Consider the following 59422-nt stretch of genomic DNA (forward strand, 5'->3'; position numbering starts at 1 on the left):
AGAAGAAATAATCGCAATATATTATTATTTGTTATTCAATTATTACTTGAGAAAATAATTTATCAATTTTAATTGGGACTTTCTGATCAGATTTTCGTTCAATTTCCTTTCACGTGAAAGAATAAGCTATCCGCTCCGAAAGCTATTTCAATCCTGGTACACAATTATGATACAGCTGAATTTCACAAAGGGAAAAAAAAAAGATAAAAGAATATTACGTGCCGAGGGGTTTTGACAATAGATGAAAGAGAAGATTAAGTAAAAGTATTAGCTCTCCATTATTTTTTGTTTGATACATTGACATTATTGAGATTGTCTACTTTTCCCTTCGCACTTTGCAACATCTCTCTCACTCTTTCTTTCCGTTATTTCTTTCCTTCTACTTCTAAATTCCATCTTCCAGCTTCTTAGCGTTTACGGCCCTCAAATATAGATTATGGCAATCAACGGGTAAATGGTCTGCGCTACTCGCGAGCTGAATGCAGCGGGCAGCGAAAATAAGGCTCGCTTACCACCTGCCTATTTATCTCTTCCAGACGGCGCGCCATTGAAGCGCGCACGTGCGACTCGCACGGCCGTTTCCAACAATAACCGTGCGCGACGCGTCCCACGGAGGTATCTTCGCGCTGAATGCACCGGCAATCGATTATCCCCGGGCAGACACGACGACGTCGCGCCGCGTCGCGTCGCGTCGCGTCGCGGGCTCGAGTCCTATCCGAAATATATATGACAGCGCGTATGTAAAATGTCAAAAGGACGCTCGCTTTGTTATTCATTCCGTCGTTTGGTCGTGCTGTCGCGCGGATTCGCTGTCGCGCGCGACAAATCGTGTCGGCCGGCTTATCCGGATCTTCCGTGCATCAAGTTCCGGCGAAATATATATATATATATATATATATATATATGTATAAATACATAGATATATATAGCTGTATACACCGGGACACACCGGCACTAATGATAACGCGCATCAAGGGCGCCGGGCCTCATAGTCGCACGGCTTCTCTTCTCCCAGAACGTCGTCAAAATGACGAAGTTACAAGGCCGCGCGCGGTACATTAACCCGAATTGAGCGGCTGTGCCCGCGCACGATGCACGGGATGCTTTCGTAAGGTTTCCGCCGGTATACGGCACACGCTCGAATAAATTTGGAGACTGTTATTTCGAAAGATTTGATTTTATCTCTTCTCGCAGCCCTTGAATTGTCAGCGTTACAATGGAAATGAAATCGAATATCGAGCTTCTCCGAACTCTTTCAATGACGAGACTTCTTCAGCTATTAAGTCTCGAGATATAAGCCATGAGATGCTGTCGAAATAACTTTCAGAAATACGAATGTAAAAATACGAAACGTAAAAGGATAAATATAAGAAACACCGTACAAATAGATATAAAAGCTCGCGGACATTCGATCAATAAACTATATATAATTTAAGCAAATAAGAGCCAAGCGCTATTGACAGCGCGAAATTAATTTTTAATCTAAATTCTATTAAGGATCCAAAAGTGGATCGCACAATGTTCGTCACTGATAAATCTCAGATCATTAGAAATTAATTTCAAACTATCGACCGCACTCCTTCGTCTCTTATTTGCATAAATTACACAAATATATAGTCCAAGAATACATCTTTCACTGCAGACATCATCATCGCCATGAAAACTCACTGGCATCGATTTATTTTAATACAATTTTTTTACATAAAATCCTCGCGGAGTCTTTTGTAAATTAGGACATTTCTCTGCCTTCCACTTAGCAGTTTCGCAAGTCGAAATTCTTCGATGACGTTGCAAAGCGTTTGCGAGCGCGTATCCTCAGATGGAGGATACCCTTCTCGTGGAGACTAGGATATCCTCCGCGCGTTCCGACTGATTTCGTTTCGCAAGGCCGTCCCGAAGTTCGTTTCCGCGAATGTCTCGTTCGTCGGGATGTTTCGGATTAAAATGGTGGGACGGTTCGGTTGACGGAGATTGGTTTCGGGCGGCAGACGGTGGCAAATTCCCTATGCAGGAGGTGGTTTACCAAGATCGAGTGAGGCTACCTCATTGCGCGGAAGCAGCCCCATCGTACCGAATCGATTCTCATCGTATTGTCCCCGTTACACGCCGATACGTTCGCCGCGATGGCGAAGAAACTTGCCCGACATCGCGCTGCTCAGTAACCGGCGTGTACAGCTGGCACGGATAATCCGAGCTGTCAATAACGGATTACCCCTTGAGAGCGGTGTTCATTTTGTGTCCGCGTTTTTAAATTGAAATATGTCGCCGAGAGAGAGAGAGAGCTCGAGTGACAACGTAAGCATTCCCGGAGGGTAGAATGGAACGAATTCGTCATAATGGATTCCTATTAGGACAGGCGACAACCGCGGATCTATTTCGGACGCGTAAGAACCATTCAATGCTCATCCAATTAGAGCATAAAAGAATACATCGCAAAAAATAGAATGGTTGATCGAATGGTATTGGTGTAATTTTCTTAAAACGCAGGCGTGCTTATCGACGAGAATTATTGGTGATGTAAATTCTTGATGTATGCCCGAAAATTCAGAGCAATTGTTACTGTAAATTTATTATTTTAACGTAAACCAACCAAACAAATATTGTTGCGCAGATATGTAAATATTACGATTTGAAACGATAGTTTTCAACACATAATTCCGCCGTTGCAACATTTATAAATAGCCCGAAGCGATCAGTAATTGCAGATTCTTTTGTTACATTGAATTCGATCTGATATTGCTAAATATAAAAATAAAAAAATTATTATAAAGCAGATTTCCTGAGCAATTGTGTTTTTATGTATTTTAAATTTTATTTCTATTTGTTTCAGCGTAAACTCTGTAATAATTTTAAATTATATCCGCTCTATATATATATTGTATCGAATAAATTCTAATTATTTCGTAGAGTAATTTTTTTTAAAGATACGTATTTCGAAAGTCTCTTTGGTTTTTCTCATTACGTGTTCTCGTTTGCGTGCAATATTTCTAAGTAAAAGCCATGACTGAAACGGCACAACTTAATTCGGAATAAAATTGCTGGGTTCACGCCAGTTGCTTACAGCAACGACTGACATCGTAGCGTCACGGAATAGCGTCCCACAAGATTACCTGTGTCGCTCCTCGAGAAATAAGCCAATTCAAAAGCGCTTATACGCGTCTGCTGCATATTAATATAAAAAATGATAGAAAAAACGAAAACTAAAATGCTATTAAAGTAAAAACTGAGGCGTTCGACAGGCAAATTGTTGTGAAAATAGTAAAGTTCTACGTTAAATTTAATATCATATCGGCAAAGTTTCAAGACTTTTCTCTCATTTTTGTCGCGTATAAGTATATTGCAGTAAAAATAAATATTAACTTTTTGTATAAAAACGTTCATTGTAGCTGCCAGTACAGAAATTGCAGTAAATCCTTAACTCAAAATGAAAAACTTTGACAAGTATTGCAAAATGAGCAACATTCAGAGAAATAACAAGATTTTAATAAAAATAACCATTCATCTTATTTAATGCATACAAGTTATAGATAAGAAAAACGTCCATGTTTTACTTGAAAATTGATTTGTCGGAAAAGAAGCGAAGGAAAATTTGTGCTCTGTTTTAGTTTCCTACAGGCATGATAAAAGCTTCGAGTTTGTTGAAAAAAATATGCTTTATATTCAACAATAGAAACGAAATGTTATATATTATATGTTTTATAGAGAATTTCGGACTATTGAATTGTAGAATAAAAAAATTCTTTCGGAGTATTAAAATTTTTTGTTAAAAAGAAAAATCAAACATGATAAAATTAACTCATCCAGTATCGCGTATGTCGTATGATAGAATTCGCTGGAAATATATTCCTCTTTCCCTCAAAATGCCTTAATAACCCGTCTATTGCGTACTCGGTACAATTTAAAATTTAATTTCAAAATATTACGGAGTAATTCTACCGGCAGCGCACACGAAAGCGATACACCTGCTGTACTGTGAAAAATACAAAATTAATTACGCTCATATTGCCTCACATGTCCGTTAAATGCATCGCGAATCCCCTTTCCATGGCCATTGATTTGCGGCCGGGTATAAAATATCGCGGGAACGTTAGAGGGGCCCGGAATTAATCGTGGGGTGCGTTCGAAAATTGCGCGAACCGCGCTCGGGAAATGGAAATTAATCGATTTAATTACGGGGCATCGGGTTAATTCCGCGGATATTAATGTCGATTCGTCCGGCGTTACGCGGTCAATTTAACATTCAGTCGCGACCTGGCCCGCGGAGGAAGGACGTGGGCGAAACGGTCCTCGTAATTTCTTGTTATAATTCTCGGCAGCAGCGCGAAAGCGACCGAGGAAGGGATAACACGTTGGGGTTTCCTTCAAGTCGGAGACTCTGACCCTACTTTAATCTCGATCGCTCGATTTGTAACGGTACACTTTTTCGGAATTCTTGAGAAAACTCAGCGGTAAAGTAAACTGTACGAATCATGGGATGTTATTAAAAGTAAAAAGCAAAGTAAATAGAAAGAAAGAGAGCGAACAAGTCAACACAAGATAAAAATGCGAATACAAACGGTGTATAATGTATACTGTGTTGCTCTTTTCCTTTCTATTTGATTTGTTAAATCATTCCATTCTTCTCCGTGTTTGGAAAAAATCAGAAGCATATAGGTATGCCAACAAAATAATAAAACTGCATTAAAAAGTATCACTGTTCCAGTGACAAAATTATTTGAATTTAAGTAGAGAAACATCGATATTCTTTTAATAATTATAATTTTAAAATTAACAATTTTTCACCGTTTTCGTCATAAAATCGTAATCGCAAGTTACAGGAATTGATTTTCTTGATTTTAAATAAAGAACTTACAAAAAAATTAAAATTTTTCACTGATATAAAATCAATTCTTATGCTCATTGACCAGCATTTTAAACTTGCAAGCTTATTTGATAGACAAGATATAAATACAATAAAGATATACTCGCCAAAGTTTCCAGATAGTTATCTTTTAAGCTCTGCTTCAAGAGCGGACGGCTAAAACGAATTTTAAATAATGAGATATTAAAGTATGATGAGAGCGCAAGGCAGGAATATTGTCTTTCCCTCTTATCATACCTTAATCTCATATTATTTAAAATTCATCTTAGCTTCACGTTTTTAAAGCAGAGTTAAAAGGATAAGTTTTGCACTTTACTGCATATGAATATTGCAGTCTTATGTGACAATGGCTTTTACATTGTATGCGATATTACATCATTTTATCTTATATGTCTCATACCTCGCACGTGTAATCAATATTAAATCAGACAAAAAGGCGCGGCACAGAAAAATAAAAAGCTCTCTATGCCGAGGATATTATTTGTCACTGTCACGACAAAAGAAATCTCACCGAGAGTAAAGTCCGTGAGGACGCTTGTCAATTTGTAATTAAGAAACGTCTTAAATTAAAGCCCGGCGACGTCAAGCGTTCCTCGCGTCGGAAGATTAACGCCGGCGTGAGAGTCCGCAATCTCGACGCATCGCGGCGAGATTTATCGTTCGTGGGCCGCGGCGAAGGTGACGATAAATTACAAAAACATCACACATAAATCGCGCCTCCCGGCCGGCGTTTATAAAGCGTAACGAATAAAGAGCGCAACTATTCGCAGTAACGACAATGCATTAACGCCGCGGGACACGGTATTGTTCCCCGGCTGCGAAAACGCAACGTGAAATTAAGCCGAATACAATTACGACGTAATGAATGGCCGTAATAGCCCAATTGTGTCACATTCTCAGGAATGCGCAAGAGTGTTGCGGATCGCGCGGTAAGCCAAGAATTGCTCGCAGGCCGTTGTAACTCATGGGCCGACAACTCCTAATTACGCCATCATAATACATCATCGTGACAAATTAGTAATCCCGCGAGAGACTTACCTGACGAGCCGGCATGTGTTGGGAGTTCTGTGAGTTTCGCCATATCGCTATTTATTTACAATATGCAGCATCGATGTCGTAACTCATTATTGAAGCATAGTGAACGAGTATGAAGACAAGAGTTTCTTAAGTAATAAAATAATTTAGATATCTTTGGTACGCTTTTCGTACCTATCGCATAGATGCTTTGAATGAGAAAAATTAATTTCAGACTTGCAAGCATTTACTTCGTAAAAATAAAAGCTTGAATAAAATTGTATATAGAAGAATATCAGAAAATTTGATAAATGTATGATGAATTGAAAGGAAACGTAAGTAAGAATGCTATTCAATAAAGTATATCATTAATACATTTAATGAATATCGAATATCTGATTGTAAATAAAATCTAAGCACATAAAAAATATAACATTTCTTAATTATCGAATCAAGTCATCTTGAGCATTCTTAAATTTATTGCATAAAATAAGCGACATCTCCTGCCGTGTCAAATGCTGCAAATTCCTGAAATTTAATTTCTCTATTTTCATTCTTCGCATGTCAGCCAATCTTTTGTTTCGCAGGTACGTGCTCGAACGGCAACATCGTTATTTACGATGCTGCTACAATCTACGCACACGTAGTTACCGAAGTTTAGTTGTAACAGAGGATCGAGGGAACATCACGGAAGTCGTCCGGCGAGTTTTGTCTAAGTTAACAAACCCGGAGAGCGCCTAGTATTGGTCGAAGTTCGTTAATCGATCGTCGGAAATTCTTAGAGGTGGCTCGCATGGTTAGTTGCTAGCGGTTTAACTTGGAGTATGTGACAAATTTTCGATACACTCAAAATCAACTGAAATTTCGATACCGGCGTCTCTGTCGAATTCGTGAAAGTTATTTTAATTCAACAGTTAAACCTTCATCTTCAATAATTAAAAAAAAATTATTTCTAAACATAAGTTTCGTGAAATAATTAAAATGTGTAAACCTTCAATTGCCAACTATTTATCAATCGATAATAGAATTGATTTATTTTCATGGAAATATGGTATTTTGCGTTGCAAACAATTTTGATTCTGTTGACAGTGCCGCAGGAATTTTGCGTATAAATATGATTTATGGAAACGCGCTTCGAATGAGAAACATAGGCGTGATCGATCGCGTTTTAGTACTTTAATTTAATCGTCAATATCATTTTTGTTTCGACATTTTAAAATTGACGCGGCATAGAGAAATTGAAACAGTAATCGAGGTTTTAAAAGCGAGTCTGTAATCTGATTACGCGAAATCTGCGGAAATATCGATAGAGTATTCCGCTATTGTGCTCCCTTTAAGCGGTAATTATTTAATTTTGTTTCGAAACTCTCGACTGCGGTTCGGTAAAACCACATTCGGAAAATACTACTTTGCAAATTGAATAACTTGGCACAAACTTAACGGAAATGACGAGAGTTTGGCCTATATCATGATGTTTCGTGAATATTTCATAAAGTACACACCAACGTGCTCACTCCGATCCAATAAGTCCATAAGTACGTACAAAGAACGGCGAGCATTCCATCAATGGTTAACTTTTCACTTCATTTCCATTGGGAAAAATTTTCCGCCAATCCATCTCGACTCGGATGGATAAGATAAAGAAGATTCTTCGAGAAAAATGTCGGTATGTTACAAAAGCCGGCGATGAATTCGCGCCGACGGGGAGGAAACGGGAGAACTTTTCGGTACGCTTCTTCCATTCTCGCAACTCGAGAACGGCATAATGCGGCGTATTTTGATGGGCATCGCGGGAGTTTGACACGCCATGTAAAATTTCGCTGGGTTGAGGAAGCGGATCACCGTGAAAGCGGCTTTGTCGCGGTAGCGCGCGGCGTCTGACGTTCCAGGGAAAAGACTGCGCTAAAATTTCACGTCACGACGAAGTGGAAGCAATTTGACGCGCGCCACACCGCTCGCGTGAATATCAAATTCAAAAAAGTAGCGCTCGCGTTGCACTGAAATACGATAACGCGCTGCTTTTTTTCCATATACGGGAAGGCTCGCGTTTCTTTATACGCTAGTGTATGTGCGTAATGCTACACTTTTGTCCAATGATACTTGTAATAACGATATTGCATCGAGGTTTTATTTGTTTGGCCGGTTAAAGTTAATGTCGCCCCGACAATTGTGTAATACGATAAATAAAATATTTGAGAAATAAATTTATAACATAAGAAATATGTGCAAGTTATTTAAAATAAAGTATTGTGTCAATTTTACGCTGTATATTATTATAGAAATTATACAAAAAAAAAGATTACAAAGTATTTAGTAAATTTTTATGTCTTTTAACATGCACATTGAAACAAATTAAGTTTTAGAAAAAATTTTCATAAAGCCAAAAATATTGTGCATTTTACATTATTTATTTTAGAAATTATTTGTTTATTATCTGGCCGTAAAAGAGTAGATTCTCAAAATTAAATTGCTTTTAATCAAATGCAAAACAATTTATAAAATGCACTTTAGACTTTTAGGAAATACTACAAAAATGTATTCTGCAAGTGAAATTGTCAGATACGTTTATGTAACGATTGCAAATTGTCAGTAAATGTGATAATTTTTACACAAGAAAATATTTTCTCATTTAAATGATTATTCTGCATTTAATTTTCAGTTGCAACCCGGTTGCCTCTCTTACGACAACAATATTATTTTATTTTATTAAAATTCACCATCTATTGTGTGTTATTGATCAGATCAGATATTAAAGCACTTATACTCTAATAAAAAAATAGCAAAAAAAATATCAAAATTTGCAGAAATTTAATATAAATATTTTACTCTTAAACTGTAACTTGTTGAAATAAATGACATATGTTATAAACATTCTTCTTAGCAAGCGTTACTTCTATTCGTGTAAACACGCTTCATTTAATATCGCAGTATAACATAAAAATAGTTCTTTTCATTATCTTAATGTGTCACGGCTTGTAAAATATTTTCGTGCTTACATCTGACTTTAGCGACTGTGCATTAATGTTTGCAGCAGCTGATAAGGCTCTTCTATTCCGACAGCTTCTGGTATGAGGCAATGAAAGCCACTTAGAACGCTAAGGACGGCAAACGAAAACGGGAACTACCAGTTAATCCCGAATAGTATTCGCTTATAATAACAAGTATTATCATAAAGACGTTTACGGCGCCGAAGCCCGTAAAGATCGCAATAGAGATCGCATGCTAATGATGCTCGCTCGTATCCGAAATATGTTACATTGTTTTATCTCATTACTATCAAACACGAGCTATAAGACGCCACCATTAAATGTGTTTCATTCGCGTTTAGTTCACATTTCATTTACCGAAAAGTTCCCCGTGTAATGCTCGCAAAAATACGTGTCTATGTGTATATGTTCTTACGTGTATATGTTCTTTATTAAGCTATGCATATCTGAACGGTTGCTCTATAATATAATAACATAAATAATATTAAACGCGGTTGTTTAATAACGTGTTTTTGAACATAAGCTCAGGTAAAGTTTGCTTTGAAAGAATTCAGTATCAGAGGATTAGAGGCACAAATGCAATATGATAGCAAATTCACAAGTCGGAGTTGCGTCTAAAAACAACAGTGGATTTCGAGCAAGGAGATCGCGGGAGAGCGTCGGAGGATGGATAATCAAAGATTGATGCTGGCGCCTGCCGCGCACCGTCCAATATCAGTCGGATGAGGTGATTGATCGGAACATCAAAACCTTTTATGGCTACGCCGTCGAAAAATCCGCTGGGATATTACCGAGAACAGAAGCTTCGCCGCGAATACTTTCGTCCGCCATCGCCTCGTCCGTCTATCGTGTTTAACTTTAAATCGAATTTCATACTTTGCGCAAAGTCACGCTCTGCGAACCGCGAAAAAAGATGGTTAGCATATGATGGGATCCGCTAGGGAACCGCAATTAAACTTCCACGCGCTCTTCCGGGAGCTAAAAGGATGACCGTCGAAACGACGGAAGTGAATACAAATGGATAGGGAAAAACTCTGCCCTCTTCTTTTAATTCCAGACTCTTTTACCTTGCGGTCCAGCGATGAAAAGGGAATGCAATCCTATTTCTTATATAAAACGTGTATAATTTATAATATGTATAATATGCAGATAATTTATAAAATATGGGAGAATGTTTTTATAGAATATATCCAATTAAATAATATAATAAATAATTTATAATTATATTTCATTCTATTTATCTTTTAATTATTTTCTGTGCGTCATAAAAAAATGAACGGCGAGAAATTTATTTCTGCTAAAAATTAATTTTCAGTGTTTCGGCTTTTCAGGGTATTATTTTCGAATTGCGGAAAAGAGTAACACTAAAAACCGTTTGCATTTGACAAAGACATCATACTGTATATAATGTATATATAAGCATACTGTAATATATAAGCAATAATATATAACAAAATGTATTAAACACGATAGAAGTCTGTAATGAGATCCGATAATTACTGTACACCCAAAATCAGTAAATGCATATTTCATTACTGATAATAATTAAATTTCCATTTATATGCGCGTGAGAGATTCTATTATATATCGTTGAAAATTGTATATATAAAAATGTATATATATATATATATATATATATATATATATATATATATATTCGCTCATATGTGATAATTCAACTTTTAATCCTAATCAATTAAAAATTTGGGTTTCCAAGAAAAATTCTTTTTATAATGAATTCAGAAGATATTCCTCATACGTAATTATTATTCCTTATCCGTATTTATTAGATACCTCTTCGACGAATTAGCGTGTTAGAAGAGCTATCAAGAAAAGAAAACTATACTATTCAATAATGCTGCATTTTTGCTCGAAAAATAAATCCTAAATCGCGTGCGTAAAATATGAATGTTTAATGGCGGCTTGCCAACGCATTTCCGTCACCGTTGCATCGCGCCGAGTTCAGCAAGCCTATCTGGAGTTTAATTAGATATCGAGTGCCGGGATTGGAGTTGGGGTCGCGTTCTGCATGACTCTATGCCGCGATCGCAAATTACGTGGTTTTTCACTCTTGCATTACGACATGTCAATGATCGTATAATTAAACACTTAACGACACAATTGCATAATCCAGTTTTTAACTCGCGAAGTATTATTCGTTTCCGATATCAGACCGAACGGGTCGCCCTTGCCTATCGCCGGCCTGCAATTAAGCCATTAACGATGCTGATTGCATAACTCGGCATTTATTTTTCAAACCGTGGTGCGCGAAATCAGATTTCGCAAGCACGAATTGACATAGATTTCACTTGCAATTCCGGCTAAGAAATACCTATAATTGGAGATGAACTGAAAAATATTATTACTAACGATTATGCAAACAGTAAAGCACGGCAAAAATTTAAAAAAAGATATAAGAAATAATAAATTTTGTTTTAACGCAACGTTCAAATGTAATTTTTACACAATGCAAAACGGGTAAATGCACTACTTATGTAAATGATATTCGCACGTATCAAACGAAAGCATGTAAAATTATAAACGCACAAATAATATATGTAATCCCTAACATTGAACGCATGTGTCCAATTTTATGGATGAAAAACACACATAATGGATATCGCATATTTCTACTTTTACCATTGTAATATAGACGTGTACGGCATATGGTGTGCGGGTTTCATGCGACATGTTGACAATTTTAGTGCGGCTATGCTGTCAATATTGATTTATTTTAGGTAGGAGGACTTGCGCCCGCAGATATATTGGACATATTGGCTTTCGGACCTTCCAATACGTATTATTCACGTTTTTTTTTTTTTTTTTATTATTAAACATGAAGTAACTTGCGTATAATGGCATATAATTTTTCTATTTGTGTCATCTCTCTATGTATTATTTTTTGGAAATAAATAATACATTTAATTAACTGCAAATTAATTATTACCGCGCTGCGCAAAATAAAATGAACTTTATAAAATAAACTTGAAATTATGATTGCTTTTTATTTAATTTGGGTCAATTCAATATTTGAATTATAGCCCGGTTACATACGCGGTAGTAGGCAGTGCTTCATGTTGCGTCAAATTTTGACGTTACATGCGTAAAACATAGTACGCAGCACAGATAGTGCGATATTTTTCCACATTATAAATGTACGACAGTTTTAAATTCATTTCATCAAAATAATTAGTTAATTAAATTTCGCCACGTTGAATACTGTATTTTGTAATTTTTCAAAATTATGTATATTTATTTAAATTAAGCGTGAAATTTTCAATGTCCAATCTTGACATTTGCGTTTTTTATATAGACATCACATTTTTCTTGTCGTAAGTCGACATCTACTTATTCCATGTGCATTTCGCTATCATATTTCATCTTTGTGTCTCGGCTTTAAGCACTAAAATGTAACGCGATTTCGCGCGTGCGCTGTTTACGCAACAAATGCATTTCATGCGCCGTTTTGCGCCGGTGTACCGCTGTATTTCGGAGTTTAGTGCCTGTTTACCTTAAAAGCCATAACGCGGCTTGACGCGTAATTTTCCGCAATGCGCGGATCACGTAACTCAGTTTGCCAGGCGGATGCGAGAGCATGGGTGTACCGAGCGGCAGATTCGCGGGAGGGATTCCGGGATTCGGATTCGCGGATTTGTTCCCTTCGAGAGCTCGGCACCTGTCGAGACAGTCGCCTCTCGTCGGCCTGAGAAGCGGTCTCCTCACTACTACGAATTTAATCAAGACGTTTGCCGAATAAGCCGATAGTTTAATCAAGTAACCGCGCCGGCCGCTATTTGATCGCATACACGCGCGCGCGCGCCGCTTCGCCTACCGCGTCGACGTTATTTTCACAAATTACTTAACTCCATCCCTCGCTCCGGACTGATTACCCGCTCGTCATTACGTTAGCTTCAGCGGGATCGCCGGCAATCAGAGATTTAATCAGAGAGGAGAGCATAAGTGGATTTTGCACAATACATCATGCCGCGCATGAGGGGGTAGCGGATCTCCATCTGCTGCATATAGCGCTTACACTTGTTCTCATTAACGGCCAAGTTGCATTACAACAGCACAATAGCGGGGGTCTTAACTGCGTGCGATAACATTTAGTGCGCGTCGTTGTAGATATATTCATCCACTTCAATTATTTCAATTTACTCGATTGTGTCTTAAAAATAAGCGCGCTTTCTTCTAATTGCTATCTGACTATTGTCTACGGACATTATTCTTCATTTCATCGTGTTGAAATTAATCTGGTCTTACATTTGTTTCGTATTTTACATAATATCATTTATGTTCCTTCATAACGAATATGCAAATGATCCAGATGAATTGCCGCGTAGAACAATGACGTGCTCTATTAATACACGAAAAAGAAAAAAAAGAAACGCTAATTCCTCTTTTGAAACAAAATGTTAAGATAAATTTAAATGTTGGCTATTCATATAACAAATGGGGTTACGAATGTTATAGCGATGATATAAGGGAAATTGTATAAAAAGAGTGCGAGTAAAAAAGGAAGCGGAAAAAAGAATGTGAGGGAATCAGGTAAGAGAATGTGAAGCAACGGAATGAGAATTAACCAGCGGAATTTACAAGCGTTAGAACGAATGAGAATGCGTGTGAGTGCAATCGAACGGAAATGACATAAAGAGGAATATGAGAGAGAAAGAGAGAGAGAGAGAGAGAGAGAGAGAGAGAGAGAGAGAGAGAGAGAGAGAGAGAGAGAGAGAGAGAGAGAGAGAGAGAGAGAGAGAGAGAGAGGGAGCAGCAGTTGAATGCGGACGAAAAGATTGAACGTACGATCTTGGAAAGCGCACATTGTAAAAATTCAAATACATCTATATACTCAATATTTTCACATTACCTTGAATAATAATAAAAATTTATATTTCCATATAACATGAGATGTAACATTTTGATGAACATAATATAATATTTTTTCCATATTTGATTCAATATTTATTTTATGGACAGTTTTTCAACGCTAATTTGTTTTTATATTGCTGCAAGCAAAAAAATCGTTCCTTGGTCGAGAATATATTTCTGATTAAAATTTGTACTCATGAAAGAGCAGTAATAACACGAAAACGCGCGGAGTAATTAAACAGTCATAAAAATTGGTTTTCGGATTTCATTTACCGTTTTTTTATTAAGCGCGCGCGCTAAACGCGGTCGCGGATTCCGGCGAAATCGCGAAGAACGTCGGAATATGAAAATGATACTGCAAAAGCAATTCATGCTTATTATCTCACCTGCGTGTTCATGGATTTTGCAAACCCGCGCGCCCCCCACCTCTCTTCCCTAGATCCATTATGCTGATCTGAATTACGTGTAATTAACTACGCGGACAAAGAGAATATCTCTCCCGATTAATGCGGCTTCTTCTGTTCTCCGGGTCGGACAAAGGGATGCATAATTTTTCGAGGGCGCGATGCAGAGAGGGATGAGTCGACGACAATTACGGCTTTATCGGAGCTCGTTTAAGCCGCCGCTGGGACAATGCGACGCGTATAATATAATATTGTCGGTTTTAGTCGGTCGCGCGATTTATTATGATAATTACAATAACAATGTGGACGTGCGAGGCATCGTGCCAGGTATCGTTTGCTTTATTAGGCGGCGAATAATTCTGTCGTGTAAAACGATGAAAGGGAAAATACGACTTGCATAACGCACGAGTTAAATGGGCGCGTCGCCGACCGCGCGGAAGTTATATTAGTTGCGACGACTGTTCTCCCCCGCACTTTTACGAGTCCCCCTTTACTCGTCTCCCTGCCTCGCGATATCACTACCGTGTACGACCAAAGAAATTGCGGCCGTGTAAACGTGATAAAGAATTCGTAATGGCGACAGGGGCCGCTTTAATTAAGAACAGACGAAATATAAGCACGAATTCGCTTTCGCGTTGTCGTCTTTTCTCTTTTCGGCGGAATTTACGTTTGTTCGTCTCGAAAGACGACTACCTGCAGAATCGAGCGGCGATCTAATTTAAAACGAGAGTCGGTGCGCTGCAATTTCTGCGATTCCACTACATAGACTTGCGCATTGCTGTGATTTTTTTATCGCGACATGGTCTTCGATAGATGGAGAAATTGTGCGCATTATAAAAGAATTCTTAAATAAAGGAACGTACATAGTCGCAAATTAAAAATTTAATTAATCTTGTAATAGCATGCGCACTAAATTGCAAGTTATTATCCATTAAAATTATCTCGACGCAAAAAACTTTGAAGAGAGATATATTACAGACTGAGAGAGAATGGTACGTTGTCTTATTCAAATTAAAACACAGCAATTAAATTTGCCGATTAAAGTCAAACGCGAAGTATTAACGTAGCATTGTACTATGCAAATTTATTGCGTAAAATATACAAACCTTCGTCGTAATTACGAAACATCCTCAATAAATTGCGATAAGTCAAGTTCAGCGGTTCGCAAAAAAGGCGCGCGAGCGATAAATTTGCATGATAGCTTATTAGTCTATTTTCAACCACGCCAACATTGTGCGCCACGTTGCGCGATGTTTTACATATCCTTTGAGCATGCGAGTTATGCATACGCAAAGGCATTATCGTTAGCATCGCATTGTCCATGATATCACAAATGATATCGCTACCAGCGCTCAGCAATTTACTAACTTAGTAATATGAACCCATCTATGCGGGCGCGGCTAATTACAAATTCCTTTTGCATTAGTATCGTGCTGGATAGACGAACTCGCTCGCCGACGGGGGTTCTCGACTTGACCGCTTGCGGGTACGTGGCACGCACGCGGGGTGGTCTCTCAAGGAACACATTCGAGTGGGATCGCTTTCATGTAGCGTCGTATAGAATTACAAAGGCGTTTGATCCTTCACTTCGACAAAGCGCTGCGGGTTGCGGAGTGCGCTCTGCCATTGCCTTAAGTGCCAAAGTCAGACACGCACTCGCCGACTGAGAAAAATTCGTCGCGCTTGATGCCCGATCTTGTCGGCATTGTGCGTTAACGTGGTCTCATTTCCGCGTCGAAGTGTATTCACATTACGCGTAAATAGAGAAAGAAAAGTGCCCGAAAGGGTCACGAGACACGAATAATATAGATGTTTTGTTGTAATTTGTACTTTTACAAGACCATCATTTTTTATATCACTTTCAATTAATTTTATTATACTATCTAAAAAGAATCAAATATATTATGATACCGTAATGACAAAACAATATCGTCAACTCTGTAGAATTAAATTCGTACATTGCAGAAAAAAATTGTACCGTTTATCTTTGGTCGCTAGCTCGTAAAATATTTTAATTGTAACATTTTTAACTCTATCCCAACGATGGAAACAGATGACGCGGCCACGCGAGTCTGCATTAATCGATGAAATTTATATGTATAATGCCCATGCAATGCATGTGTATATAATTATTTATGTTATTTCTACATACAGTATGAATATTTAAGCTTGACGCACGGCCGCGTTAATGCACCGAGTGACTTAGTCGTTTATTACGAATAACACGATCAAAAGCATAATTGATCACACGCTCATTGACCGTATAAATTTCCGTTGATAATCTCGCGAGACAACGTGGCGCGCGCGGAATAAATCACGACGTGACAGTTCGCACCGCGTGCGATACGATTTTTTTCGCGACGCTAGCGCGAAGCGATAAGGACGATGAATGCGCTGATATGTTATTAGAAACCGTGCGTATTAACCGCGTTGGAACGCGCGAAAAGGAATACTATACGCGATACGTCAAGTCGTATAAAACTTTAATCTCCATCATTAATAAAAGCGGGCATTGCGAGCTCCGGCTGTTGCGACGTGTTTACAAAGCTATTTATCTTTCTCCCACGGTACTAATCATAGCTGGAGTAATTATGGCGGGATTTTGCCGTTAATGAGAAACTGGTTGCCGACGTAAGGTACGGTTCATTCCGATATTCCGATGTTTCGCACTATTCAAATGGCAGTCTATAGATCCCTTCGTATTAAACTCCTTTTTCAAGGTAATCAAATATGTGAAAACGTTTAAGAATTAATTATTTATATAATCTGAGCCAACTTTTTAAATATCAAAAATTATCCTTTATCGATGCAAATGTTAAATATTAATCGGTAATGTGGAAAAATTCTTAATCTTCTTTTTAGATTTTTTTTATTTGATTTTTACAGGGCATAATTACTATTCTGGTCATCAAAAATACAAAAGAAAAAAATATATAAATTGTTGCATAGAAATTAATATTATTAATTATTAAATTTTTTGTAAAATAAAGACTAGAAGGCAGAATGCAAATTCTAAGATTTGAGAAACTAAATACTTTAAAAGAAATTTAAAAAAATGTCGAAATTTATAAAATATTTAACAATGACAAGGATGCAAATTATAAAATATACGAATATAGTAAACAAAATAACATAAAGTAGGCACAAGATGTACTTTTGGAAGCAGCTAGCTAACAGAGGATTGTTATCTATGCTTAGAGGCTAGTTGCATGACCAAGTTCGTTGATGTGCGTTTGTTTGCGTATCGCTTAAGCACGTGTAGAACATTGTTCGACGACGAGGGTGACTTGATTGCGCTCGATCAACAGGTCTTAAGATCGCGACAAGTGCCGCTTTAAACACAGAGCGAAGGTGTTGCGCTTGGGCAAGCAAGCGTGACAAGTGCAAGTGTATTGGAATCTTGAACTTTGATTTACGTAGCAGCACCGCCGACCCGTGAAGGATCGTTGACGGTCTGCCCGGCTTGTAAATTTGAAGACCCGTTCGACTGCACGTATCATTAAAGTTATACACTATCTCATTATTTATCGGGAAAATTTAGCAACGAGAATTGTCCGATAAATAAATTATGTAAAAAGTGTCTTAATGAAATATTGAAAAAAACTCACGTTTTCGAAGTTCGATGCTGATGCAGCACTGCTTCATTTCGTGTCCTGCTGTACCTTTGCAGATGAAAATCTGTAATCAAATAAGCATTTATTATTTTTATAGAACATAACATAGCGCGCTACACGCGCGCAATTTAGCCTTGAAAACGTGAATATAAAATAAAAAGAAAATACAATTAATTAAAATAAAATTAAAAATTTATGTTTTACTATATTTAGTTCAATGACCCTTGCGTTAATAGGTATATATAATTATCGGCAAATATTGACAACAAGAAAAATTAATTAATTATTAAATTTATGTAAGAACTTAAAACATTTCTTTCTAATAATCAATTTTTCAATATCAGTTCATTAACATTCTGAATCATTTCTTTGTTTAAAATATAAAATTTCAATGCATCGCAGTAAAGAAAATATAAATTTCAAAAAAATGCTAAGTCTATCAAATTTTAGTATAAAATTCTAAAACCTAAAATTGAATAAAATGTACATTTTGCCATTTTAATTTACTTTTTTATATTTCTAAAATAAACATTTTTCTGTAACTTTTCTTTATATCTTATTTATTGGACGACTCTCCTATTTGCATTTTCTTTTTAATTGATAATAAAAGTAAAAGATAAAAATTTTAATAAAAATGTCTAATAATATTGTAAATAATTAAAAGATTCTCTTATGTAAGTTTTACTTACTCGTGTTTTTATAAGCGCACAATAAAAATCAATAAAAAGCCATAAATCAGATGGCTGACAGTCCGTTTAAATTGCGTACATATTTATCATGATTTGCGCATCATCCTTATCGAGATACGAGTGTTATCTTGATTGTCGTTTGTTCGCCAAACTCGTTATACGTAATAGAAACAACACCCGATACGCCTTTTCGTGCGACGTGTGAGTAAGTTTGCGAGTAATTAAGTACCGGGATGAAGATTGATTAACTACGCGCGGATGCTCGTTAAGATCTCATCGCTTTTGTATCGTGAGCTTGTCGAAAGCTCCTCTCCTACCAACTCGTGTTTTTGCGGCCATTTAGGACTTAAGGAAGATGTTAACGTTTGATCGAGGATAACGTAAAAGTGACCAGTAACAAATAGCTACTTTTATTGCCAGAAGTCAGCATCATTAATGTACTTCCATATGTAACTGTTTCAGTCCGCCAAAATCAAAGTTTTTTTGTACTTCTAAAATAAAAAATTTCCTTGTCAAGAGTATTTCAATATATTATCAATATTTTATGTGTAATTTACATTTTAATTAATATTTATCAAACTTATTCAAGTATGTGTTAATGTATATTAATAAATGCAACATAGAGATGTAAATATTAATTATTACAATAAAATCCTTAAATTCACTCTAAATTTGCTACTAAAAAATAGAAACAAGCATTGCGCGTATATTCTGCGATAAAATAATAGTAAAACAAAGATGTCAGTGATTGTGCTCATTTCAACAATTCGTGAGGTAATATTCGTGGTTGGAAAATTAATTCAGGCGCGCTCTCTTAACGGCTGGTACGTGACGAACGTAAAAATTAAAAGCACCATACTTGTTGGTTACGTCGAGCATTTTGTGTCCCGGATTAATCGCCGAACGCTCTCGACGGTGTGCTTTCTAGACGGAGTCACGCTTTAAACTGACCCGGTTGCGACCGCGGTATCTCGCGAAGGACAGACAGAATTACGTTAGCCTTATCGTTAGCCGTTAACCCGATGCGCCCGTTTCTGCAGGTGATACGTACAGTCCGCCGCTGAAATTGCGCCGAGAGAAAAATAGCCCGGAGAAATTCCGCTACGTTAGCATGTCGTACGGACGGCAACTACGGTCGCCTCATCCGGAATAAGTATCCCAGGCGAATGAGAAATTTCCGTGGGAATTTTAATTGAGCTTCTGACGACTCGAGTGCAATAAGCGCGGGAAAGCGAGCTGCTTCCGGCGCTTGCGATCCCGTCCGAAGCGCCTCCCGGCTCTATCCTCACACCCCCCCCCTCCCCCTCCTCCGGGCAAAAAACACAGTTCCGCGGTCAGAGAGTTCCGCGTAATCCGCGTAAATACGTTTTTACGTGCTCGCCACCACCCGACGTTTGCCATTGCTTTTTATTCGAGAGCTCTTACCCGCTGCTTGTGTCGCGCTTGCTTAATTTCAATAAATCCGAACGGACATTCTTAATCTTTTATTTCCCGCTGTTCGTCGCCGCAACGCGTTGCAATTAGCGCACAGTCCTCCAATCTGTGCTTTTTCACCGTTGTTTGCCTTAGAAACTGTTTCGTCTCGAAATAAATCTCTGCTCGGGAGCGCGAACTCGTACAAATTATATTACAATATCAGTCCTTTTTAATTGAATTTGAAATTGTTGAATCCGTTTTTACTAACTACTTCGCTCAGTCATGATTACATTTTTCTGCGATTATTGTCAATTACTGCTTCCACGTGTAATACGCGTTATTACTTTTACAATTGTTGTTTGGCAACTTCTTCCTTCTCCCAGATACAGTAATGCGGCATTTCCGTGATTCCGCGAAGGGCGCATCTGCATCGTGTGCAGCAGGTGCATCGCGATACAGGGTATTTGTACGTCGTTGTCCGCGTCCGGTGTCGTCGGAAACTCGGCAGCGGGATGGAGAAGCGCCGAGGGAAGAGTCGTCAGCCGGCCACCTTTCCGCCGCCGTTGTCGACGGCGGAGATACGATTCCGGAAACCTCGGCGACCGCGTCAAGCGCAAATTGCAGTAGATGCAGCCGATCTAGGTCAGACAGTCTGCGCACGGGTCGTCAGAACTACACAGGCCAGGCGCTTCGCGATTAAACGAATCTGCGCATGGAAGGTTCAGGTTTCGCCGAACCGGGGTTTCTCGCCGTGCAACACACGGGGGTCTTCTCTCTCTCTCTCGGTCCCCGGAAGCCCCTTATCGCGCTGAAATCATACTCCGGGATCGAGCTTCTTGATTTACGAGCTCGGTTACGAAGCGGCCCATATCGCGGCTTTTATAGCTCGGACCGGCTGATCTTTTCATACGCGCGAGATTTCCCTCGCGAAACTCATTTCGTTTCGCGGAATTCCGACGTTAGAGCTTCGTGCGGTATAATGCTGATTTAATGGGCGGGTTAAAGCAGCACGCGAAATATAAAGAAAGTTATCACGGGCAAATTGTACAACTGCAATTAGATTATAATTGATCCTTGACTGATACTGCGAGAACAAGTCACGCATGCAATATGAAAACGAGGTCCTTGACGTTTCTAGATTTGAGTGAACGGGATAAAGGTTTGTTTGATATTTCATTATTTACACTGTACACGTATGTTGAGCCTAATAAAAGCCAAACATTGACAATGCAGAGATTAAGTTTAACATATTCAGAAATTTCTCCAAACTTCGTAAATTAACATATATTCTTTTATCTTGAATCTTTTAATAAAAATGCGAGAATAATATTGATCTTTCATCCAAGATGCTTTATTTTGATTCGTCCACAAACCATTAGTAAAAGAAATGTTAAATAAATAAGCGAACAAAATATCAAAGCGTAAATAGTTAAAAGTCGCATGCGTTTTTACGAAAATGTCGAAAAATGGATCAAAACATGTTTATTTGCAAAAGTCAGATACATTTCTAAATACATTAAAATTAATGGCTCTTACTTCCTTAATGTAAATTTTAATTTATAGATTTAATCGCAATTATAACAATAAAAATATTTCAAATGCGTGAGATATCCTGCATTGTCTCTCTCACAGAGTTTCAAATTTAAAATTAATTAAAAAATTACTAGAGATGTCACTAGCCAGAAAAATATTCAATCGACGTATGCAATTATCAAATAAAAAGTACCTCGATACAGCCAGGGCTAAGAGTTGCATTACAATAATTAGATATTCCATTAAATTGATTGTTCGCAAATAGCAAAGCTCATCTCTCAATATGCACGATGGGTATCTGCGAAACGCCAATTAGTTTAATCGAGTCGCATTCACCTTCTGACGCATATCACGTGCGGGAACGAAAGCATAATACAGTCAGCGCGACGCGACGTTCGTTTACAAATGTTATTCCGGAACGATGAAATCGCGCGGCGCGCGCATTAGACGTCGAGAGCGCTAAATTATTTATGCCGGCTTTATTCGATTGCAGCGCTGTCGACCGGTTTCAAGCTTGTTGCGCAAGCTGTCAGTCGTTCTGCTCTCATATTGATAAATTTAGTCTACAATTTACTTATTGTTTTTGTCGTGTTACTTTTTGGAAATTTCATCGCACAAAAGTACAACGAATACCATGATTAAGTCAATAAATTATTTCATTATTTAATAACTGTCACAAACTGTGCTAATACGACGAAATAAAACGTGTCTACTTGTGTCTAAATGTAGTCTAAATGTGATAGTTATATTTATACTTTTTTAAATGGCTTATAAAATCAAGCATATCGAGAGGCATTTACTGCGTCACGTTATTGACGTTCATTATTAATATTCCGTACTATTTTTCCGCGGCTTAATGCTTTCAGGTCATTTTATCCCAAAGCATATATAATAAAATTTTCACTAATTTACTTATCCACTTATAACCGTGGAGAGCTTATTTGCGAAACCACAAAATTGCTTTCAATTATCCGTCCTTTGTAGCGGCGATTCGAGACACTTCCCTATGTCAATTATATTACATCGTCGTTCCGAAGTCGACGGGGTTAGTCGATTATCGCTATGCGTACGGAATATCACGCTCGACTTGTTACGCGCGTTGAATTGTCTTTGCCTGGAGAATAACAGGACTAGCTATACGGGAAGAAACGTGTATAAAGAGCGAAAATACAAATGCGATACCGTTTAACCGTTTGATGTGGAGAAAATACCACTATTTGACTATGCGCGCCCCGTAATTGAACGCATTTATATTCAACGAAGAAACAGATTCGCGCGACACACATTGCCGCTGTCGTCGTCGTCGTCGGTTTATGTCGGTTTCAAAGGGTTGTCGGAAACGACTAATGGTAGGCTTTAATACATATATCCGCAGAAATTCTTCACAAAGAAAATCCAATTAGCGGTACAGGGCGAGTGCCAGAGCGCGGCTGTATTTCCCTTCGCGTACATTATCATAGCGCACTCCATTAATCGGGTTATCAAATGTGGCGAGGTCGGTCATTCATGTCTATCGTACCTTACCGGACATCGCCATAAATTCTGGTCAAATTATATGTCGCCGGCTAATGGGTATTTACGATAATAATATACTATAATGATACTTATAATATTAGCTCGCGGTATAATGGATAAACGATAGCTTGTTAATTGCATGCCGCATTTACGTGCATTTGCCGCTGCCGGATTTACCGTATTATATGAAGCGTCGCTTGTTGCTATAAATAGAATCGCGCCAACATTTTACCGTGTACGGATACGCGATACAGTGTAATCCACTGTTCAGCAAATATGCAAATCATTCTTGCTAATTGCCAGGTGCTGTACAATTAAGAAAAACTCAATTACGCATGAATTTAAACCGATTTTTATGCGCCGCGCAACGAAGACAGAAGATGAAGAGAATTTTCGCGATATATCGACTCGATATTTCTTATCGTCGCGACAAAGAAGACAGAGAGATGTTTCTATCGAGCGCCTGCCAACTTCCGGTTGGCTCTCTTTCGTGAAAGCCGTATCTCTCAAAGCGCGCTTCAAACTGCAGAGAAGAAAAAAATTCCGTGTCAGCTGCTTGGATTTAACGACGGTGCCGCTCCTCAAATGTGAAACGCGTATTGTAAAAAAACGCGCAGCGCAATCAACATTTCATCTTCGATATTTGTAGGCTATTGGAATTAATAATCCGAAAGTATCGATTGATAAGTTGTTGAAAATTATATATATATATATTGTATTACTATTGTAGGGAATTAAAATAAATTTTTTGACATTGCACAGTTTTATTTCTTTCATTTGTTGTCACTATTTCTGTTTTATTTCACAAGCACTGAATGAAATCTTATTGAACCTTTATTGAAGAAGTGCTTTTAACTTTTTCATAGAGATCTCGACTTCAATCGAGCTGGATAATTTTAAAAAAGCACGCTATTTCGTCTCGATCCAAGAAATGAAAAAAAGAAAAGCTCTTGTCTTTAAATAATTTAGCAATGTATCAAAATTTGACTTCAAAAATAAAGAGAAATTTATATGCGGTGTGATCTAACTTTAATTAATTTTTCATAACTATAAATGCAGAGATAATTGCAGAAAAAAATGCTTAAGACATAAAATTAATATAATACTCGTATAGCACATCGATATTTGCCTTCGGAAAATATCACAATGTGTAATAAGAGCAGTGCAATGTTGTACAGTTATATTCAGTAAACAGATTAAATGTTAATTAATAATAACGCACAAGTTTCCTCGTAAATTGTTGCTGGTATCGACAACACGTTTCATTTCATATATACAGAATACTGACTAATTTTAGAAATTAAGAAAAATCTAATTAATGCATCACGCTCTATATCACAGTAGCTTTATGTAGATATAATTTCAACACTGATGATTATTCGTAGGTAGACATATTTAGTTGCATAATTTAATTCAAGGTAATTTATTAATATAATTTCTACGTATCGTGCTATGTACACTTTCTCTGTGTATACGCATTATCTTTTCACTTTGTATCTTTGAAAAAAATTGTTCGCAATAGTGCATCAGTTTCCATTCAAAATCGAGATTTGCAGAGAAAATTCGATTCTCCCATACGAGTCAAGTATCGATGTCGTGGAAAGCTCGCGGCAAGAGATACACCGTGTATCTTACGGGAAGAAGGAAGCTATTCGCAACGTCAGCTGAGAGGAAGGAAGCGATCTTATGCGATCTGCCGGATCATTTTTCAATGCACGCTACGCGTAGATGCACTGTCTATTAATACGTAATCGGTTTTATGACATCGCGAGTCATCGTGAAACGCCATTTGGAACTCGTGCAGTCTCTTGCGAAATGGATCGCACGCATAGCGCTGGCATATAATTTTACACACTTCAGACAAGATGTTAAATTGCTAAAAGAAGATATAAAATCAATTATATCCAATCTATGAAATCTCTCTCATACATATAAACAAATCTTATTCAAAAATAATCTCTTCAAAAATTTGTTTTAAAAATATATATCTATTTTCAATTTACTACACTATAACATTAATTTCTCTGTAAAAGATTGCAAAATAGCTCGAAAATGCTAATAAGAATGCTCGTTCCATAAATACATATTTGAAATTTGCACTTTCAATTTTTGCGCATTGAAGATGTCTGTTTATTTCAAGATTTTCATGTACTTTATTCTATATTTTTGTGATAAAAATTCAAATCTAATTTCTCATATAAATGCATGCCTTGATTTTGTCTTATTTTTGTCACAATTAATTTATGGATTTATTAATCGTATTATTATGGCTAATTGTCGTTTCACTCTGTGAATATTTTATAGTATTTCTTGTTTATTCTTACTAATGATATTTTTTTTAGTTAAAAATTACACTCTACATCTATGCTCTTTTACAAATATTTCTTTATTTCAGCCAGTGTGCCAGCAAAGTGTGCTACAGTCAATTTCGCTTTACTCTCTTCTATTTCATCGTCACGTTTTTACTCTAAACTTTTACTGGCAATGACGTATTTTGATGTCTTAATGCGACGTTTATCTTGTCGCCTCGGAAGTGGATCTTCACACAAGCGGCCACATACACGGTACCGGAACCGGGCGCGGATGTACGCTCGTGTATGCGTGGTCGCGTATACGCGGCGGGCCAGTATAAAAGCCTAGAAAACACGACGGTAAGTTGCAGTTCTTACCTGGCCGCCTGAAATACCATAATGGTGAAGATGACTTTCAAGGTAGAGTGTCGAAACTCGCGCGCGAAGGAAGGAAGAGTGACGCGGCGCGGAGAAAGTGCTCGTTAAAGAACAACTGCGCGACATTCGGGACGAGAATGTAAGAGAGAGAGAGAGAGAGAAAGAGAGAGAAAAAGAAAAGACAGTGAAAAGGCCAAGAGGAAAATGAGGGCGGAGGGCAACGGATTTTTAATTGCCAGTACTTACGAATTATAATGCGCGCACGCGGTTCACAACGAAATAAATAATTCGGATGAAAGAAAAGTAGCTGAAGCAGCGGTTGGTCGGAGACTTGAGCAACGCCGTGAATTTAAGACGGGCTTAAAATGTTCCTTAATATCCGCTCGATGTAATTAGCTCGTTCACTCAGGCCGTACGTTTTTGCGAAGGGTGGTGTTGTCGTTTCACCGACGCGCGGGGTGCGCCCGAAAGGCGGATAGAAATTCTGGGGGGGGAGAGGGGTTCAATTCCACGCGGAAGAAAATTAAGAAGCGCACACTGTCCTGCGGCAGACGCCTTCTTAATTGAATTAAGTGGTCGTCCTTTTGTGTTTGGTTAATCTCGAGATCCTCTCGACCTCAGAGATCTTAGCTCCCCTAGTTTGTTACTTTTTTCAGAAATGCGCGGGTAAATGTACTTATTTCTCGCATTTTTTTTTTTTTTTTTTTTCGCAAACTCGTTTCACTTCCATCGCGGAGAAAATTAAGAGTCGAGCGAAAAGATTTTAGCAAAATTATTGTAGAATAATAATTATCCCGAAAGATATTTATATTATATTTGCTTCGAACTTTTTTACGAGTTGCGTAATACAATATGTAAGTTTCGGTTATTTAATGATGCATTAAATGTATACACGGTACCGTAAAGTTGCACAAAGCGAGGTGTGTCAAATTCCACATAGTGCATCTCAACATGAATATATTCTAGCATTCTGCATATATTCTAGAATATTCCTAACTTGCGCATATACTCATATTCAGTAATGCAAGTTATACTTCTACGTGCATATACAATTCCAAAATTGTCTGTCCATAATGTTAGGTCTGATCAAATTTGCATAACGTAATGTTACAATTCATGATTCGCAGTTCCATTTGCATCCCATCGTTAATACTTCAAATCGAATGGAAACGAATCTACTCTTAACAATTTACAAATACAACCGTGATCGCGTTGCAAATACATCCACGCTCGACGGCGGGACGCAGCGATCTCTTTGCGTTACATCAATCTGTAAAAGTGCCGAGAATTAAAAGACTCGAGTGTCGAGCGAAAAATGTCGATTGTAACGGAGACGTGGAGGTTGATGAAGCGTACAAGCAAGAACGAAGAAACGTCGAGTCGCGTCTATTCCGCACTTCCAATCGAGCCACTTCCATCGCATCGCGCTGGCTCGTGTTGGTTGGAACGTTGACGGGCTCTCGGGACCCCCCGTAATTAAAAACGAGAGGTCGACGAACCGCCCCTCGCCGTCATTCAATTGCTCGATACCGGTATATCGTAAATTTCTAGGGTTTCATCATGGCATCGAGTTAGAGTTTGTACACACATCGGTCGCGGCACATCGATCGCATAGATCACGATTGCGCTCCGATTGCAATTTCGAATCGTCGAACATTCGACTAGCTCAAAATATCCCAATTTGTTTGGCCCTTTGTACACACGTGCGGGAAAGCATTTGACTAGAATGCGTAAAAATATTTAAATTACGTCTCTTCTTGCCTGACAATATTTTTTCACTTGAGCTTTGACCGATTTTACTCCGCAAAATTTTGCACAAAAAATATTTTCTTTCAAACAAAAAAACCGTTAGCGGTAGCGCAGCGAAAATGCAAAAGGCTAGTCGCTCGAAAAATAATATCCCGTTTGTGCGAAATTAATCCCGCGGTTCATAGCCGCCGCGCTATTTACACGCATGATCGATAACTATCGCACGATCGAAGGCGCGCTCGGAAGGCGAATTCTCCGGACCATGCGGCGTCCGTCGGCATAAACTTCTTGTGTCACAGGTCACCGTTGCACTAACCATCGGCCTCGGCCTGGTCAATCGATCAATCGGCGGCGTGATACTGGACAGCGGCGCTCTCCACGATCATCATCACGCCTCGGTGGCCAGCTCGTACATGCACTTCCACGGGCCGGTGCAGGGCCCGGAGTACGAGGTGAAAGTACCGCATGTTGTGGTGGATCATTTCAGCGAGCACAACTATCTGCATGGCACGCAGGAGCACGAGCATCGCCATCAAGACGGCTACACGGTTGACTACGTGGCGCATCCCAAGTACGAGTTCTCGTACGGAGTCGAGGACCATCATACCGGCGACTTTCACGGTCAGAAAGAGTCCAGAGACGGTGAGTGAAAAAGAAAAAAAGAACAAGCTGTTTCGCGTCTTTCGTGACTTTCGCACGCGAGAACGACGACGACGACAACGACGACGACGACGACGACGACGACGACGACGACGACGACGACGACGACGACGACGACCGCGAAACGAGATGAAACGGTCTTTGAATGCCCGGACTACCTGTGGCGCCGTTTATCCGATTTCCACCGTGGCGGCTCGACTCGACGCGCTGACGCTGACGTCGGCAAAAATTGCCGCGGGTGAAAAGAAAATTGCATTTCCGCGGAGACTGCCCGCGAGCGCTACCCTATGACATGTCGTGAGTGCGAGCGTATGCGTATACGTGTATCTGTGTGTATCGCCGTATGTCGTGTCAACCATTCAGTTGGAACTACGTTTTCTTACTTTCGGATCGCAAAGTTGACTCGAGGAATTGTAAACCGGCGTCAACGGCGCATCGATGTGATATCGCAGTTGTAAAAGAGTGCAGCTGTAGAGGTACAAACTCACCAGAATTGAGCAAACTTTACAGGCGTGGTCTTTGACCAAGTTGCAGTCGATTTTTCCTTAGCTCAAGTGTATTGAAGTGTTTAGCGCGGCTTTTGAATTACAAACTCTATTAAAAGTACAAAATATTTTTCGAGAAGTAGAAATTTTAATAAATAAAAGAATCTTCACATCTCATTGCGAGTAGATATTTTGCTTCAACAGCACTTTATTAATTAAAATATATCACGATATTCTGTGAAATAAAATAATTTCTCTGATTAAAATTAAAATTTTTATCGTAGAAAAAATTGACTGCAAATTTGTAAAAGAATATATCTATAAAATTGTTGCAAGCATTTTATACTAATACTCTCTATATATACGCAAGTTGGAATTATTTAAAATTATATAAATTATATAGTTAAAATAATTGGTAAATAATCTGATCAAAATATTTTTACAAATCCCGCTGTGTTTTCATTAGCAACAATGAAACAACAGAGAGAATGAAGATAATATAATATTCAAATTGTTTCAATTTTAAAATTATATTAATTATTAAAGATAATAATTTGTAATAAAATATTTTTTAAATATTATGTTTGCACACAAGCGATCATAAATCCTTGGATAATTATAGTTGCATCAATTCTTACAATAGACGATTATTCAAAATTTTAAATTATATTTTCATTGATTAAATTGTGACTTATTGTGACAAACACACACATATCAACTTTAACTTCATATTTAACTATTTATATATGTCAAACGACTAGAAAAGCCAAACTTAAGGACGTCATAATTCTAATTGTGAATAAAGATTGATGCAGCTTTATGTCTTCAGATATTTCTGGTCGCCAATATACATATGATCGGCGGATAGCTGTCGATTCCGCATTATTAGACTAATTAATGACGTCTTCAAATCGATATCTCGTATTATCTAGTCCACCGTAACTTTATAAATATAAATGAGAGTTATATTTCAGTCTCTCCTATCGATTACTCTTTTTTCGTAGGAAGCAGTGTGACCGGCGAATATAGCGTGAAAGATCCGGGTGGCAGCCTTCGTGTCGTCAGCTATCACGCCGACAAGGAGGGATTTCGCGCGGTGATACACACTTCCGGGAAGAACGATCATTCGGGCGGTGTGTACGGCGGTCAGGGACACGAGGCGGACACTCAAAGTCATCTTCACGATTACGCCGCCGCGTTGTCGCACGCGGGATTCTGAGGCATGCGAGAACCGCCATGGCACGCCATGACTGATCGCTCTTTTCTGTACCTGGCATTAATTAAATTTTTCTTCCCGAATCGTCAACGTTGATACTTCCGTCTTGCATACCAAAGGCAACAACGTCCGATATTATACACGCAGCGATAACGTATCGAATATCATTGTAAATATAGTTTATCCTTCTTCAATAAACGATGCTAACTTGACAGAGAAAATGCCTGATTATTTTTTTCACACATTTTCCGCAACGTAAAATTATTGATAAATACGTAAACGTGAATAAGAATTTGCGAAATTAATAAAATTCTTCGATAAATAATTGGCGCTTGCTCGATAGCGACATGGTCGAAAATATTTTTCATTGTGTATTCCTTTATGCATATAACTCTTTTCACGTTTATCGAAAACCAGTAAAGCGAGCGTCCGCATTTATTTGAAAACTCACGTTGAAAAGTTAAATATGTAGGCCACCCACAAGTTATAATTACTCAATTTGCGAGAATTTCCACACTTCACTAAAATTATCCAATATAGCTTGAATTCATTAAAAAAAACCAATATAATATTTAGGACATATATCGTCAAATTTGCAAGAGCATAATAATACATATCTATTTTGTACTATTGAAACAATATGCTCTTTTCATCCGATTTACTTAAAATATGAACCATTTACATAATTTTAAATGCTAAAAAATAACACTACATAAATTTTTACATTTTCACGAGCCAATGTCGTTATACTATATGTGTCAGAAGTGGAATTTCTTCTATACATGCCAAAGAATAATACATTTTGCAAAAATTGCAATTTACACGAAAAATTAAATAACAAGTGCTCGAGCTGACGCACAGTCGAGCTAATAATCTACACACTGTGCATGAAGTATGTCATAACACATCACGTTGCAATTCAGGAAGGCGAAACAACAATAATGGTAATTATACAGAGTAGCAATTGCTTTAAAGTTATGTCATAAATTAACAACTGCATTACTAGGACACGACATGACATGCGCGCGACTATAATAGCGTGGAAGTCATTACTACAAGATAGTACCTTATTATTGAGCTATCGATCATCGATATTGTATAGCCGTGTGTGTGTCAGAAGTCCGCGCGCAATATAATGTAACAACGTGGATCGTGCGGCGTTGCGGCCGGGTATCGCGGGCGTCCTAATGAAAATAAACTGCGCGTAACGCAGGGACACGAGTAATAACTTCTGATGCTCCGAAGTGCGAGGAGATTCCGTTTGCCACTAATCGCGGGGATTACTGAATAACGAGTGGCGCAAGGTCGGTCGCGCCAGCGAGAATGAAAATCCAGGTCGCGAGATTGAATTATCTATTGAATATTATGGCCGTAGCTGCTGCGAGTCAGCTTCAATGGCGCTACTGCAAAATAAGCGTTAAAAAAATGTGCCTCTTTTAATGTATTTTAACAAGGCATTAAGAAAAAAGCCCATTTAGAATTTATCTCTTAGCGAACAGTTAAGTTCCGCAGCATCCGACTTGATTCAATTTTAATTGCAAGAAATAGCCTTTCCGAAACGTAGAAAATACGCGTATATTTTATTTACGAATAAAGACACACCACGTATATCGAAAAAATTGTCGTAAAATAAATATGATGCATGATGAGTGATATTATGCAAATCTTTTTCAAGCGCAACGAGTTCAAAAAAGAAAAACAAGTCTAAAAAATAAATAAATAATATAGTGGTAAATTAAAAACAGAAGGAAGTGAAATTATAAAACAGAAGCAACATTTAACATATAAATTAAATGGAATGCTTGGACGCAGTTCTCCGCAATGCATCGACAATCGAGAATAAGAAAAAAGGAATGATTTAATTCGATCGTATCATTGGAACGGGCGAAGACAGACACGTCGTTAAACCGCATCTTGTGCAATCTATCCAGTGATCACGGAACGTCGTTATCGAGAGAGTTTCAAAGAAAAACGTAATCCGCTCGAAGATATCCAGGAGCAATAGCGCACGCTCAGGGGAGATAAAAGAAACACGTTCTCGCGTTAACAATGGCACATGCGATGAAAAGGCAAATGCGCGAAAGAGGAATTGAAGAGGAGAGAAATTAATGCATTTTCTGCGTTTATAAAATTTTGCACGATAATAGCACTGAAAATCACATTAAATTATAATATCAATACTTTGTCGCGATAAGATAAAGCCAGTTTTAATTCGAAAAGCTGTTTCATTAATAATTTGTCAACGTTTTTATATGAAACTTTATATAAAATGTTTTACTCGGCACAAGTCAAATTAATCAACGTCCTTTTCATCGCGAGCCATGTACGTTTCAATAGATAATGGACTTCACAAGAGTGAGTATCAACAAGACGAAATACGAGGGTAAGAGAAAAGAATAATATTTAATAATTTATTACTCTGAACTTGCGCTCGCGTGACGTATCGGAATCGCATCCGCGCGAGCAAAAATCACGCCCGCGCGCTCGCACCTTACGTGTCGTCGTCGTTTCGAATGGCGTAACGACCGCGATAATGACTGTATATGTAGATATTTCGGTGTGTTTGCAGCCCCGGGAGTCGGCCGCCTGCGGCAATTTCCGCAAGCGCCGCGCGAGCTACTAATTACTGCTGGCATCGCGCTGATTATTCCTCCCGCTGCTCGCACCCTCGACAAATCGCTTGTGATCGAGCACCCGCCACCGCGACGCGAATGTCGTAGCCTCGCAAAGGATAGTTTATATGATTCATTTCCGATGATCCTCAGTCACGGTCGAAAACATCGCTCTAAAACGAGTCCTGTCTCGCTGGTAATTCGACATGTTCAAATGTGGATCTTATTACGGAAGATTTAATAATTAAGAAGCTTTATATTATTGTTATCATCACATTCACGCTGTCATCAATAGATCAATATTTTTGTTTATTTAAAATAAATTTATAATAAGTAATTAGTGAAAATTTGTAGAGACGTATCACATCACTGCGTTTATAATTTTAATTACATTTATATATGTTGAATAATTATTTTTAAGTGCAATTTTTACATCTAAGGTACAAATTTCCTGACAATTTTCCATTAGCTGATAACCGTTGCTCATAACGCTTGCCTGCGACGCGAATAAATTAATAATTCATATTGCTGATTGGAACATACGGTTGTCTCAATCAAGGCGCCTTGTCAACATGACGAGGATATTGCGTATATCGTAGTTTTATTTGCGAATTTGCAGCATTATAATAATTAAAATGCAAATATGCATTATGCAGTATTACATCAATACATACGTATATATCTAAGCGAATTATTGCTTTCAAAAAATTTTATTTCTATGCGTGACTATATCTGGAAAATTTTATATTTATATTAAACTATCACATTGTTCAGAAAATGTTCATTTTTTCGTTAAAAAATAAACATTATTTATAAAAAAGATTTTTAATTGTAAACACATTTTTAACCTCAAATTTATATTGTTTTTATAATTTCTAAAAATAGAATTAACTTCCAAATTTATTAATATGTGAATTTTTGGTGCACAATTTGTAATCATAATTTCCAACAAAATATAATGAGTGTCATTTAAACCAAAATATAACAATAATTTCGTTAAAATTTATTTAAATACTCATCAGTTCAAATAATCGTATAGCAACTTTTATATTTAATATGTAAGTTCTAGTTTTATAAATCCAAAAGAGCGTATACGTGGCGTCTTGAATATTTCCAAGAAAACCCTACACACGATGCACTTGCAGCGCTGCACTCGACTCATAAATCCACGTACGACCAACGAGCTTGGCGTAAAAAAGTACGATAACTCGTCTCGAGGAATGGCAGAGAAAAGTAGACAGCCGATTGGCGGATCGTAACTTTTGCCAGCCACTCTACGCGCATTCGCGGCAATAAATCACTTTACATAATTCTGGCCGATCTCGGTCAAGGAAGAAAATCACTCCATAATAATCGTGCGTATAAAATAACGGATATAAGCTGCCTATCAACGGGACCGGTATTGGAAAGTTTTCCGAGAATACACCGGATGGACTCGCACAGAGTTTTTCGATAGTCATTGAATATAGTTGTTGCCAGGGAGTCGGAAACGCGCCGCGAATCTGCCGAATAATCCGAGGACGATCGGGAACTTCAGTCGGACATTCGCGATTTTGAATGCGCAATACAAGTCGGCGACCCTTTCAACTTGCCCTGTTGCTGTACTCGCGTTCCGACACAACGATGACAGCTTAAGAAGATGATATATGTTATACGTTACGGATTTTCTTATCTCGTCGACTAAAAGTGTAACAATAAGTTCAAAATAATCGCCACAATATACAGAATGATTTAGTATTGACGTGAAATATTGATCAACAACCGTGGTTGTAAAAATCACAGATAAGCCGATTAAAATTTATAGAGGAAACGATAACATTTACAAGCTCGCAGCAGTCCGAATATCTAGTTTTTTACAAACTGAGCCGAACAAACAAACACCGCACTTGTATTTCCGTTATAAAGCCAGGTTTTAAGATCAATTTAGTCTTGATACGAGCGGCTTTTATTTTGTGAGTATCCCATTTTTTGCGATTGTAAAATAACCATATCGCTAACGGCAAATTTGCTGTTAGTTTCACGAGCAAATATTTTCAGCTCGCGCATCGTTTGATAACAATTGAGGCCAATGGATACTGCCGGATTGCTGCATAACCGCATACAGTGGTCGCAAAAATTTAAAAAATTCAGTATTTTATTTCAAAAATTTGTATCAGTTATGAGAAACAATATTGCTTAAAGTCCTTTAATGCTTTCCTTTATTTGAAACTTTTAATTAATTCAATGTTTGCTCTTAGAATTAAAGACACAAGCTTTCAAACGTGAAAGGATATAACTTTCATTTATTTAAATTTAACTAAATAAAGTAAAAAACATAAAGAAACAGTTTTATTTTTGCAATTTTTAATTTTTAGTCTATTCTTCATTAATAATTTTATTAAACATTAATATATATTCAATGGCCTTTAGATCTTCTTCAATTCCGAATTTTGAATAGAGCAGAGCCTTAAAATTAATAAGATTCATCAAGCATTGAATAGCGAAGCTTATCGCGCGTTAACTCAATCAACCCGAGGTGAAATATCATCCGGGGAACTTTTTGCAGCGAAATGGCAATGAAATACTATCGCAGCGGTTTGCTCAAATTACTAATTAACAAATTAGCAGGCGCACACGTGTGTCGAGGTGTACATAATGTGGAATTGGCAATCGGTGTAGGCCGCACTGGCGTTTCCTGGCTGACTGAAATACGGTATCACCGATTTCGACGCGCGGGCGGTATCGGCCGTTTCTAACGGCAAACCTATCGATTATCCCGGCCGCGCGTTTCTATCACTACGTCCATTTGCAAACTGATTCATTATAATTGTAGCGTCAAAGTGGCCCCCGACCGCGTCCGCTCTGATGTATGCACGATTTCGCGCGCGGCGCGCGCCCGGTTGTCGTCGCGCCGCGGTACGTTTACGGGTTTATTTTACGAATAATCCGCCGGCAGCATCGCGCGATAAATCGTTCCTCGAGTTTTATCTCGTAATTGAATTTCCCTGTGCGTGGGCGCGGGGGAGTTACGTTAACGCTCGGGCGTTACGAGGATCGACAGGTCGCGAAGAGAGCCGATGCTGTATAAATGCTTGCGTTACAAGCCTTCACGCCCGCGAAAATTGATCGCGCGTGTTATTTATGCGCGCTATCCGAGGCGCGAGTTATTTCGATATTATTTATCGCGTTTATGGCAAACAGTTTGTAGTGCAAATAGTGTGGAATATTACATCGTTAAATTATATCGGCATAATTTGCCAATGAATCTTGTTTAATGGCTATTGTTTATTTTAGCGAGATCACTGTTGTTGCCGGCGTAAGCGCCACTTTTGTTATTATTCTATGATTGAAGTATTTTACATGATAACGCATTGTCCAGAAGTGCCTCGTGCAAACCAGCACGAATGTGCAGCGCGCCAATGTAGCGTTTAAATTGCAAGGCATTATGTACTTTAGCGGAAGCGCTGTTTTGCGGCAGCCCCTCTCATTGAATCTACTTATAAGTCATAACTTTTACGAGAGATTACATAGCATTAAAACTGAAGCATTGCTGGGCTGCTGTTTATAATAACATTATTCATTAATACTACAATCTTCTTACAGTTTTATATTACTGTGCAAATCGAAATTCCAAAAAAAAATAAAAAAAATAAAATTCATACAAAATAAATTTAATAAATAATGCATCTTCAATTTCTTTGCGATAAGAATGTGTAGTTATAATTAAAAGGGAGAGAAATGGAATATGCGCGAAATGCTACACCGAGACAATAAAGAGAAACAAAAGTTGTCCTCCCAGCAGTCTATGTATTTTTGTGAGTCCGCTTTAAGTTTGTAGCAACATTATTAAACGGGTGGCCCAAAGGTAGTTTTAAGGGCGGTCGGAGAAACTTCGCGCCGTCGACTGTTTTTCTAACCACCCCCGCGGGCGGCGAAGGAGGGAATCTCGCGTTAATAAGCTTTATTTTTACGGGGCGGCTCGGGCGGCGAGTTAAACTTCCCGTTGGGTTTTTCTCTATTTAATTTGGAACGCGTCAGGTGGTTAACAGTACAACGTTCGCAAAGTAGCTAAGTGGTTCAATTGCAGCGCGGCACGAAGCGCGGCGGGCTACGGTCTACTGGCGCGTCGCTCGTGGAAAGATTTTCGCGTGGACCGAGTGTGCCAAAGTGCCAAAGCGGAAGTGACAAATTTTCGGCGCAGAGAGGATTAAAAAAAAAGAGAGCAAAGGGAGGGAGAAAAAACTATTTCCCGCTCGCGCGTCAGGAGTAACGGCGAAATGAGCAGCGTGAGAATCGAAACGTTCGCGAGAATATCGCGAACTTGAAAAACGATCCGATGGATCCGGCTCAATATACCGCTCTAATCTTCCGATTCGCCCCAAGTACCGTCTGCCCGGGAAGAAAAGCCGGAGATTGACGAACGTGACTTTTTACGTCTTACCATGCTCACGCAAATTGAATCTCGCGTGTGCGTGCGTGCACAAGCATATATTAGATGGAAAACTTATATGCGCATTTTCTTTCAACGACAGAATCGCTCGTATCATTATAACTAACCTAACAGTTCACACATATTGCGAAAAATACTTGACAAACACTAAACATTCTAATCTTCGAATAAAACCGGCGAACTGCGTTAATTTATTTTACCAACACAGTGCGTTTTATATTTGAAAAAAAGTCCAATCTGCCATTAATAGAGTTCTCCATCGTCGTTATTGAATAATTATTATAATAAAGACAGTGCGTTGCTAATGAATTAAAGTAATATGAAAGTCCACAGAGAACGGACGTAAAAGGACAGCAGATATTTTTATCTTCCAACATTCTTAAAATATTCTTTTCATCTCCATGATTTTGGAGATAATATGCAAAACATGAAGAATCCCAGCGTAACCATTTCTTTTTTAAAGATTCGTATTGAAAAAGTATCCATTGATACTTCAAACGAAACATAATCGCTCCACCCATCGCGATTCGAAATGGATTTGAACATTCGGATTCTCTGCGAACGCCCCGGGCCAGTGAAAGGACCGCGATTTTCACCGACAGCCGAGAGAAAGAGAGAAAGAAAGGGTCAAACGAAATGAAATGGAGGCTGTGTTTAAGAGCGAACTGAATCAATAGCCCAGTCTACTGTGACCCGTAGGGCCAAATGTGGGTCATACCGTTATCCAGTTCTCACTCTTTCGCTCTGCCGGCTCCGGGGCTCTGCACTTCGGTGCCACCCTCTTTCTTGCTCCTCGCGCTATTTACTCTCTTCGCGCCCCTTATTTCCGCTCTCGTTCACCTCTTGCTTGTACACACACACACACACACACACGCGCGCGCGCACACACTTATACACACATCCTCTCTATCTTTCGCGTTCGATCTTGCCCGCTCCGCGCAATGTTACTACTTGCGCGCGCGCGCACTGACAGTTTATACATTTTTCATAAATAAATTTCGAAGATCTTTCGTAGCAAGCTTTATCGCTCGCGGCCAACGTATACCTTGCAGAATTACATATTTTACTTTATAACACTCCGTTATGGACGGCGATCTCGTCTCTCTCTCTCTCTCTCTCTTTCTCTCTCTCTCTCTTTCGTAACTATATCTCCAAATGAATGCAAGAATATACAGAGGTACAATGTTTGCGGTCAGTTAGATCAACTTTTCTAATTAAAGTTTTTCTCGTGAAATATTAAGTAACAGCTGTATGAAAATTCTTCCACGTAATGGCTTTCTCGGAGATGACTTCCCCCGCATCCCACGTGTAAACTGCTTTGTTATACAACGTGCATTCTCGCGAGAGCGCATATGTGCGCGCGCCCGTCGACGAGACTGACATTTTGGACGCTCCGCAAAATTATGAATGACTTCACTTAGATTACGTGAGCAGAAAGTAACTCATGAACATTCCGGAAATCAGATTCACCCCGGAAATCAAGGGCATTCGCTCTAAATCATACTGGCGTAGAAACAATGCAGTAAAATCTCTCAGCATTATTTTCGCTAGACGAAGTTCTCTCGTTATCAATTATAAAAAAAAAAAAAAAGTAAAGAAAAGGATTAATAATTGTTCAATAATTGGACACTACTTTTTTATATTTCTATAAAATAATAAAAAAACGTTTGCTCTTTAATATATATACCGTTCTTATATATTGACTCTTTGCGGACTACTATCAAATAAACGCTAAATAATGCCTATCATTATCGCTAACATTAATCAATGTTTCCCTCTTAACGCTCCCTAATTTTGTTATAACACCGACAACGACGGAAAACAGGCGTTTATACCATGCCGTCGTGACGAGCATGACGCTTCGCTAGAAGAAATAAAACGACGGGAGACCCAAGATAAATCGCCTCTTCACAATCTTACCGAGAAGATAAGCGCGTGGTAGGAATTTATGAGAAAAATTACCATAGACATAGAAAGAAATTCCGGGAAATGACGCACATCGTCCCCATCCGTACACTCTGCGCTGTAATACTGCAGTGCGCGATCGTGAATGTCACGTATCGGGCTCAGCGAAACATGTACTTTTAACATAGATACTTTTATCCATTATCAATCCCAATTACAAATTCCGGGGAGCCGCGCAAGAGGCACGATTGCCCTCGTTGTAAACCAGCTGCGACAGGATAATATCGGATAACTCGATTAGTCTCGAATCTGCATATATGATGGAATCTTGTGTGTGACACAGACCCGGCTGATTACAAATAATGTCTGCATTATGAAATTATAGCACTGCGATTATCAACGACGGAGTGTCGGATTGCAATAAAGAGCAATTGATGCGTGATTACGGTGTACATAGAAGAATTCGAGTAATTTTATATATATATATAATATTTTTCTACATTTTTTTTTTTCAACCAGAAAATCAAAAGACATCAAAAAATATAATAAAAATGAATAATAAACGACTAATGTCATCTTCGAAAAGATAATATAAATTTAATTTTTTAATATTTGAAAAACAATTTCTCTATCATTTTATGTTGATTATTGAATATCAGAATCAGAATAGATGAATAGAAGATAATTTATTTGTTAAACAAAATTTTTTTAGTACTGATCTTGTTTTGTGAAAATATGCCTATATATATCCAAAGAAATCGTACAGCAAAAGCAGAGTGATCAATGATTCCCTTTTAAAATATTGTATTTTGCTTACATTTCATTGCACGTTCTCTTAAAGAATCTTTATTCCAGAACGCAATAAATTGCACATCTCTGTCCATTTATTATTTTACGAGCGTTATATTACGGGCGGGAGAAAAATGACCCTTGCACGACCGCGTGGTCGAACACTCGAGCGCGGTGTAATACTTGAGCGATTTTATCAGCGAGGAAACTTTCGCGCACTATTATGCATATCGCAACGTGCGAATCGACACTCCACGATCTATAAGCCCGATACGCTTCGAGGGTGCTCTTGCAAAGCTGCATGATACTCGACGCGGCTCGTGCGCGAACTTGCATCCCGCAGGATCACGCACGGCTTGGCGCGACGATGAGTGTGTACACTCATTTACGCTCGTGACAATGAAGCATCGTGTGTACAATTCCTAAGGGAGGTAGGACCAAGAGTTGAGTAGGTGCGGCGGTAATGCGAAAGAGCGAAAATTTTACGCGTTGGTATTCTTCGCACGTTAGTGATCACGAATAGAGTTGTCTGAGAAGCGCACTAAATACTTGTTTATCCGAAATTGTCGACATAAGTGGGTCACGTGTGCAGATACAAGGCTGCACGTGACAGTTGGCGTGAGACAGGGCTCTATTTCTTGATATATACCGGTTAGACAGAACTGCGTATAGAATTCACAATTATCTTTGTCAAGAATGTCCGCTACGAGAATAAGAGCATAAAAAGATATTCATGAATTTATATAATAACGAACATTTCAGAAACGGCTTATTAATTAATTAAGAAAATTCATCTTTGAAACACGACTCGAGTAATCCTTTCAAGGTAAAAGATGAAAGGCAGTAAAACGCAAATTAAGAGATCCAGATGTAAAGAAATGAAGGGTCCTGAAAAAAGCGACCGAGCGCGTAAACACACTACAAAACAACTTTGACGTAAAAACCGGCTTTGAATATCCGTACCTCTTTACTTTATAAGTTTTTTAAAATATAAATAATACAGCCAAAGTTTTTTTTTATAGAGAAAACGTGTATTTCGAAAAAGGTCGAAATGTAATTTGGCAAATCAGGCCTCTTACTTCGACATCTGATTTTAAAGAACTTTTATGGCTATTCTGTATCGATTTGTGTTTCGCTCTTTACTGCAACCATTTTAAATTAAACGTTTTGAATCCCGGATATAAACTGCATTGTCAGAAAAAAATTATTTTTATAGCGCACATTACTTATTACATCATGGCCTTATGATAAAATCATCGAAATTAAAAAATAAAATAAATAAACAATCGCAAAAATTAAATTTAAAGTCATTAACTCAACGAAATTAAGGGATTAATGATTCTTATCTATTACACAATTTTCTTTCGTATTTCAAAATATATAAAGTATTTATAAATACTTTTATAAAGTACCCTTCTCATTCTACAAGCAGCCTCTTAGTAATTCCGCTTGCATCCTCCAAAGTGAAGTACACAAACCGTCGGAGTCGACGTTCTTTTCTCCCCTCGTAAATTCGCTATACGCATGTAAGGGATGAAGGGGTTTATTCTGCGTGAGCCGAGTGAGTATCGGTCTAAACCACTTCGACGAGACGCGAGGATCGATCACAACGGCGCACAAATCCGCAGATAGTAAGCGGTCTTCGACGAAGGAGCAAGAGAGAAGGAAGGGAAGAGTAAGAAGCCCGTCGGGAGCGACGAAGGGGCGCACGTAGACAGAAAGCGATCCGAGGCGTAAAGAGGACGGTAAGGTCGCGCGTTGCTGAATATGCGACGTCACGTTTTCGCATTCGGGGCGACGAGCGTTCGCGGTGCCAAAATCCCCTGCACATCGAGAGGAACCGCCAGGCATTCGCTCTCATCGTGCCTGACTACCGAGGCACTACGCTCGCCGCTCGGTATCATCCTGGCACCTACTTAACCGTTAGCTAGCTCCCGCGGGATCGCACACGCCGCACCGTGCACATAAAACGAGCGTAAACGAGTTCGACACAAACGCATACACAATGTGCGCATGATGGATAAACTCCGTATATTACCTTGTAATTTATTTACGACGCGTTCATCTACTTTGTTGAAGGCGAGTGCAGTTCAGAATTAATGAAACAACGCGGAGGTAACCGGTATCTCGTTAGTTCGCCGAGATATTGAGCCGCGCGAGATGTGTATAACATGATCATAACGTCTCGAATAACGTAAAATTTATAAGCTTAATTATTTTAACGATTATAATTAATCATTTATAATTTGAAAGATTCACGAGTAATGAAATAGAAATATATGAAGCCATATCGAATATTTTAATGTTTATCCACGCTTTGACTGTTCTTTTTTTTGGGGTTAAAAAGAATATGAATATTGTTAATAACATGATCCTGTTTTCCGCTCTCTCTCTAGAGATTTCTCGGAATATTCATTAATCGCGCGTCATTACACGCGCAAAGGTGAACGATTGAAAAGATAATTATTACAAACATTCGTTCCATTTGATAAATTATGCATCGAGAGAAGTGCTGCTCGACTCTTTGTTCTCCCTTCGCGCGTATTTCTTTCGGGATATCCTTGCATGTGAGAGCGTAGCCGCTGCCACAGCAGTAATCCTTTTGAGATTTCTCGGAGATTTGCTGGAACTGCGCCAGGTACCAGAGGTGAAAATGCGGAAGTACGGTTCGAGACCGCGTTACAAAATATTACACTATTGTAACGCTCCTTGTGCGGTGCTAAATCATTTATTATTAAAAATATATAGCAACAAATGTGAATGTATGGAGCTTTACGATTTCTTGGAGAATTTATGAAAGCTGCGGCGCTTTGTTTCTTACTTTCGCGGATAATAATCATATATCTTCAGAGCTATAAAAGGAATTTAAATTTTTCATGCTTATGTAGTTATTTTTTAACGCGCAATATTTATATACATAACGTAACAATAACGTAAATTTTGATAGTTTCTTTTATTCTATCCTATAAAACATCGAACGCTCATTCTTTGTCTGCGAATAAAATTACGTTGTCAAAAGTCTCGTTGAATAAATTATAAATTAAATAATAATAAATTACGCTAAATGCAATAACGGTCGCGAAGTGAAATCATATAACGTTATCAGTTCTCAGATGTATCATTCACAATAGAAATGAAAGTAGTCGGTCCATTCTAGAGGACTACATTCTATCGAACTCGCCGACGTGTTTCGCCTCTTCTACCTTCAAGTTTTCGACTTCGAGCGTCGTCGAATTGCTTGTGTGCGCGCGCGTTTGCGATGTAATGAAGCCTCCGCCGTAGTTTGCGCTCGAACTGTTTCGATCACCATCAAGCTACGGGACGGCAATTAGCAACTTGTTCAAATTAAAGTATCATCGGTGAGAGCGTCTCGAGTACGTGAAGGTATTCACAAAATGTAGATCGCATTAAATGCGAAATCTTCTCGTCTCGAATTAAGTTTACGAGTGTTCGATACAAGCTATATGTACGTATGTCATTTAAAAAAATACAGCAATATGTGATATACGTGAGATGCTAACTAACAATGACATATCGTATAATTAAAAAAAAATTTCTTTTCGTTTGCAAAAAAATGTTATAAATAATATTATAAATAATCGTGCTAATAAAGTAATAATTATAAATAATCTTGATCTGCTTCTGTAATATTTCATTTTAATCTCCTAGAGATATTCGTTTTAAAAACAGTTATCCGTTTTATTGTCGACCATATCTTCCACTCAATAAATGTGTTAATTGTAAAATTGCTTGGCTGTTAATTCATTTATTGCTTTCCATGTGAAAACGAAGTATTACTATTTTGCAGCAGAGAAGTTTTACCGAAACTAATTCTTACAAAGCATATAACAGTAATAAAAGCAGTGAAAAAGTAAAGAACTGCAAAAAGCTTTCCTTCGTCCTGGTATATTTCTTTTTTGCGATGCACACCCGCTCCGTGACGGACAATGCAATTTTTTAAACCGGCTTCCGCTAAAGAGCGAAAGAGAACAGAAAGAAACGGGAAAAGCTGTTTTGAAAAGATGTGCATCCAGTGCGACCGATAATTGACTACCCGCCAATATTCCTGCAGAAATGTCGCGTTTCACGCTCTACGTTCACGCGGCATATCGCCGCGAGCGTGAGCCTCAGCGTTTTCATAAAAATTCGTTACAGATAGGCGACCGATACGTCGATACGCAAACACGCCGCGAAAATCGCTCTGTTGCATCCGTGCGGTGACGCGCCTCCGCTCGCGGATTACGCGCGCGCGCGAGCGAAAAAATCCGCAAGAGGGACGAGGGAACGCGGCAGGAGACCGAGTCCGAGGGGATGTTCATTCCGTCGAGGCTTGGAAATTGGCCAACTTCCAGCGTGCGGACTAGATAGGCGAGGGTAGTAGACCCTCTCCTCAACCGAGAGTGGCAATTGAATTTTTATATCTGTCGAGCGAGAAGCGAACGGCGCGGCAAAAAATGTCGAACGACCCTCGAGTCTTGGGCGGGTGAGAAAGATACCGAAGATATCAGCGAGAAATGTCATCTGTCTGGCGCAACGCGCCTGTATCTACCAGATTTCGTCCGCCGTTTGACGTTTCGTATTTGCCGTTGCACGATATATTTACATATCTTATTATTACGTTATCTAAGAAGTGTCTTAATAAAACATCGTAAGAACCCACGTTTTCGAAGTTCCTCGATGTTGATCCCACTGCCACTCTTCATTTACAGATAAAAGTCTGTGATCGAACAAGTATTTATTTTTTATAGAATTTGAAATAAAAATAATTTAGATATTGTTATATTTAGAAAAAAATTAATCAGATAATCAAATACAAATATAATGTGAGAGGATTTTCTTACTAAGTCGTGCATTTTCAAAATTAAAAGAATATAAAAAACTTTGCTTCTGCAAACACATATTAATTATTAGATCGTAATTATCGTCAATATGCTTTTCTCTGTCAGAATAATGCCGCATGCATGATTTTTGTACGCGTAAACACTTTGTAGCACTCACGTTTGTTCGCAAAATATTAAATTATAATTAAATTTTAGCAATGATAAACACTTTGATAAATAATAAATGCACCTACTCTTCTCGTTACAGAAACAAAGTATTTAATCGTATATGTAAATTAATTTTAACACATAGATGCTTATCATGTATTACATATTTCTATTTTCTGTAAACCATATCTCTTTGCCACATCACATATTATTTTATAGCGCATTCCCTTTGTAAACCATCTAAATACAAATGACAGTTTCGTTTATAATTATAACATTTTCGTAACATTCCGGCGAATTTTATCGAAGAACTATTAAATTCCAGTGATAGCTTCCTTTGAATATCGGGGAAATTTTTCGGTGGTGGTCCTGCCAACCCGATCCTCACAACTCATCGATATCCGTCCTCTATTCTGCTTAGAATATTTCTCTCTGGCGTTTGCATCCCGATCGTACGTTATTGCTTCCGTGGCATTCATTGCCGTAGAAATATTTGATGTGATGAAAAATATCGAGCGGATTCTGGCGACATGGAAAGTACGAAGTAGCTCGCAGATTCGGTATTAAATTTCAATGCGTCAAACATACGCGTGTCGCTGAAATTCAGAAGCTAATCGTGAAAGTGTTCGCAATCCGCTTATCTCATCCGATCATCAGCCAATTTTCAGCAGTGACTTGATTGCGATACTTTAACGCTGACGCGAATCTCTCCTAAGAACCGAACTTTATAAATCCAATATAATTGATTTATAAGCATATACGCTTAAAAAAGTTTGTTAAACACTTTGTTAAAGCTTTCACAGATTTTTATCGACAGTTTGTACAAAGGAAAATACGTTTCGTAATGTTGTTACATTTGCTTTCATTTGCTTGTCCTCGTTAACGAGCAGTGACATCATTCGTGATTTCTCCTCTCGAGTAATGCTGGCTGTCGCGCGGCTCTCTTTGTATGATTCCATGCTTCTCGCATGCAAAGCTTACAGTCGGCATTTACGGCAGCAGGCATTTACGGAAGGCCTTACCAGTACGACGAGCGGAGGTGTGACGGCGTAATTCTTGTTTGTCGCGGAAACTAAATAAATTAGAAACTTGCTCTCTCGCGTGCGCGCGCGCCCACGCGTCTGCCAGATGCCGCGGGACGTGAACACGTCGTGACGATCCGTGTACCATGTGACTGCTCATCCCCGAGTCAATTACTTCCTGGTGTAGCCGATGACACTGCCGGTACTCTCAGATACCGTCGATTTCATCTGCTCGTAAATGAACCTTGTCATGTATCTCGCCAGAAGCCACAACGGATTAGGGCGCGTTTCTGACATGTTCATTATGCCACATACGTGTACTCGTCACTTTCATCGAGAATACGATTCGTTACGTAAGATAAGTTTGTTTTATTTCTCGTTTTTCGACAAAGAACTGCTTGTTCGACATTCTATTCCAATTTTTTAACAAAATTGAATATTATTATGAGCATTACATTAATAAATAGAATTGTTTTTCCAGAAGAAAATTATGTAAAGCATTAATCTTTTATGTACAAACCATTATTTTAGAAGAAACTCTCTTTTATATTAATTAAATTTTAATTTTAATTCTACATGTTATTTTAATATGAAACAAGATGTACTGATATAAAAATTTTTATAAAAAATATATTCCCATAAGAGCCGTTGCAGGATGTTAGTGCTAAATTTTTAATTTTTCTTAAAGAAATTAGTAAATTAGTCTACAAGAGACAGTTAAATTGTACACCTATCTCGATTTGAAATCGGTGTATTAATTAATTGTACACCGATTTCAAATCGAGATAGGTGTACAATTTAACTGTCTCTTGTAGACTAATTTACTAATTTCTTTAAGAAAAATTAAAAATTTAGCACTAACATCCTGCAACGGCTCTTATCGCCATTTCATTATTTCTCGTTTGTTAAATATATATGGAGCCTTTCCATTATATGTGTTTTAAAGTTTTAAATATATTCCCATTTTAATTTATTAATTTTTAATTTAATCAATTTTTAATTTAATCAATAACTCGAGTTTTTCATTATAGCAGAAATATATGGACTACATAATATTGTTCATTAAATCTACAGAATACAACGCACATCCATTAACGCGCAGATAATGAGTTCGCCCATTAATGCATTTTCTAAAAAGTCGTTGCATAACCATTTTCCTATCACGCATCCCATTCGCGATCTTTCAATCTTCTATAATAAACTTGTCGGCGAGACTCTGTTCTCTCGAAGTCTATACTGACAGAAGAATACGTTTTCACAAAGGAAACAATAATATTCTATAAATTATCCGCTGAATGCGCAATCGCTCACGTTTCCGACATTCACACGACTACTCGCGCTGTCTCTCAAAGGGAAACAATTCAGAACGTTTCGCGTCCCGACATCCGGAAATCACAATTTCATCCACGCTCGACGGCCTGAGTGTAAGACAGGTTTTTCAATCCCTGTAAGTGAAACGAAAATCCGCGGGAGCTGTGAAACTACGAGAGACAGAAAGAGAGGTGAGTCGACGCGCTCGACGGTATCTCGTCGACAGGCTTGATCGGATATCGCGAATCCCTTTGCGAATATCGATCCGCTCGCGTATACGAAGCGCAACGACGACGATGCAACAAGGAAATGCACCGCGAGCACGCTACGTTATACTCATCTGCATCTCGTAACTTGGCAGAATGAACTCCGATGAAAAAAAAAGGAATGTTATACAGGCATGCACTCTATTTTTCATAAGGAAGATACTTTATGCGATAATCGATATTGGAGTTTAAAGTGTGAAAAGTTTACGGCTTGGAAAATGTATAATAAAAACATACAAAAAGGGTAATTTCGACGAAAAAAATCTGAAATCACAATTTTGTAAAGAAATATGTGAGAGACTTTAAAAACATGATTGTAATAACGATGAAAATTGATTTTCTGAAACATCATTCGAGATTTTTTAAGTTTTTCGGAAAAGCGTGCAGTTTTTGAAAATCATCTATGCAGATCTGCATGATAATGCAGATAATATTCTAGAGAATCTGGTCACTCGAGAAAGAAAAATGCGAAATTAGATAGTTTATGAAATTACTTCCTTTCATATACAATACATACGCATATGTGTATATATAATAATCATTAAAATATAAAGTGGGTGCGCAATATCACCATAATACTTTTTTAATGATTAAAGGCAAACGAGATTAGTTCACTTTATCCTTTTGGTATTATTTTACTGAAAAATAACTACAAATAAAGTAGCGTAACAAAGCGTGCCGGTATATGTATCACGTGCTAAATGCAATTATCTAAATTTTCGCTCTCGCACGCTGGCTTCTCGTGGATAAGTTCCAAGCGACACAGCAATCCCTCCGGGAGTATCAATCGATACGGTTCGGGTCGGCGATGTAGCGCAAGGAATCGCATCGGAACGGCATTCGCGTACAAAGTTGGCGCCTCCGTACGTGCTCAATCGCGCTTATGCAATCGAGGAGGAGGATGCACGCATAGCGTGTCTCTACGCATAGGGGAGGATACGTCGAAGTTTATAATCCGACGCTGCACGTTCCCGCGAGCCGATCCGCGCGGTGTATTCGATCATTAGGCGGCATCCACACATCGTTCTGTGTAGCGTGCAGCAGAGAGAGAGAAGCGGGTCACCGGAGGATACAAATTGGCTCGTATCACATTGGGAATTGAAGTCCCGCCGCGGCATAACGAAGCCAATTCAGACGAAGCGGAAACGCGTGCGCGTGCGAAGGGTTGATAGACAGACGCATTGTTAGGACGAGCTGGTATAAGACTAATGGCATAAACGACAAACGAAACAAGGCGTATCTCTCCGGCTAGCAAATAGACGTGATTTACGATTCGCTGAACGACTGAAGTCACGCGACAGTCCACAATGTGCAGTGGACAACTGTGTAAATTTCAATTGCGCAATAACATTTTCTGTAATAAGTAAATTTTTGTAACTTTATCTTTCTTCTTTTTACACTCGGCTTGAAATGAAAATTTTACTCTCGTCGGGGAAAATTTTGATATAGACTTCGCAATCGATACTTGTACAATGCTTTCTTCATTTTACGTGTTTATAATTATTCTTACATGTAATATATACGCTTTTAGCTTTTAATTGTAGGATTAATAACATATCGGTAAATTTCGAATCTTGGAACATATTGCATTAATTTCTGTTGTAGCACAATATGAAAAGCTTTTGCAATTTAATCTCTTGTGGGTCAACGAATAGCGTTCGACATCGAGTTTCATGGTATTGGACGAGTAATATCGAAACGAATTTTACTCTCGCACACATAAAATCGGATGCCACGTGTAGCAACCGATGGTATTGTACGTTTATTTGTAAAATAGTACGAGTTTGACATGACGTTATTTTGCGAGTGACCCTCGTCGACCGGAACATATAATCAATATTGCTATAACATAGAAAAAAATTTGAGGATTGGAAATTACAGGTAAAGTTGATTAGCGTTCAGTAACAGTGATCAATATTTCAAAATCGTTCGCAGTATAATTAAAGCAAAAAAAATTTATTTGTTTATACTAATCATTATTTTTGAAGAAGAGAATGTTGGACAAAATGTACCTAAATAAGTATCTGAATTTTTTCCACTTATATAAAAAAAACAAATTAGAATAAAGAAACTTTGATTCTTTTAATATAAGTATATCTTCTCATAATAAAATGATTAATTATCATTTTTCTAGAAAAATGCAATTTTTCCAAAAATTTATTTATATATATTATATTAATTTAATGTCAATGTCTCTATTAATATTTAGCTATTAAGTAAATATTTAATTTAAAATGCAAAACTTTTTAATAAAAATTATATAGATATTAACAACAACAAAAATAAAAATTTTATAAACAATAGTTGCAAAAAAGATGTTTTTCCCAGCTCTAATGCACAATTTTCCTAGTCCACTTTTGCATTTTACACCTAACTCTCCTTTCTTTATATTATATAGATTGTTTTTTTAATGCATTATTATATTATATTCATAATGTCCATACAAATATCACTGAAATGTGAGAAAGAGTTAAATTGTGTTCATACAGACAGCCCAGGTTTAATTGTAACACGAAACTATTCACAATCTCAAAGCTCTATGTGCAGAAAGAAAATGTTCAAAATTAAACGCATTACAATAATGCAAGGTAAATTCTGCTTGAAATACATCGAGATCACAATACGATTTTGCGATAAACAACTCAATCCTTTGTCCAAGTTGTTAGGAACGATTCCAGACTAGTGCGCATTTAATGTTACGACAAAGTAGACTCTTCGTAGTTTTCTCTTCAAAATCCGCAGAAGTAATTACAGAACCTAAGCCGCTCTGTGTAAGCGTCGCTAACAGATTGCGTATAAAAGCGTCGGGACGAGAAGAAAGGCATTGGGGTTTGCACCGCCGTCCGTCTCGGTGAGCAGCGTGCAGCCGTAACAGTTTTGCAAAATTTCGTCTCGCGGACTGGCTCGTAAAACTGGGCTAATCTCATTCACGATTCGTCCGGCATTTATGGAGCCTCCCCTGCTCGGTAAACTACACTGGCCGCGCCATTTATTAGCATCGCGTTGCGCCCGGCGCTCGACTGGCGACGAATTTACTTTTGCATTGGGAAAGCGTACCTGCGCTTTGTCGCGTAGTTTAGAGGAACTGTGCTGATTAATCGTCAATGGGCAACTTTCGAAAGTGGAACAAATCGGAGATACGGTATGGAAGACGCTCGAGACTTGGAAATCTCTCGGGTGAGGTAATTAGTATCGTCGGATTAGTGAATTTAAATTGCAAGTCGCCGTTGATACCACTTCGGAGCGTATATCGATTACGGAATTATATATATATATATGCGAAGTCCGTGGAAGAACAATAAAGATAATGGTCGCTGTTTCAAGAAATTACACTAAACTTTATATAATCAAGAAAAATGTTACTAATTATATTTGCAAATGTTACATTTTTCATATTAATTTTGAATAATCAGAGATTATTAAGTAATTGCGATTTTTGTAAAGTCCAATCTTATATCAATTATCTCAATCAACTATAATTTACTTTATATTTCTCAATATTTCATGATTAAAGAATCATATTGTAATATTAAAAAGATGGAAAATGATAATGCAAGTTAAATGGGATGAAAGTGCAATGTGAACGAATAAATATTTCAATTAAAAAGAAGATTGATTTTAACGGAACCTTTTAACATATTTAAATAAATAATTAATTTTAACATACTTTTCAGATTAGAAATATTTTATTAATAAAAATCGAAATATACATATGTATATATGTTAAATATACAAGAATATTGACGTTATTACATAGCCGTTTTCGCTTTTCGCTGTATTATTCATTGATATCAGTTTCACGTACGTTCAATTCTAGCCTTTCATCTTTTTCTTTCAAATTAGTCATTCAAAAGCTTCTCTTTAGTGTTAATATTTAATGTCAGAACATCCCGTCTATGACGAGACAAAACAAATCGAGTTTATTGTTTATGTACGACGTTTTTTAGCATGCGATAAAAACGCGATCGAAAATGTGACTTGCTGTCCTCGCGGGAAATTACACAAGAAAGACGACCCGACTCGCGCTGAGAAACGAAGTGATAATTTAATCCAACCTTTTTATTTCGAAAGTTTCCGCAAGTTTCTCTCGTGCAAGCGACTGAGCGAAAACCAGGTTACACTCACTGTCGCGGCCCGCGTTGGGCTCGCCGTCGATCGGCACAATGTAAAGCGCAGTGGATAATAATTTGGCGCCGTACCAAAGTTCGGGATTCTGTTAGCCGGTCGGCTCGCACTGTCGCGGTAGGAAAAAATACGATCGCCAAACATACGAGAGGGAATCCGAGCGTCGTGTCCACCGCTATTCAGCGAAACTTCGGGGACAAGCCCAATATTTTTCTTCCTTTTTTCTGCTCTAAACTTCCTTATGCGAATCTGTCAAGCCTTTCGAACAAATAACAACGAGCGCAAGTTGAATTTTCGAGAAATCGAATAACACAGAATCGATAAAAGTGTCTTTAAATTGTACTCGAAAACACCGGAATGACATTATGTTATGTGAGTTCAACAAAACTTTATGATTAAAGCACCAAAATCAAAAGCTATTCTCAATTTGTGAATAAATTATTGTAGAAAAATGGAGATTATTTCATGAATGAATCAAGATCCTTAGAATCTTGCGGCTTAATATAGTAAAGAATAAAATTTTGTTTTAAAGAATAACAAAATAATAGGTCCAAATTCATCTAGTTAGTTATTTAGTAAAAAATGCTAAATAAAAAATGTTCTCACATTAAAATTTTTTCTTATAAATTTATCTGTACTTCGTATCTCATAATTTTAAATATTTTTCATAATAATCTTTCGCAAAAATATTTTTTTATTTAATATTTTTTACAACGTAAAAGAATAATTAATATTTATAATAATATCAATGTTTTATGAAAATTGTTATTTTTGCTACCCGACTAGATGGAAATTTTTCGATTTCGCATTTTCGGTTTCATATTTTTCCTATTCTTTTCATATCACTTTTGTATATATATGTTAAAATTCTAACAATAAAACAAAAATATAAAAATTATTAAAAAATTCAACTGTTCTCTAAAGATTAACATACTTGCAAAATTAATCTGATATTTGTATGTATAAAGAATTCCTCAATTTCTATTTTTAATAGTTACTCGAAAAAGGCTTCTGTGCTTTATCGATAATCTATAAATTCTTAAGACATCCGCAATCTGAGAGCCGAGTGGTACCAAAGTACAGATTCGAAGCGGGAAGCATGTGCTCCGGAGTATGTCCAGAATTATACGGAACGATGGGCCACTGACCACCGCAGGGCCCAACTCTCCAACGCTTCATATCCATATTCAAGGATTCACGCTGCCGAGGATTTCGGAATTCATGCGCTCAAGAATCCCGGAATTCATAGACGTCATATAGATGCGTTATGCGCGCTTAGTTAGTTACTGCAGTTATGCGGTATTTTCACGAAAGCTTTTCCTCGCTATCAATTTTTATTTCGCACCTGTCATTTTCGTAGAGATAACTGCATCTTATCTGTCTGTTGAAATTTTTGGCAAATGATTTATTCCCGAAGCAACATCCCTTAATCCTGCCTTTCATTCAAGAATCTTCATTCTGACTTGTCGACATACGACTGTTATAAAGAACTGCATATATGTAGGTCCAAATCTCGTCCAGATCTCGTTCGTTATTACGATTGTGGCCGAAAGCGTAAATTCGATATCGCTTAAATCCGCGCATAAGCCAGGACGCAGGGAATTTAATTCCCCACGCGGCCACCTATACGTATATACAAACGTGCTGCAGCACGGGGACAGTTTCGTCGCAAGACGAGAACACGGTAAAATCCTCGCGTAATCCTCGTAAGGGCTGAAATAGATTACGTACCTACTCCCAAAGGGTCCAAAGAGAACATTGGTTTACGGAAACGGGTTTCCGTTATCGGCATAACGCTGGAGGGGCTCGAGTCGCAGGGTTATCTTTCCTGAGCTTACTGGTCCCTCGGTCCGTGTTCGGCGGCCTCATATCGTACGAGGTGTATCATATATAACGCGCACGTGAAAAGTTATATAGCCCACGTCAACAAGGATCACAAGGAGATAAGAAGGAGTTTCGAAACCTTTCGATCGGTCCTTATGACCGATTTCGAACCTCTCGTCCGCGAAATCACAGTCGATATAAATATTATTCATCCGTGATATGTTCGATTTGAAATGGAGGACACATTCTTTTCTGTAGAAATCAATTTTCACATTAGATATGTTTAAGTCTTGATAACATTTTTTGCAAAATAAAATTTTTTATCTTTATTTTGTAACATAATCTTCAAAAATCAAAAATTTATTTTTTTAAATTGTCAAAATTAAAAATATTTAAGACAACCAGTTTATATTTCCTCCTTAAATTGCATTTAAAGAAAAAAAGACAAAACTTCATTCTTTTAATCATGTGACTGCACATTTAATGAGAAAAAGCCCCAAGTTTCTTAATTTTAAATGTTTTCAAAATTTTTTAATATATTTTTAACAATACTAACATTTTGATATATTTTTAATAATACTAATATTTTATTAGTATTAAAAATATTATTTCAACAATCTTACACAGATAAAAATTTAAAAAACGTACATGAGATACTTGTATACTTTTCATTTTGGTAAATTGTAAAGCAATGTACATCGGACACCGTAGAAATTTATGCAATTACAAGCACTTTAGATGCATCGTGAAGGCATAAGCAGGTTTTAAACAGGTATTAACGCGCAAGACCTTCCTTTCACGTGAAGCCCTATATAATCTGCAATCCTATACGTCCCAAAAAGCAGAGCTTCGTGGAGATGCGAGCGCGACAAGTACGTGATAATTAAATTTTGTGCACGGAAACCGTCGGTGCTTTTTACAACTACATTCGCTTTGCCGGAAAGCGATCTTATTATTTGTATAACAAAAAAAATTAAAATATGGCAGCGAAAAGCTCTTACCATCGCTCACGCGGTAAATATTACGCTTTTTCGGTATCCATAACTGATATCGCATTCATATCGATAATTTTCCCTTTTGGTTATTGAAAAAGATATAATAAGCGTACTAACAAAAAAAAAATAATAAACAAACTAACATAATTTTCTGAAACTTTCTCTCTTTAAAATGTTATAATGAGGCCGTCGTAACGACGGTAAATGCGCAACATTCGCGAGAATGCGCATTAATACGCTAAAAATCATCTGAACAATTCGAGACATACTCGATAAACCGAAAATTGTCGCGCTGATCGATGGCTGGCATTTAACGACCGCATGTATGTTCTATCAAATGCAAAGCTTGAAAATATGAGGGCCGCCCGAAGCGCTTCGTTCGTCAGAATTTCCGGACGCGAACCGATAATATTCTGGCAGCGTGCAACCGGTATCTGCGCAAAATTGATAACGTTGGAAGCAGCTCGGTGCAGTTTATGGAATATAGGAATTATGCAGCGATTTAACGTGATATACATAGCACGTGGGACAGACTTCTGACTGACACGGTAAAAATAAAAAATTTCGAAATCGTATGATTAATTGAATTTTTTCTACTTATTCATAAAGAGCGACGAAGCATTGTCTATTATTCCTTTTCCAGAAATGCTTCAAGTGCTTAACATGCAAATAAATTTTTAATAAGTGGGGAAAAGGCTTATTTAGAAATTTGTTGCTTAATTTCGTGCTTATAAAATAAAGAGGTCGGTGAAATCTACAATTCTAATTGAATCTTCCTTGCTAAAGTCAGATTAGAGTCGCGTGCTCAATTGTTCGGCACATTAATCAAAGTAATCGATATATCGCGCTGTATGTACGATATACATACGTGAAAGAGCGTAAATACGCGAAGGGGGCGCGCGCGAGGACGTATCAGAATGTACGAATAAACGTTTCGGCATTCGGAATATTTCACGACGCGACGAAACTCATTTTCCGCGGCGCGATGCGTTTAATTCGCGACCGATGCGTCCTTCCCGCCGGCGACGTTCCGCAGGCGCCGGCGCCTGCGGCCGCTCTCGGGGGACGGGCTTGATTTAAAGTCTTGAGTAATATCGGACGCGGCCTCCAAGGCGCGGAATTGGACTCTCCCGGGTATGCCGGAGAGTAGATTCCAACGAACCATCGCGGCATGACGGCACGCCGGCAATGTCTAATCAGTGCCAACTCAATTTCCCGGCGCGTCTATTGTCACCCGATTCCAGGCGCGTCTCGACACCCGGTGCGCGCGGGCGTGCAGTGGTCCACGTGTGGGTGTGGTGGTGAGTAGGTGGCCCTTTAGGATATACTCGTCAAACTTGCAAAAGGATAGTGGCGGATGAATCCGGCGAAACTGTCGGTTCTCTAATAGAGAAGTGGCGTGTATCGAATTGGTATTCTGCAGGAATTTGCCTCAAGATGACCAAATCCGACAAAGTAATCGGAAACTGTGTTTAAATTGCTTGTGGGAGATGCGATACTAGAGAACACGTAAAAGGCGTAGCCATAAAATGACACGCTGTGGTGGTGAAACAACATATCACGAGTGTATATAGTTGATGTCAGAATGATTGAGACATTTTTTTTTCTTTCATGACACAGCATGTATGTGAGATAAAAATTTTTCGCAAAGTTGTTATTAAAAAATATAGTAGAAAATAGATGTTTTAAATCAAAATTCTTAATATCAAAGTTTTTCTAATAATAAGATTAATAACAGATTGAAAAAATTGTAATTATGTAGAAAAATAAACTGCTAGTTTGATTTTCATAATAAGTGCATATTTGTGAATAACAATTTTTTTAAATCCTTTTAAACAAATTTTAATAAAATATGAAAACTTGGAGTTTTTTTTAAATATTATTTTATATTGCCGAGTTTTCCAGATATTCTATATTGGACAATATTCTTTTTACATAAATTTCCTGCAAGACTTACAAAGGAAAAAAACGTTGACCTCAAGAAATGAAGAAAATAATTCCAGGACGCGCGGCGTGTATGTGTAGAACGCAATTAGTATAAATTTTCATTTTTTAATAAATTAAGAAACACAGGGCTAATCCAGTTTAGTTCACTATCCTTGCGTAAAAAGGAAATGTTGAAACAGCTCACGAAGGTAAGGTCTAATATCTTTCGCGAAAGTATCTTACACCGAGATGGTGTCCCTTTCTTTGGATTAGGCATGTTACGAATTATTTACGAGATTCTAAACGGACCAATTCGGATATCGGGCCATTTCTAGAATTTATGCGAAGGGATGTAAAAGGATGTAAAAAGTAAATCGTGATTATATTAGATTGATCCTTCGAGACTTTTCACTTAGAGGATGAGAATAACGATTCGTGGATAAATCATACATCGGGAAAGGCTGACGTATAAAGTAAAAGGAAGCTATTCGATAAATAAGGAAGTGTAATTCCTTATATTCAAATAACTCCAATTCATGAATGTGTTTTACCAAAGCCGGAAAGCTTTCGCGTGGCGTGCGAAAAAGGAAATGTTCGATTGCAACGATACATAAACGTACAACAAATGTAAGGTGCAAGTAATATCTATGCTAATGTGTATACGTGAAAAGCAGATTTTCTCGTCAAGGAAAATTATAAATAAGTATAGCATTAATTTAATAAAGATTGTAATAAATGTTGAATTTCACGAACAACGAAACAAATACATTGCATTCAACACAATTTTGTATCGCAAAGATTACACAAGAAACTAAAACTTCTTGTTCGTCTACGAAAGAGCTGAAACTTGAAAGCAAGACGTGATCCGGCATCGTGCACATTCTAGTTTTAAACACATGTCACATAAAGCGGAAACAATTTCGCGGCGAAACCTCAGTTTTGGAAAAAATCTGCAGTCAATGTGAATCTGGCAATTTGCGCGATTGAATACAAACCGCAACTGGCCGCACTTTGACGTCATCGTGATTTTAACTCATTATGGTGAGTAACGGGAAGCGTTTTCCACAATTTCAGGATATAATAGAGCGCCAGGCGTGCTGTATCGGCTGCGACGTATGATAAAAATTCAATGGGACGTCGGGGCGATTTTCGTTATCTCGCATCTACGGCAGGATGGATTATCGATCGCTCGCTCGCTCGCTGTTATTATACGGAGGCGCTAGCTCGTGTGTGGCGTGCGCGCCGTCCTATGCTCCACCTCACATACATACGAGGTGTACGTAATAACGCTAGTAGCATCACGAAGTGAGATATAAAGGCGCCGGCGTTCCGACGTACCGGTGCGCGGAACATATGGCGAACGTGCCGATGCGGTTTCTCTTTTTGTTGCGCGTTTCCCTTCCTCCTTTCCCCTCTTCGTACCATTCACCCGAACAACAACTATGCGGTCGGTGACTATGGCGCGATGCTATTTCCCGATGTGGTTATTCCGCGCGCAAAAATGTCCACTCCCTTTCGAAAATGCCGCCCTTCAATTTGCGTCATTACACACGCCGCGCGAGTCCTTCAAAAAGCATTGTTCATTTCGATTAATGCGTTGAAAAATAGCCGCGGACGTGGATTACGGATGACAATCTTTATTAGCGATGATGTATTTACGCGCGATCTGTAAAACGGTTCTAGACGCAATGTAAAATTAGCGGATAATGCATCAGCGTTACTATACGATATCAAATTCGTATGAATCGTAGTGATAAATTAATAAGTATAATGCAATTATAAATAGGTAGGTATGTTACACACGGTTCGGTAAACCGTGCAATTGATTAATACGTAATTATCTGCTATAATATGCCGTAAGCTGTTCAAAATTCATTCTACTTCGCTCGATACGTTTCACGAGAAATTTATTATCTCGTTTCTGCCAAAATTATTTACAATTTTGGATTTGTACACGCCGATTAAATAATGTTTCACTCTCATTCGCAATTTATCAACAAATTAATAGTGAAAAGAAATTAACTATAAATTTTTCTTTAGAAAATTTTATCGCACTTCAAATAAAAGTATCACTTTCTATACATTTTTCAAACTAGTGCTTCGCAATATATTTATTTTCGAAAGAAATAAAAAAAGTATCGCAAAAAACAATTGCAATAAATTCTCAATATACAACAAGGCTATCAAAACTCGCACCAAAAATATTAAATTGCAAAAATAGTAAAAAAAATCTACGTGTAAACGTGTCTTAATTGAATTTTAAACATAACAATTTTATGAGTAAATTTAAATTTAATGCAACATAAAATAAATGTGAATTTTACGTAATTTTAGTACAATTAAAATTGCAAAAATAGTGAAAAAAAAATCGTTACGTGTAAACATTTTAATTAAATTTTAAATATAACAATTTTATGAGTAAATTCGAATTTAATTCAATATAAAGTAAATGTAAATTTTACATAATTTTTGCACAATTATTATTTAGCAGCACGATTTTAAAATTTACTAAAAAACACGTCAAGTTCAAATAAATTCAATAGAGGTTTCGATTGATACTATTTTGTAAACGATAAATTATTATATATTCCATTTTTCAGCTTAAAATGTCCGCACTTCTCGTGAAAGACGTAAGAAATTCGCATAGATCGCATAGATCAATATCCTGTCGCTGAAAGGCAAATAGCTTGAAGGGTTATAAAAGACGAAATGAAATATGTATAGGAATTTCCATTCACTCGGTCGGTCTGCGGGTGATTACCCGTGAGAAGATGGAAAATTCTGCTGACACCGCGGCTTGAAATAAACGGGATCGAAATCAGCGACGAGGCGCGTAGGCGAATAGAGAATTAGCCCGATAAATCTATATACTACCCCATCAAATCTCATTATATCCCGGTAATGAGCAACGCTATTCCGTAATGACGTTTATTCAATTTAACATAACGCGCCTGTAAATTACATGACGCATTATCGAAATCAATCGAGTTTCACTTGTTATCGCAAAATAATTCGCAACAGGTGTAAATGGGACAACGCGCTCGCAGAGGAAAAGCAATTCTTTTCTGCGAGTTGCGTAATGCGTTGAGTTACAAAGAGAAAACTCGACGAGCAACTGAAAAAACATCATAAATCACTGATAACAATTACAGCCGATTTCACTAACTTTCTTCAAAATCGTTAACGATCAATATTAAATAACTCATTAATCTTTGACGGTTCGCTGAATATGCGAACGATATAGTGTCGATGAAACAAAAGAAACTTCGCTAATAAGGAGAATATTGAATTTCAGCTATCAAAGAAGCTGTATATTTCAATGACGGAGAAATTCTGATCGAAGTAAAAAGGACAAAACTATTGCGCATCAATATGACGTGCAGCGCAAACAGCAACAACAATAATGTAAAAATGTATTATAAATAATAATGAATTAATTTTAATTAAATTAGGCTCTGTCGTTCATTTTGATTAAAATAACAAAGTATTTAAGAACGTTATAAATTTAATCCTTAATTCCCTAATAAAACATTCCACACAGGGAGAATT

The 59422-nt window shown here is 37.9% G+C and overlaps 1 protein-coding gene across 2 annotated transcripts; it reads left to right on the plus strand.

Annotated features, from left to right (window-relative positions):
• Nucleotides 1–25215: 25215 nt before the first annotated feature.
• Nucleotides 25216–31479, plus strand: LOC105674877 (uncharacterized). 2 transcript variants are annotated; one of them, XM_012371508.2, is made up of 3 exons: nt 25216–25553; nt 27620–27962; nt 29470–31479. In XM_012371508.2, exons 1-3 carry the CDS (start codon nt 25500–25502, stop codon nt 29682–29684), a joined length of 612 nt encoding a protein of 203 aa, XP_012226931.1. In that variant the 5' UTR covers nt 25216–25499; the 3' UTR covers nt 29685–31479. The 2 variants fall into 2 exon arrangements, with proteins under 2 accessions (XP_012226931.1, XP_067205127.1); XM_067349026.1 differs by lacking the exon at nt 25216–25553 and adding an exon at nt 25578–25613 and having other exon boundaries at nt 29470–31478.
• The last annotated feature ends 27943 nt before the right edge of the window (nt 31480–59422 follow it).

This window comes from Linepithema humile, chromosome 2 (genome assembly GCF_040581485.1).
Source record: "Linepithema humile isolate Giens D197 chromosome 2, Lhum_UNIL_v1.0, whole genome shotgun sequence".
Taxonomy (NCBI): Eukaryota; Metazoa; Arthropoda; class Insecta; order Hymenoptera; family Formicidae; genus Linepithema; species Linepithema humile.

Excerpts from the sequence above, each read along its gene's own strand:
- LOC105674877 (XM_012371508.2), top strand. The coding sequence starts at position 25,500 with ATGCGTGGTCGCGTATACGCGGCGGGCCAGTATAAAAGCCTAGAAAAC. Across the intron at positions 25,554-27,619 it reads AAAGCCTAGAAAACACGACG|GTCACCGTTGCACTAACCAT; the intron begins GTAAGTTGCAGT and ends CTTGTGTCACAG. Across the intron at positions 27,963-29,469 it reads TCAGAAAGAGTCCAGAGACG|GAAGCAGTGTGACCGGCGAA; the intron begins GTGAGTGAAAAA and ends CTTTTTTCGTAG.